This window comes from Cucumis sativus, chromosome 1 (assembly GCF_000004075.3).
Source record: "Cucumis sativus cultivar 9930 chromosome 1, Cucumber_9930_V3, whole genome shotgun sequence".
NCBI lineage: Eukaryota > Viridiplantae > Streptophyta > Magnoliopsida > Cucurbitales > Cucurbitaceae > Cucumis > Cucumis sativus.
This window is the reverse complement of record NC_026655.2, coordinates 18,363,318-18,435,145: the sequence shown is the minus strand read 5'-3', so window position 1 is coordinate 18,435,145 and position 71,828 is coordinate 18,363,318. Positions and strand designations below refer to the sequence as shown.

Below are 71,828 nucleotides of genomic sequence, written 5' to 3'. Positions count from 1 at the left end.
GAAAACAAAAATAAAAGTAATTTTCTCTCCTCACCAAATTGTTCAACTTTCTTTGTCTCTATAAATTTTGGATTGTCAACAATAAAGATTTCTATCATACATCATTAGAGTGAAAGTGAAGAAGCAGTAAAAGAAAATGCACATCAATCTAATGTGGTTGGATAAAAAAGAAGTTTCATCCATGAAAAAGGGCTTTAATTTGATTCTTTAAAATGAACTTGAAAACATTATAGGCATGGTGGAAATCAACTCAATAAAAAATGAGAAAGTGAATATCAAGGGTTTTAGGAAGGAGTGTATAAGCAAATATTAGCGTGTGTGCATGTATTTAGGTATATTAGGTTTAGAAATGAAGAAAAAAACAAAAGAGATAAATAAGGTATTTGGGAAAGAAGCAAGTGAGGTGACGTGGTAGGGCTTCCAACACGATGTGTTCACGTGCGGAGTGGGTAGAGTGTGGGCCAGGCAACATATTACATCCCTCGTGGTCCCATATGAAGCCCACGTAAGCCCAGCCCAGCCCAGCCCATAAACACGATAAAAGGGAAGCCCCTTCCCCCCTTCCCCCATCACTCCATATCTCTGCCTCCAAATTCCCAATCTCATTAATTTACTTTTATACACATAAACTGAATCTGATATTGTATCATCACAATTTATATTATTATATTATCATAAAAGTCAACATTGTGATACACAACAAATGTCACAGCCATCATATTTGAGTTTAACAAAAAAAAAAAAAAATATTTAGTCTCGATATAATTTATGATTATACTAGTTTTATAATATTGTTGCATTATATAATAGTTTGTATACATGATTTATTATATATATATCACATCTTATTTACATTTATATTAGTTTTATATATTATCCGTGAGATATAATACTTTTAGTTGATGTTATATGATATATACCATATAAAACATCAACTAATGTTTTTCTCGACATTACATATACTATAAAACAATTAATGTTTTAATAGCATATATTACATATACTCATCATAATTATTTCTTATTCATGTTTATATAACCATAAACAACTTTAATACATAATCAATATTATTTCAAACATAACGTATTATTTACCATATAAGATATGAATATTTAAATAAAAAACATAAACAAATTGATATAAGAACCTTTCACTAATAAAATATACACTAAATTTATATATGTTATTTAGTATATATACCTCATATTATATACAATAATACCTTATACATAATTCCTACAGAATTTGTGTTTAAATTTTTTGTTTGTAGAATAAATATTACTAAAACAGTAGTAAACAACATGATTATACATACATATTTTTCATTTATAAATGTATTAGATTACATTATACTTTAATATATCCGCAATCTATAATAGTTATGTTCTATCTTTTAATATATATATACCTCATATTATATACAATAATACTATATACTAACATATAGTTATATATATATTTTTTTTTTATAGAATGACCATTCTTTTTCAACGTTAAATTCTTAATAAACTCTAGAATGTATCACATTCAAAACTAAATTTTCGTTTGTTTGCCTACTTAATCAAATATTTAAAATATATCTAATATACCAAATGTTTCATATGTTTTGAATATAATCTAAAATATACCTAATATACCGAATGTTTCATTTGTTTTGAATATATATAATATTAAGCACAAAATTTCTAGCTAGATTCTGTCGGATAAGATTTGTATTTTTCGGCAATCGAAAGTTTTCTTCTTTACCGTCAAAATCTCAATAAACCCTAAAAGGTATCACATTCAAAACTACATTTTCATTTGATTGACTATTTAATTGAATATCTAAAGTATACCTAATGTTTCATATACGTTGAATATATACAATACTAACTTCGAAGTTTTTAACTAGATTATGTTCGATAAGTTTTGTATTTGTCGGTCGTCGACTGTCTTTTTCTTCACCTCCGAACTTTCTAAAATTTTGAAGTAAAAATCCTAATCCACATTAGAAGGAGTAGACAACCGTTTTCGTGGAAGGAAAGCATAAAAAGTTTTCCACTTCCTTCCAAAACCGTATCTTATTATTTTTTCCATTTAGATATTTGTTATAAATCAATTAAATAATCAATTTGTATTAAATTATTTTGAACCCCACTTATTTCCAAAACGGTATTCCAACATTTTTCCATTTAGATATTTATTATAAATCAATTAAATAATAGAAATAAATATTAAAATAATTTGAGTCTACATTTATGTAATATACTAGTCAATTTAGAATTTTTATGAAATTTATTAGTAATTTGAATCATTCGTGTAATATCATATAGCAATTTAGGCTATATAAGTTAAAACTGTGATATTAATTTTGTGGTTGAACACAATTAGATGTTGAGAATGGATAATAAGTTTATTTTAACGATATACTAAGAATTTAAGATTTAATTTTATAAATATTTTAATTTATTTTGTTATTTTTAAAAATGTTTGGAATATATTTCCTTTCATTTTCTTTTGGATAAGTTACCAAATAGACAACCTATCTAAAAGCAACAATGAGTAGGTACCATTAAATTAGACTTAAAATGAGTTGAGTTGACAAAAAAAAGAATTAAAATTTCAAAATAAGGTAGAAAATTAAAAGTAAAGACATTGGGTTTAAAAAAGTCTTTTTCCTTTCTTGTTTCCCTTCCCAATTTCCATCCTCTTGTTCTGTACCACAAACGAATTGAATTTAGTATAGAGCTCAAGCTTTCTATGTTTTTTTTTTTTTTTTAATGTTCTCTTTATATAATATATACATAAAAAAATAAAACAAATACCAAGATTAAATTTTAACGTCGTAAAAATTAAAAAAAATTTAAAAAAGTTGAAGTACTTGGAACGCATCTGATTAGTTAAATTTGAAGAGTGAGTGGCTAAAATCTGCTCATATTGGTCAGCATTTGCAAGTTCAAATGGAAGGAATTTGAGAAGAAGAGGCATGAATACTTGGTAATGCTATATTTTAGCCAAATAATTAAGCTCTATTATTATAATTTGGTCTTGTAATGATAGGATCAACACAGTTTATTTTTAACTTTTTGAGTAAAAAATTAACTCACCTGTAACAATTTGGTCCTTCTCATAGAAAAATATTAATATGATTTTATAAATAAAAAATTAATAAACCAATATTCATTAATCAAAATCAGGATATTCAAACTGGGACTCAACTTTGACAAAATTTGTCAGTGACACAACTAAATCATTACCAATGGTAAAGTACAAAACCTAATTGAAGCATAAATATAACATCCTTCTTTCCTACACATATATATGTATATATAACCATAGACTATATATATGCATGCATGAAAAATTACAAAATGTTTCCATAATACATTTGCTACCATTACTTTCATTTGTTACACATTAAGCATTCGTTCTCCAAAAATTCTGCGGTTGTTGTGTATGATTTGTGTAAGGATAATCTCTTATGATCTTCTGCTCTTCAATGGCACTAAAAACCCCATAATCAAAACTCTCTTGTTCATCTCCACCTCTATGAAATTCCTTGCTAGCTAGCTGGTAACGATGATGATCTTCACTATCATTTTTATTAATATTATTATTATCATATGGTCTAACACTTGGAATACTCATTAATACGGGCATTTTGTTATTTCCAGCATTATCAGTAGCCACCAACCCTTTCAAAATTTCCACCACTTGTTTTATTGTAGGTCGTTTCTCTGCCTCCGTTTGGACACACATTATTGCTAAATGCATTACTTGTTCGAACTCTTTCCAATTCAACTGTCCCTTGAGTTTCTTGTCAGCTAAGTCTTTGAATCTGTCTTTGTTTATTGTCATATTAACCCATTCTGAAATCGTTCTCTTTGCTCCTCCAGGGAGTCTTTCTATTGGCTTCCTTCCCGTCATCAGCTCGAGTAAAAGTATCCCGTAGCTGAACACATCGCAGCTCTCGGAAACTTTGCCCCACATAGCGTATTCGGGAGCAAGATAACCTAAAGTCCCTTTGACACGAGTTGTCATGTGGCTAACACCCTCGGGGATTAGCTTTGCAAACCCGAAGTCGGCTACCAATGGCTCAAAATCTGAGTCTAGTAGTACGTTGCTTGCTTTTATGTCTCTGTGGATTATGTGGGGTTTTACTTCTTGATGCAAATACCTACAACATACGTATACCAACCAAAACATAATTAAAAAAATATATTAGACTTCAAATATATCTAGTCAAGCTACCCCTATCTATGGTTCAGTAGTCATCTAATCACAGTTTATTATTTCTTTTAACAAAGGTAGTAAGGGTGGAGGGATTAAATAAACTTACAAAATGCCTTGAGCAGAGCCAAGAGCAATTTTCAATCTTCTTTTCCAATCCAAGAGAGCTTCAGAAGCGAAGTGGCCATGAAGATGAGAGAGTAAGCTGAGATTTGGCATGTAGTCATAAACAATTAGCCTTTGATCAGTTCCCACACAGTAACCCCTCAGACCCAACAAATTCTTATGCCTCAACCTCGCCAGCACTTCCACTTCTACTGCAAACTCCATTTCCGCCTTATAATTCATCGCTTTCAATTTCTTCACTGCTATCTACATTTTTGTATATATATATAAATACTAAAAAGTACTTAAACATTACTATTCGATACTCTAACATAAACTACTACATATAGTACATACACAAACAAAAGGAGGGAACAATATATGATTTACCCTGGAGAACAAAATCAACTAACACAAATGCACAAGTGTTAATGAGACATATTTTGGTCATTCCGAACATCATATAATAGATTAGTTCTTAAATGTCTGTGCATACAAGATAGAGACCATTGAAAATGGATAACTATAATAGATAGGATATTATTTAAGTGTACAACAACATTCTACAAAATTACAAATATACAGTAAAGTTTACCAACAGTAAATGAAGTTTATAACTCATAAACTCTTATACTTTACAGTCTATTATCGATGTACTTATATCATTAATACTTTAAATTAATTGCTACATGTGTAACTTAAAAATATAGTAACAATTAAGATCTAATTATTTGCAAATGTAACATAGTAGAGAAGAATTTGCAAATATATCAAATTTTATTTTAAATCTTAGTGTCTATCTACGATAGATCATACCGATAATAAGAGTCTAGCTACAAGAATTCACTAATTGATTTTTCTATATGGTTACCCACTTAATTATAATTAGCTCTAAAAGTATGTTAGCCCTACGACTATTATTATATATAATGTTGAGGATTTGTCTAAGACAAAGGCTTGAAACACACTTGCGTCTTGGACTAAGTCCCATAGGGATACCGGTTGGAGACATAGGGGAGTGTGCCCACCAAAACAAAAATGTCAACATCGGACAACTGAGTTATGAATATATATATCAACCTCGAGAAATAATCAAGCTAAACTCGAATTGCATTCTATAACCTCGAGCGCTGAAACATCCTTGACAAAGCCCACATTAGGAGAATATACAAGAGGAATAACCTATTTATATATATATATATATATATATATATATATATATAGCTTCATTCAACCCCTTAAATAAGAAGTGAATAATCACTAAAAAGAGAGTCTTGACTATTCTTTTGTACTCTGTTCAATCAACCTTTCTTATACTAACTAAAGTATTGAAGTGGACAAAGTCCAAAGGCCCATAACAGTATCATCTAAATCGAATGAGATCCAAGCACCAACTTTTAATAATGAATAAAACAAATATACACAAAAAAAAAAAAACAATTTAAGTTACCTGAAGGCCATCAGTAGTCTTTCCCCAGTAAACACTTCCAAATCCACCTTCTCCCAGTTTGTTATCATCATGGAAACCATTAGTTGCCGCATGCAACTCCTTGTATGTATACATCCTCCATGAACTACTGTTGAAACCACTACTACCCAACCTTAATTTTCCCCAAAAACACAAATTAATAAACCCATCCCAAAAAGCAATAAAATTAACTAAAGCCCATAATTGAAGATCAGAGATGAAGAAATCACCGTTGTCGGTCTACTTTCTCAGAATCACAGCAACTGAAAGAGGATCCCATATTGGCAGGCTTCGGTTTTTGCGTCAAGTCAGCATATGAATTTTGTTGTTACAAATAAAATTTCCTCTTTTAAATCGACCTAACTATGTTGCTAAACTTTGCCACATGTTAATTTGTATACAAAGCCGACCTTGGCCGGCTTCTCTCGTCGGATATGCTGCCTGGGTGCTTTTATTCGTCTTTAACAACACCCATTTTTATTTATTTATTTCTTTTTTCTTTTTCACTCAAATCATCATCCATCCTCTTTATCAAATCTTTTGTTTAGGGACCTGCATGCCTCAATTCATATATATATTATCAGAAAGTTTACATTTAAGTCATCTATAATATGTCAATATCTACACCCACATTTGCCAAATTGAGCAAACCACATGATTTTTCTTTAAAATACAAACCTATTGAAGATTTGATCCAAAGGGTAATTGAATTGGTCTCACCAGAAACCTTCTTAGACATAAAATTTAATTATCATGTGTAGTAGATGGAGGATTTTGAAAATGGTCAAATATTGGGATCAAAATATCCTCATTTAGCATACAAACAAAAATAAACTGTACAGCCGAATTTGGTTGACTATAAAATAAGTGTAAAGTATTGAGTGAAATGGTGAGTAAAAAAAAGTTAATATCGTATTTCCTTTCAAGTAAACTTTAATAGATTTTAAAGACGGGAATTGTCCATAGCAATATTTTATGTTTATGATTTTATCTTGATAGATATATGTTTCTTATGAGTAGTATTAATAGAAGTCTATTGGTTTCTATGATAGATAGAATACAAAATTTTGTACCCATTTTAAATATTTTAATTTATTTTGTTATGTTTTAAAAACAATAAAAAATAAATTATTTATTTAAAAAACCAATAAAAAATAAAATTAATTTCATATGAAATATAAATATTTAGCCTACTTTGCTATTTTTGGTAATTTTAGAATTTAATTTTGTGAAAGTAGTTAAGAAGTTAACTTCAGTTTTGACCCTAATCACTTGTATATATAAGTGGTTCCAATCCATTCTTCTAAAAATAATAAATACAAAAAAGCCAAAATATTTATTATACTTTAATGGTAGTAATGATAATAATAAAAAATAAAAAAATGACTCAAACATTAAATCAATGCCATTATTAAAAGTACCTATTGTGAGTGGAAGAAAATTAAAAAAAAGAACAAATCAAAGGGCAAAAGGAAAGGAATTTGCAACTCTTTTATTTTGCATATTAAATTTGGTAATTGCAATAAGTAGCCTTTGGGATTACAATAGTTAAACATAGGAAAATCTATTTACCATAAACTCTAACAACTAAAACAAATTTATTTTATATGTAAATCTCTTGAGCATCATATTATTATTATTGTATAGTTGAACAATAAATTTCGACCAATTAAATTCTACTATGTCATTACAAAACATTGCGATGATTATAATTTAATTGGATTTTGGGTAGTCAAGTTTTTTAATATCCAACCCAATGCAAACCTTATGAAAATTTGGGTCAAACAAGGGGTCCAAGCTCGTCAAGAAAATTGGCCCAAGTCCAAGCTCAAGCCCAACAGGCAAATGGGCCCAAGCTCAAACCCAATAAACAAATGAGTCGAAGTCCAAGTCCACCTAAAACCCATGAAATTTCTTTATAAATAGAGACATTTGTTATTCATCTAAGGAGGTCTTTTGGTTGAAAGAAGAATTGAAGTTCTGAAGCTCTGGACAATTGAAGATTCAAGTTCGTATCAACTTCGAGATCAACAGCTTCTAAAAGATTGAAGACTTGGAAGATTAAACTTTTCTTGGATTCCAGAAGATCGAAATTCAAATTGACTTACGATTACAACATTCGAAAGACTGAAGACCAAGAAGTTCTAAGTTTTAACTATCGACTTGCAACTACAACATTTTAAAGACCAAAGACCAAGAAGTTCTAAATTTTAACTTGTATTCAAAAACTGAAAACCAAGAAGTTTTAAATTTTAACTTATATTCAAGAGAAAGCATTAAATGAGTAAATACTAGAGATTGTATAAACAATATTAATTAATATACAAAGTTCAATTCCACGAAATACATTTATTTGAAATCTCGTGTGAACATGTATTATATCTAATAACATTTTAAATCTAATTATTGTATTGTCCGTGCACAAGTTCATACACGATTGCTCGAACTAGGATCAATCAGGACCTGGCCCATCATTCAGCGACTCCATTCAAACCCAAATGTGGTTGGGCCTGAACCATAAGCTAACCCACTGGGTAAAGTACTGGGCCAAGCCTCCATATGTATTTTTTTTTTTCTTTTTCTTCTACAAGTCAATATTTTATATCCTAAAGAGAATCAGTGAGATTATAGAAACTACCAAAATAAATTAATCATTAATGGATCGAAATTTCATGTTAAAAAAACCGAGAAATTCACACTCATTATGAGATGAACGAGTTACTCTTCTTCTCATTGCTTATTACTATATCAAAGCTCATAAAGTCTATACATGTATTAATCCATTTATCTTATAAAGAGAAAGATTCTCAACGTATCATACCTTCAATCCCCCTGAACTTCATGTTAACTAGAAATTATAGACTATGGTGTGAATTATTACAAAATGAATAGACAACCAAAAGCAAAGAGTGAAAAAAGGCCTAAAAAATGCAAAATATATGAATAGGTATATGGCCCCCATAAACAAAACGACCCATCAGTACGTGAGAAACAGTTGAAACCATAGTCGAAGGGTTGTTTTCAAGACACATAATAGTGGATGTGCAATCAGTTGTCGTTGTAGTTGGAATGACGAAATTAAGCAATAATAATATATTATAATGTGGTTCAATCTAACCTTACCTCTCCCAAAATGCTCGACATGCCTTTAAAATTAAGACAGTTTACAATGATATGTCCAAATTATCAGAACGACGATGTGGAACAAAATGCCATATTTCTTAAAAATCCACTGTGCTCAAGTTTCGTGGGTGTGTTAATTATTATGAAGTTAAAAGAGTTCATTGCCACTTCATGTGGTTATGAAAACATTGGAACAAGTCTTTAATTAGAATGGGCCGTATGATACTGACAGTCGGACACTTAGTGGCCTATACATATATATACATACACATATAGTCCATCAGGGAAGGTGAGTCAAGGATGGGTAGCCTAACGTACAACCCGTTTGATTATCACAAAAAAAAAAAAAAAAAAAAAAACCTTTTTATTTAGGATAAAGTATTTTTCAATTTAGAATACCAGAAAAATGAACATCTCAGTATATATGTGTAATTGTTTCTAAAGTTGAATTGGGGCTTCCCTATCGTTATTATATATTGTTGCCACTTTTTACTGTTTCTGATGTAATATTGGGATGGGAAAAGAATCTGTTTCAATTTTAGTCAAATTTACTCCACTGCCCAACCCTACCTATACCCTCTTTTCTTTTTGTTGCTTTTTACAGTTTCAATGCCAGCATCTTTCAGAATCAATTCCCCAATTTCATTCATAGAATTACAGTACAATAAAAAGTAGTAATGGCTGGAGAGAGAATGAGCCAAAAGGATCCTGTCAAAAACTACAGTGATGAAAAAGAAAGTAAGTTTTTAAAAAAAGTTTGAGGATTAAAAGAACAAGATACAAAGTTAGTTTAAGATAAAAATAAGATTTTAACCAACAAATTAATATATCATTAAATTAATAAAGAAATTTATGGAAAGAATTGATTTGGACTTGGGAGTCAACAAAAGAAAACATATTCAATTACAAATAGTTAAAGTTAAATAATAAAAGAGAGGTAGGGATTGACATAATTGGAATACCATCAAGGATAAAGGGTTCTTTCAAAGGCTACATAATATTAGCTTTTAGTGGCTATTACTACACAGCTCCCCATCTTTTTATGCCCCCAAAATATTCACATTCTTCTTTAATTTGAGTTTCTTACAAAAACAAAAAACACAGTTAATTAAGGACAGAACTTTGAAATGAGAAAACAAAAATAATTGAAGGGAAAGCATTTTGATGAAATATTAGTGGAGTTTGTTTGATTAAGGTGTGTGACATCCAGATATTTCAAAGAGATAATCTTTGTCGAAATGATTACAACAACAACAACAATAAATCTCATTGTTTTGCTAAGAATATATTTGAATTAAAGATCATCAAAAGAAAACAATAATAGAACAACAGAAAGAAATGAATGCATATTAATTTGGTTTTGGAATATATATCTTCAATATGTAATGATGATATACAGTGGATAAGATATTTGTATTTATATATATTTGTTTGGATTAAAAGTGAATGAATAAGTGAGTTAGTGAAATTGTAAAGCAAATAAATAAAAAGATTGATATATGTTAATTTAAATTAGTGATGAACACGTGGGAGTAGCTAAGGAATTTGTAAAGTAAAAACAAAGGAAGAAAACAATGGGCTTAAGGATGGTACACAAGGTTTTGCTTGTTTTATTGCCATGTTTTCTGTTGCTGTGGTACAAAGGTTTAACTATCAAGAACCTCCTCAAAACAAACGCCTCCATCTCTCTCTCTAATATTTTGATTTCATTTTGGACGAAGAAGAAAAAGTTTAGTACTATGAGTCATCAATTTAGGGTTTGAGGGTTTAGCAAGAATGGTCATGTTACCTAATCCTCGTTTATCTTTTTACACCACAAAACAAATCAAACACCGTTACTTTCATATGCATTATAGATAAATTTTTAGATGGTCATCCAACATAAAATTGTTGTTAATTACAAGCTAAATTAACTATAAAAAGATGGTCTTTTTGGAACTTTCTGTTTTAGTAATGTGAGGTTGTTTGTTGTTGTCAATTTCGCAAAATTAAAAAGTCGGCAACGCATACTCAATTTTCATTAACTATTTAGCTACTATTGTTGCAACTTCATGTAAAAAAAAGTTTCAATTGTTAATATAGGTAGTAATTTTTATATTGTTTAGTCTTTCTTAACTATCATTTCGAGTTCTCATTATTCATCATTTCATTCGAATTTGATATCTATAAATTTCGAATTTGATATCTATTTATTTATATCAAGCTTCTAAACATGGTGCACTCCACCACTTTAGTGTTATTATTTCGAGAATATAAGAATTTTATAACCTTTGCCATATAGGCGTATAGGGATATTATGAATGCGATTTGACTACAAAATTAACAACTTTATTCCATTTGGGTCTTTTTCTCTTTATCATATTCACAAATTAAAAGGAACCTCCATTCCTATGTTTACTATTTTGACGCACCCTTTGTTCTATTTATAAACAGTTCATTAATCTAAATCACCATAATATCTAATCACTCTTTTTGCTTTTACATAGTTCAGCTGGATTCTTCACACCTCGTGGCTAAATTATTACAAGTTTAGCACACAAGTTAGAAAATATATAGATTAAATTGTTACGATTACGATAATTTAATTATCAAATTTGTTATAATTAATAATGATTTTCACTCTATTAAATTTTATCATTACCTGTAGACATAAACTTTTAGGTTAATTGGTTAGAATATTTGTGACAAAAGTTAATTAAAAGCTAAATTGTTAGTGGATGAGGTGGGTGATTTTTATGTATTTATTTTAGAATTATGATTTACCTAAAACGTTGCTTGACGGATTAGAATAATTGAGAAGAGAATTGAAACTTAAAATATCGATTTCTTGCTCTAAAAGGAGATGTGTTATCATAAATTGGAAATTAAAAATGTTACGAAAAGCTTTCCTAAATGTTATTGACAACTCACTTCAATGATTAAAGAGAAAATTTGCTTAATTATCCAAAACATCAAATAAGGAAATCATAACCCTCTCTCTTTAATGATTGAATAATGTGTGTGAAAAGTGAACACAAGTTAGTAGTTATTTATTTGTACTCTTTTTCTTTTAAGAAAGAAAATGTCCTATCTCACCTTACTTTGTTAAAGAAAAGAAGTAAAATTGCTATTTCAATTTCTTGCTTTAATTAAAAAGGAGATGTATTATCATAAAGCAAAATAACGCCTGCTCTCATCTTTTTATGGATTGTTTTTTATATCATATCCAAATGGTGAATTTAAAGAGATTGATTTCATCATTGAAAAAAAAAATCAAAGAATCTTACTAAGGATGTTAATTATATATGTACATCCTAAAATGCATATAATTTTTTTCTTAGTATTATTTGAATCTATTTGAAACCCAGCTGTCTTCTCCGTCGACCAACAAGAAACTCAAACTCTCTACTCGACCATTTCCATATTCAAATCATAACCAAACTCCCCAAAAAATCAATCACAATATTTAATTTTAGCACTGTGTCAAACATTGTGTAAAACCAATAAAATAAGAATTATATTATGTTAAATCAATTCTCCGTCAATCCCTTAATTCGCAGCGGAGTAGCACAAAAACAGAGAGTGTTTTTGGTTGATCATTTCTATTTTATGTGTTCTAGATTTTTCAAGTTTAAGAAATAATTAACCCCCATCATTTGTTTTTCGCATTCTTTATCAAGAATGAAGCATGTCTTCACTTTTTCCTTTTCTTTTTTGGAAAGCTAAACATTGAAACGACAATTCGCATCCATACAAAAAAAAAAGTACAGCAGGATAAATATATAAAAGTGGAATTGGAGTTAGTACAGAAAATTACCGTGGCAGTAGTACACATTTTGAAATCTGAGATCCGGACAGCAGTGATTTCCTTTTAAGAGAACAGAACAAATGAATTTATTATATATGATTTAATTTTATGAATACTAAAGTTAAAAGAAGCAGCAGCAGCAATAACAACAACAACAGTTTCAAATGAAAACTGACAAAACATAAACCCATTTACCCACAGACTCTAAAAAAAAAGCTTCCATTTGTGTATTTGAAGAAACAAGTTATGGCAGTGATTCCAATTTATTGAAATCTGTTTTGTAAACAAATTTAAAGAAACAGAAAGAGTATCATTAAATGAAACGGTGCATGCAGTGTCATTTCGCCGCATCACTCACCCCTTCATTTCCGCACACTTCTACACGTGCCTTCCCATATTACAAATTCCATTCACTATTCATTTACTAAATTTAAGTTTCTTGTTCAAACAGGGAAAACAAAAAAAAAAGGGATTCATTCCGTCTCATAATAGATTTACAGATTTCCGAGAGGGAAAAAAATCTCATCATCAAGTTAAGAATTTAATAGCAAAGCTCGTCTTTCTTGTTCTTCAATTTCAGGCTTTTTTCTGATCGAAAAATTCCCAAAACCTTTCAGAACAAATTACGAGCTAGCTGTCCACTCTCTCTCTCTCTCTCTCTCTCTCTCTCTCTCTCTATCTATATATATTAATGGCGGAACACGACACACATATGAGTGCCCAACAAAAACAAAATCAAATTTAAAAAAAAAAAAATGTTAATGAGTCATCGGATCTGAAGATTCAGGAGTTTCTCTGTTATCTATACTCTGTTTCTCCTGGTCTGCTGTGCTGTGTTTCACCGTCTCCGTTAAACCCACCGATTTCTCCTCCTTGTCGCCGGTACTACTGCCCTTACTACTACAACTAGTATTACTTTTGGTATCCCCAAAAGAAGATGATCTACTAGACATGGGTGTAGCCAAATACGTGGGCTTCATTTCTCCGGCCATAATAACCAAGATTTTCTCTTCAAAAACAGGGGAAGCTTGTTTCTGGGTGTCGTCGGCTCCAGCCTCCAAGTCGGGTTCTCGGTTGGCAGCGTCGCTACCATCTAGGTAACCAGAGAGTTTCCAGTAAGAGCAAGCGAGGATTAGAAGGGCAAAAGCGATGAGTCCTAACATAGCGGCCAAGCCACCGAATAAGTAAGGAACAGGGGAATGCCATGGGGAGTGTTGCTGCTGCTGTAATTGTTGATGATGGGCCACCGGAGCGGCGGAGTGAGGTAAAACATTGAAGGGCTCTCGGCTAGCCGCCATTGTTAGCTAGAAAGGGGGTGAATTGTTAATTTGAAATTGTAGAGAAAGATGGTTGAAGATGGAGTGGGGGCGTGAAGCGTTATTTATAGATAGAGAGAGAGAGTAAAAATGAATTAATTAAAAAGAAAAGGGGTTATTAAGGGAATGATTAATGTGGTCATAAATGGGTAAGAGAGGAGGGACCGAGGAGGCTTATGATTCATTGATATCTTAGAAAACAGTAAAGCGCACCAAAGGGGTGTTTGGTAATAAGAAAAGAGTGATTACGTCCGGGACGATTCCTGGGACGTTTCGGCAAATATTAATCTTTCTAAACCCCTTGTTGGCCAAGTTTCTTTTTTTTTTTTCTTCACAAAATCTTTTATTTAAACAATAAATAAAAAGGAAAAAAAAGAGTTACCGTACAATGAGTAGTACAGCATTCAGGACATCTACAACCTTCAAGGTCCCACCGTAAATGTAACCCAAATATTCCCAACTTCCTTACTAACTCTTTTTCTTTTACTTTTATACAAATTTTCTCTACAACATTAAACCCCCCTCTCCCCAATCTATTCTTTTTAATTATGATAACCATCTTTTTTTAAGATTATAATTGCAACTTTAAAAAGTTATTTTTATAAGTTCTGATTTTTTTTAAAAAAATTTTTGAACAAAAATTAACTAAATTGTAAATTCTTATGCCCAAAACAAAACCTTTTAAAGTTTAAGACAAAGTTAAAATCTATTGCATGTTGTTGAGGTATTCAGTATAATTTAACCATTTTTTTCTTCCTCTCTGTTACATAATATATTGTCATACATACATGATTTATAAATACCTTTCTGTATGTTTTTATTTTAATCCATAATTAGATTGGATATATTGCTTTAATTCTGAAAATAGTTCTTTTCTCTTGGCACTTTCTCTCTCTCTCTCTCTCTTTTTTTTTTTTATCAAATTAATATACATTCTTATAAATGTTTGGTTAGAATTGCAATTAATGTTCATATTTGAGTTGATCTTTCTATTTTCATTCTATTAATATTTGATATAATATGTTAAAAGACAAAACGTAGTCATTAAAATGGATAACAACAAATTGCATATAAGTTGTTTTTATTCCTCTATTGTATAATGAATTCACACCTATCTATTGCACACATAGTGTCGATATGTTCAGCTAAATTAGTTTATAATTAAATTATATTGTATTATTTTATATATGCTACCCTATGGTATACCACTTCTATTAAATTAATTATTGAACAAGATTTATTACATTTTATAAATCGAACTTATGAATAATCCTAGGAGTGGCTGATGTTAAAGCTAGCTTAAAAAACTCATTAAATTACACAAACTTGGGGCCAATTCACAATTATCCACCCATATATATCCCACTGAATGAATTTGTATTTCAGATATAAATCCAAATAAAAAAGAGTTAAACATGAACAACACTGCTCCAACAATTTTCATTAGTTGATGCTTGAAACTTTTAAACTAAAAAGTAAGGTAGGAATAATCAAGAAGTAAAATGGAATATTCTGTAAAAGTAAAGTATATATGGTAATTATTTGATGATAATAAAGGTTGAAATTAAAGGTGAGGATGTTCACATGAAATATTATTGGTATCATATCACAAGGATAAACACAAAGAAAAGGGAGTAGCTACCCTACTGATATGCTTTAATTAAATTAATTTTGATCGCATTGGTCTACTCATGTGAAAACCGCACCACATATATAGATCAATGATCATAGTACTACTTTTAGAAATATTTTATCAAACTTTCTTATCCAAAATATTAATGTGTTCACTCCCACAACAAAACTTATTGCTAGCTCTACCTACACTTTGGACAAAATTTAAAATGTCTTTATGAAATTGTGCTCTCTCATATGATCATCATCCACTTGGATATGTCCATCCAAGTATATTTGTGTGGGTGTTTTTCTTTAAATATTCCATGTGATATGATATTTGTGTCACTTCCGATATGATGGTAAATAAACATAATTAAACTTCAATAAACAAATAATGAATTTGGATTAGCATATAACTCCACTAATTCTTTAGATTAAGAATTTGAAATTTGAATCCTTTCGGATTGAATTTAAAAAATCTAGTTAAAGGGACACATATTAAAGTAAAATATTTACAAGATGGATATGCATAGTTAGGATGGGAGAAAGAACATAAAAATTAGGGGTGGGGTTTGTCCCTACCACCATTTGGGAGGTTATGTGTATTGAAGAAGTTGATGCATGGTATGGTGTAAGTGTAACGCAACCGAAATCAAAATAAATTAAACCCATTTTCCACCAAATTGTGATGCTTTCCTATTGGGACTCGAATCTCTCTGGCTAATATAAATTAATTCATGCATATACTCTATGCTGGGATTAATTATTGATTACTAATTCAATGTTTAATTTGAGGGATAATCATTTCATTAACAAACATTTGTAGTAGCTTAAGTCGTAAAATTTGAGGTGATTTACAAGTTACTCACATTTTTTATATTTTAAAATAATTCTAGATTGGTTATAATAGTTTGTATTTGATGAGTAGGTTATTTTAGTTTAGATTATAATCGTATATATTTGTGGTTTATATTTTTACGATAAATATAGATTTTTATTTCTTTAATTATTTAATAAAAATTCAAAATATTTTATTATAAATACAAATGTTTGATATATCAAGTGTATCGAGTGTGTATTATCAATTGTGTATTAGAAGAGTAATTACAAGGGTATCAAATTGGATATTAATAGGGTAGTGTTTATCAAATTAGATATCAACAACCTTTTGTATCCTTACAATTAATGCCTATTAATCAATTTTAAAATTAAAATTAATTAAGTTTTATTACTTTCTATCACTATTAAATTTTCAAGTAAGATTGAGACATTTGTAAATATAACAACAAAATTTAAACTATTTACAAGGTATAGCAAAACCATCATCGTTTATTGGAATTTTTTTTTGGTTATATTTTGTAAATAGTTTCAATTTTATATATATGAAAATTCCTCAATTTCACTTCATAATTATTTTCATTTAATTAATTTACATAAGAATCAAACACTATATGTGATTATTTCGTAAAAAATCCGAAGTCAAAGTGTTCAACAAAAACATAACTCAACTAATGTCAATATATACTGAAACCAAAACATACGTGGTTAGAATCTTCTACTTCTAATTTATACTAAAAGAAAAGCAACCAATTCTTTAAAACTTAAAAACTAAACTAAAATAAAACTTAAAACGAGTTGCATAACTGATAGAAATTTAGAGACCACATAAATATTAGATCCAATCCAAAACATGAAGGGACAAAAAGGTAATATGCAATATTTAATAATGGAAGGATTATATAATATGGTGGTGAATAGAAATATTTTGAGTTTGGTTGCTTTGGTTTATTATGAATAAACATAAAATCCTTCACTTCGACGTACACGTCAAGGACACTACTTTGCATATTCCAGCTTTATTAATATTAAATAATATTAAGCATCCAATAAGCTAAAAAAGGGGTTTGTATTATTTTAATTATGTTACAAACATAAGAAATGATTTTAATGTTACCCCCACACCCCCACCCACTAACTCCATCTTATCCCTATTCCCTTCCTTTGGATTTATTAACCTAAACATTTATTTAATCAACACAATTTTTCTCTTTTTAAACAAATCCAAACCAAATCCCACTCCCTTCCATTATTATTATTATTATATATATATACATTTTTCATTTCTTCTCCCTCCCCCCCTCTCTTTCAATCCTTTCCTTTTTTATTTGTAGTTAGTGCCATGTTTGGTGTGGAACTTCTTACCTTTCTTTCACTCTTATTCACTTTTTTCAACTTTTTTTAGTCAATTTGTAAATTACAAAATTTAGGTTAAATTTCATATTGGATCTTAGTTTTTATGGTTTAATAAACTTTTTATACTTCAATTTAGAGAAGATTTATCAAATCATAGGAAGTAAGGTTTCATTTAGAATTTAACCTAATTTATAAAATTGGTATGTAGTGTGAAGTATACTAAGTGTGTTTAGTATTTGATAAATTGTTGATTTATCCCTAATAACTAAAAGTAAACCCAAAGTTACACACATATATAACTAGCTATCAAATAATTGATTAAAGTGGTTTTTTTAAAAATAAGAAGAAAAAAAACTAAATATTTATACTTTCATCCCAAAACTCCATTAGAGAACTAAAGCTATTACACGATATTTTGGTAAGCGTAAATATTTTATTAATTTTTTATATGTGTGACGATTAATCCATTAAAGAATCTTAATTTTAAATAATAAAATTAAACATTAGCCTTGTTAAAATTGCATTCACCTCTACTCATTTTAAGAATTAAGAATGATATATGAAATCAATTCAATTTAATTAGAGTGGTTTTTGTAGATTTAGTCCTAATCTATTTCTACTAAACACAAGTAAACAATTAAGATTTTTTTGTAATCACTTTCTTCTCTCTCTCAATCCAAATTAACAATTGTAATGTAACCATCAATTTCTTTTTCTTTTTTTTTTTCTGAAAAGTAACCATAAAATTATTAAAACATGTAGAAATATTAAATTTGATATGCATTGTACAAATCTACATCACTTTCACATATTTATGTAAAAGGAAGATGAAGCTCCACACGAAAGTTAAAACTGTGAAGAAAAGTGAGAAAACAAAATAGATATATATATATATATAACTAAGCTTATCGAAAGGTTAGTGTATAATGACAAATAAAATCAGTGATACCGACAATACAATTCTACTTTTTAATCAAAACAAAATTATGACCTTGATTTTCTTTTTTAAAAAAAGACTATATGTGATGAAATAAAGATATTGTATTCTGAATAGATGAAAAAGATAAAAAGCATATGAACTATATACATAAATCCAACCATAACAAAACAATTCATAATATATAGATATATATACACAAAAGAGAAAAAGAAAATTATGGATGCAGCTGTGTTAAAGGTGCTTCAATTATTATTGAAATAGCTTTAGGATGATGTGGGTAGCATTCATTGTTGGACAGTCAAAAGGGGAAGCTCTCAACTTCACCAAAAAGTTGGATAATAGCTTTCAAAGTTAAAGCCATTATCATTTGAAGATCAAAGATGGTTTCTTATTTTCTGAAGAAAATTAGGGTTTTTATTTAACAGATAAAGTAGCTTAATTAAGCTAGGAGATGGAGAAGAAGAAGATGATGATGTTAAATTAATTAAACCCTAAACTTCTAAAATCCTGATCCACAACTATAGGAGGAGTATTAAACCAGTTAATTAAAGTTTGAAGATAAGGTATTTAATTCATTAAGTATTAATAAATCACACTTAGAGGAGAGAAAACAAAGTACTCCATTAAACAATATGATGCACAAGAATTTTTCTGTACTCAATGAATCCAACTTTCCCTTTGTTTAGTATATTTACATAATTAAATTTGTGCAAGTGGGATTGCCACGAATTAATCACCTTTACATTGTTTAATTAATATCTATATATATATATTAGCTGTTAATGAAGTCATTGTTATGCACCACATACATGCATACATACACACACATATTGTCATGTAACTATGTTTGTTTTATTTTTATTTGGTACTTAAAAGTTTTAAAGGTTAATCTTTTAGTCTTTTAAGTCTTAATTGGATTTTAATTTAGCTTCTAAATTTTAGAATGTTATTATTTTCCTTTCGTGGTTTGAGTTTTATTTTCTTGTTTGTCTTTATGTTTCAATTTGCAAACTCTTTAACCTTCATGTTTAAACTAAATGCTCAAGTAATTATTTATTAAGGATTTTTTTTCATATTGAAAAAAAAACCAAAGTATTTACAAATATTCTTTTTTTTTTTTCAAAATCTCAAAATCTATTTATTATAGACATTTCTATCCATATCATTTTGAAATCTGGTTACATGAATAAATATTTTTCACAGTTTTTTCATTAAAAATAAAATTCCTTGATTTTACTTAATTATGAATTGAATTTTTTAAAATATTTTTTTGGCAAAAAAATAGTAAAACTTAATTAATTATAATCTTTTTAATTTTTAAATTAATTCATAAACATTGACACTATAACTGGAGGCAGATTTATTAAGGGACGCCTATCCCACATTATTGGTTTTTTATTTTAATATTAATATTGAAGTTTCAAATTATTACAATATATATTAAATAATATTTTTTTTATCTAAATTTTTGTTCTGGTGTATTGGTTGTGTACCCACATTATAACCCCAACGTCAAGAGTTCTATTCTTTTCCTTTTGCAACTATTTTCATAAAATTAAATTAAAAAAATACAACAAAGTTGGTGATATAAACTTTCACTCTCTCAACAATCTTTTTAGTGTGTTTTTTTTATATAGTTTTTTTTTTTTTTTTGTTTTTTTAACATTTTTAGTGTGTTTATTATATAGTTACCGATACTCTCAATATAAAATTTATAGATCTGCCATTGACCATAACAAATACCAAAATTGAGCATTTGACCAAAAAAATCAAAATAAAATGTGTAAATCTTGACTTAGAAACCGAGACAACATCAAAATTTTAAAAGTAAAATAGATTGTAACATTTGAAAACTTTAAAAATAAATTTAAATAAAATTTTAAAATTTAAAGATTAAAAATATAACATTTTAAATTTTAGGGACTAAATAAAAACCAGACCTAAAAGCATATTTTTTATTTTTAAATGAAGTATGTTCCTTATTATAATTGATGTATTGATGTGTGTAAATAAAACAGACAGGACAAAGGCAATGAAAATGATATTAAAATCAAATCCATCAACACATGTGATATAACATATGATTAATATAGTATTTAGACATTGATCGATGGATCGAATATTCTATTGTTTTTTTTTTTCTCTAATTAAAATCTTGTTTCTTTAAATTTTAAATATATTTAATTTTCAGTAGAGATTCTCTTATTCTTTGCTTTACTCTCTCCATGGTTTATTTGATGAGGGAAGAATATGAATACCCTAAAAAAGAATAATATTTGCTAAGGTATATATATGTGTGTGTGTGTGTGTATGGAAGATAATAAAGAAGGTTATGGATAAGGAAGGTACTAATTGAGTGGAATTAAGAAAACAAAGTGAGGGGTAAGTGGATAAAATAATTGGTTGTCATCAAATTCTTTAATTACCAATTAGAATACATGATTATTAACCTAAAAGTGGGATTTGGGCCCATGTAAGCAAATTGATTGGAAAAATGTTTGGAATATCTTATATTAATCTCTCCACTTAATTAATTAATAGTTAAGTTAAATGTTGTTTAGTAATTACTTAGAATAAAACTAACCTCCTTTAAATGAATCTAAAGTCAATAAGAATATATAAAATAAATAAAAATCAATCGAGTGGAATAACACCGAACTAAACAGCTAGCTAGAAGAAGAAAAGACGTAGTTCAATTGATATAGATGTATTAATGTTAAAAAAAATTGTGGGTTAATTCTCTTTGCTATTTAATTTATCTATCTAATATTATTAATCTAATAACTTTTAACTCTTGGTTGTAGTTAAGTAGGAGTTTGGGAGCATGTTATTGCATAATTTGATTTTACTAGATAATTTTGTAGTTTGACTCCTTCATGCTTATTTTTCTGGTTCGATTTAATGTTTTGTTCCGTCCAATAATGTTAACAAGAGATTTAGGTTAGTATTAGATTATAAAAAGGGATTAATCCATACACAAATTTAGATACTCAAGAGATTTAGGTTAGTATTAGATTATAAAAAGGGATTAATCCATACACAAATTTAGATACTCAATTGAATGAAAGTGGCATAGTAGTTGGTGTAGCTAATTAGAGGGATAGTTAGAATACACTAATAATTAAGTAAGTGTATGCCCCAAAAGAGATTTGCAATTAGATGACGTATGTATATGAAAGGACAGAAAATGATTATGATAATTGAAGAGAATATAATGAAGTGATAGGAAAAGCTATAGACATCTTTGAAAAATGGAAAAGATAAAAAGAAGATGGGTGGGTGACATATCAAATTGGTAGAGCAAGAAGTGGTCTTCCAATCAATTATTAGATTTTGTTGTCATTCCTTTAATCTTATTAATGCAAACACACACAATATATTTTTTCTTTTCTTTTTGAAGCACTTTGTTTATTCAGATTTATTAACCATTCAATCTGCATATCCACCCAGGAGGCACTGAAAATTAATGTCTTCTCCTCTCAACAAATCACTGAAATATTATATATATATATATTCTCTCCATTAATTACGTTCCAAAACTTAGAAATGTTAAAATTTCATCAAGTTTATACTTTGAATATCATCTTCAAGTGGGTTAAAAGGGGGAGAGATGCTTCAAATAAAAGAAGTTTGGTGCAAACACGTAAATAATTAGGTTGAGACGTATGTATCTCATTTTCTTTTAAGAAACTTTTTACAGTATACATGATATTTATTTCTCTAGCTTGTTGATCTCTCCAATACATAACAACAACTACCTAAATGAAATGCTATATAGCTCAAACCGTTCTGAATTGAAATTAAAGTTTGAGTTCAAAATTCTAAAATTAACGACACCCCTCTTGTAATTAATGGCTCCTAAAAGAGCAAATGAGAAAAAAATAAGTAAAGAAAATGATATTGAGTATTTTTGTATATAGAAAGAAGGATAAGAGAATTATTTATAACTTACTTTAAATCTAGAATATTTACTACAAAATTACCAAGTAATTAAAGCCCTTTTGATCTTTGTTAAGAGTATATTCTCTTCTTTTTTATATTGATTATAATTGAGGGTGAAGAGATTTAAACAACAACAGGTCTATCAGCTGAGTTGAATTTTTGTTGACAGTATTCACTTCAAATCTATAATGAAAAAATACTAAAAAATTCTTAATCTCTAAAAACTCAAATTTAAAAACTATTAATTAAAAAAGAAAAAGAAGAAGAATGTTACAACATAACTCCACTATAGTAAAATGTTACACATTCTGTACTAATGATCAAATGGTAGAATCTTGGCCTTCCATATCAAAAGAAAAGAGAAAACAGAATGAAAGGATGGATTAGTAAGTGAGGATGTAGTTTGGATATTGGATCCACGAAGGGGGTTTGGTTGTAAAGTTGATGAAGGTGGGGACATGCAACATGTGGGTTTGCCTTGAAATGGAACAGAAACATACACCAAATGTATTTGTCTCCTTTCTATTAATAGACACTCAAAAGGACAAAGAGATAACACAGGGTCAAGTTATTTCCCTCTGCCTCACTCTTCACAGTGCAGTTCTAAACTGTGTTTTGAACAACCTCTCAATAAATAGACCCAAAATTCTATCTCTAATCCCAATTACCATAACATTCTTGCCTTATCACTTCTTTTTTGTTTTTTACTCAAACTAGAGAATATATAAATATATTTAACTAGATTTAGTAAGTCATGACTATTTATTTTCAGTGTTGGCAATATTTGTTCAAGTGCTATCTGTAATGTGTGTCATATCCTTTGTCTTTAATTGTTCTTTATGAGGATATCTTTGTATTTGGTGTTTTAGTCAGATGGATGTTGCTTAAAACGTTATTTATGCAAAATATATATTTTCCTTGTCTACAAACTTCTTTCTTTCTGTTTAGTTTCGCAAATTTACTGCCTTTCCTGAGTATGGCAGAATGGCTTTAGGGTTGTCTCTGTAGTTTTTCCGTTATACATATTAAAGAGGTGTGTTTTTCTTTCGAGGGTTGGTCGTTCATGAAAAATATTCAAGTCGTGTGAGTATAATCAGTATTCACAAGTGTGTATGTGTTAATATGTTAATGAAGAAGAATGTGACGTTGTAGGTCATGAAACTTACTCTAAATCGTTTCAATTTGTTTGTCAACAATTTGGGAAAGAATTCTCAATCTTAATAGGAGCCTAAGTCCATTGAGTGACCTTCATTTGAAGATGAGAATAATAAAAGATTTGTTTGGCGAGAGTCGCACACTTAAGGGAGTCTAAAGTATGTTGAGAACGAGTCTTGCACTTTGAGCCTAAGTATTCATTCACTTATGCAGCATTTTTTTGAGGAGACTAAGATTATTTAGAGTGATAGGGGACTCTAAGTGATCATTCATGAAGCTAAGTTATTCATGTGTCATGATATTTGTCGAGTCATTACATATAAGTGTGATGTTGTAGTTGTTTGATCTTATATTAGTAAATTTATCTTTTATGGACACACTATCCTAGACGATGTAGGTACCATTTCAGTTTTCAAACTCTATGTTATGTTCTTTTGCTTAATTTTTCTACACTAATTATTGTAACACTATAAGTTTAGGAAGTGTTTATGAAGGAATGAATATTACACCTAAACAATATGGATGCTGAGGACATGAAAATAAAGTTAAGAAAGACTTAAAACAATTAAAAGTTACTATTTATATCAACAAGATGCATATTTCTTTTCGGTGGTTCAATCGTAAGAACTCTAAAGTTAAACATGTTTAGATTGAAACAATTCTACATTGGTTTTTACTGAAATAAGTCTTTAAGACAAACAAGGATAATATGGTTAGGTCGCGAGAGTTGCAAGGAAATGCCGAGAATTCGAATTCCGAATTCCAAATCTTGAACTCTGGAAGTTACGCTGATTATTACTTGTAATGTTCTTTAAATTGATGTGACATCATGCATAACATAACTATTGTGTGGTAGTAACCTTAATTTGAATAGTCATGGGAGCTCATTGCATTTTTTAAGCTTTTGATAACTACCCTCCTAATATGTTGTAAGAATCCAACGAAATGACTGATAATTGAGTTTACAACCTTTTCAATGAACCACAATTCACAGATTCCTTTCCCACCCTTCATCCTCAAGGCGTCCCACCAGATATCATTTCCCCTTTGGCACAATGTTCAAAAAACATTCAGATTTGGCGGCATGTGTCCTTCTAATGCCAATTGTACGGTTTCAATTTTCGAATCCAACTCAATAGATATTGTTTCTTTGTTGTCTTTTCTTTTGTTTCTTTGTGGATGTCGGTCTCGTTTTCAGGCCTTGAAAATGCTTGTAATTAGCTTACCGCCAAGTAAAGATGGGAGGTAGAAACTAATGTCTCCAATGTTTTAAACAAGTACGGTATCTTATCTCTTCTGGTCACAGTTATTGAATAATTAGCCTACACGGCTACACTGTATAGCCTTTATTGGCATTACTTTTTTATAACAAAATATATATATAATCTAATTAAAGTGGGAAGATTTTAAAAGAAAGAAGCAATGTCATTCAATAGTACTAGTTGTAGTTACGAAATCCAATCAAAACAACTAAAAGCAATCGTCTAAGGAAGTGCACTAATCATAATGATAATAATAATAATAATAATGCGTGGTGGGAATCATAATCAGCGTTACTGTGTGTTTTGTTTTGATGTAATGGAATGTATATGTAAATGTCGACCCCAGTTCTTCCTTTTTATGTTTCCGACGGCAATGACACACAAATCTGATTTGCAGAATTTTGGAGCCCCATTTCTTTCTATGGTCTTGCTTGATCTTGAGTGCGATTTGAATTTTGTTACTTTCAAATACAGCCTTTCTTATCCTATCAGATTTCTCATGCGGCGGATGGTTGATTTCTTTGCTGATGATAAGGTAATGGATCGATGATTTTTCATCTCTTTTGTGTTTGACTATGCATGTACTGTAAGTTCCCGTCTTCTCCACTGTGTTCGCTGTTTCTACATACTCCAATGATAGTTGTTCTGTTTTCCATGGCAGTTAGTTAAACGCCACGGTCTATCCATTGCTGAAGATTAAGAAGCCGTTTCATCAAGTAGAGTTTATAGTTGGAGTTAATGATTTTATTTTTGGGACATATAGTTGTAAAATAGAATTTCACAATAAATGGAAAAATAAAAAAAGAATAAAGATGATGGAGATGATGTTGCTCAATAGATGTGAAAATTTTTCAAATATGAAATTACTTGACAAACTTTAATAGAATTTACCATTGAAGTTTAGTTGTTTATATCAAATTAAGAAATTTGACCGGTATGTCAAATGACCAACGCTTTAGTTATTATTCGTAAATGTCCAAATGATAGTACTGAGTTTGGGAACTTCATAAACTATTTTAGCTGTCTTCAAATCTTGTTCAAAGTGAAGTTCGAAGACAGGTTATTCAGATGTGGTCCTCAAATGTGAAAAAAAAAAAAATGCAATTGTGTTGTGACATGTAATTTCCTCATTCATTTCAGTAGGTCAAGAACCAAGCGGAACGCTATCCTACAATCCAACATGAGGAATGTATAAAGTATAAACTAAAAGCCCGTGCATTAGCCTTCGTGTCACATGAAGATTGAAACTAAGCATCAGAATTCTCCAAGTGTGAATAGAATGTGCACTGTATATTGTTTTTGTGAGGGTCCTTTGTGCTTCCTGAAATATCACTATCGATATATCCCTCAGCTGGTGTTGTTGCATCGCGACAAGGCTATGTCTTCAAAAAGTTTCAAGGGGCATTTATCTTTTCTAGCTGCTAGTGTACTATTTGAGTACCCCATTCTGGAGAAAGTATACCCAAAACTCACATGGGTGAAGGCATCGATGACAGCCAGGCTGCCCAAAGAATCGGGAGTGACAGAATCATATTTACTCGACCTATGATGAACAAATTCCTATCCCGAAATTGCCAAATAACTTAATTGAAAAGTGACCTGCTAGGGGTAGAAGAGAAAGAAGGTCAAGTTCAACACAACCGATAAGAAAGTAAAATAAAAGAATAGTGATGTTTTCATGTTGTGTCAAGCACTGTGAAACAATCATGCATTTCTCCAATCATGAGAAGGAAATCAGGGGTTATGGAATGTGTCAAAGAAAGCACCAAATGGAATGGAGTGGCGTATTTGCACCAAGTAGGAGAGAGGAAGAGAAATGATGAGTGTGGAAGATGAGTCAGTAACCAATAAATGCAAAAGAAGAACAAATGCGATGGCGCACTCGTTTTCCAACTCAAGGGTAGACATGCCTTTTCTCATATTGCCAGTTGCAAGCAGAAGACAATGGTTAAACGAGCTAGAAGGGCGTGATTCCCTGACCCCATGTGTGTCCCACCGGCCACCACCACCTTCTCTTGGCTTCGTTCGTAGTCCAATCTTTCTTCCCACACCCTGGTGCTCAGATTACCTTTTATCACCAGAAGTCTACTAATGGATGTCTGCCTTTTATCTGCTTCACCTTCCCCTTTGCAACTTCATGATTGCCTACATCATGTAAAAACGACAAAAGCAGAACCAGCACTGTATTAGATTTATTGCTCATATACATGTGTATATATGATCAAAAAGGGAATAATTTAGTACCCCACACCCAATACTGCCTATGGGCCTCTTGTTAAGTGCTTTTTTATCCTTCCTGGATAATAGCTTGAACTTGGATACTCATACTACTGCTGGAGAGCTTGGCCCAATATTAAGTCTATGGATATATACCCAGAAGAGTTGCCTTAAGCAAAGATGTCCCCATGTAAGTTTATCTTTTAAATTGCAACAAAATACTCTAAAAAGTAATATTAGAACTCATCCTCACAACATAACTTGGTAATCAATCTTGCATATAGTATAAGAAGGGTGACACTCTTTTTTCTCCGAGGACGAAGACAATCAGAATTAAGGGCAACCAGTGTTCCTCTCAAAATAAACCGAACGTTCTCAAACTGTGCTCCACTGTTTATAGTTTATGATTCAAGGAACCTAAATTAATAGTTTCAAGGATTGGTTGGTGTAAACAACCAATTATAACGATGATAAACTAAGAGGTGTTCACATACATGGATAACCTACCAACAGCAATATAACATTACATTATACATCCAAAGAACTAGCTGATCAGCAATGGGTTAAAACATTGAAAGAAACAACCTCTCAACAGAACGTAATTGTAAGGGCTTTACCGCCAGAATGTTACCTATCAACAGCAATATAACATCATACATCCAAAGAACTAGTTAATCATTGATGGCTTAAAACATTGAAAGATACAACTCCAAACAGAAGGTAGTTGTGAAAGCTATAGAACCATACAACGAAAGTGAAAACTTTATCTCAATAATGTGTTCTGCTGCATCATTTTCCCCTAAAAAAAGAAAAGAAAAGGAAGTTAGTTGGTGTAAGGGAAATGGAGAGGAAAGGCAAGTTTGTTTCACTTACGAGTTCATCATTAGTGTAATATTGTCTCCCTTAAGAAGAATCCTCCCTGAACGGACATAAAAAAGGCATTTCATATAACATTGTCATTGAAATATAGAAAAGAATAGCAAATAAGGGGGAAAGAAGACCATACCAAGTGCCTTTTTACTCTTTTTCTTGACATTAACTTCCTCAGCATCATCAAGCACTAAATTCATGTACTCATCAAATCCCTATACGACCAAGAAAATATAATCAATCTAATGGTGAAAAAGGATCAGCATCCTCTATCTACCTCCCTTATAAGTTATAACAATATTAATTAGTCAGCCAAAACATGGGACTTACAAGTTACAAATTTACAACAAACGATAAAACAAAAAAATCAAATTTTCAAGTACAATATAATGCCATAAGCCATAAACACACTCCTGCATGTATTTACAGAATCTTAGGCAAAGCAAAATAGTTGAAAAAACTACATGAACATTATTAGATCATTGGGAAGAGTAGATGACCAAATAACTTTTTTAGGGGGTAAGGAACAGTTCCATATATCTATGAAATATGAAATTTAAACAGGAAGAAAAAGCCCAAGCCCCAGAGTAATTCTCTCAACAATGAAAATTGTGGTCCTAGCAAAGGGTCTCATGACTTAAAAAATAAGAAGGATGCTGAGAACACATCACAATCTATGCAGCAGACTATTTACACCCTATTTAGCTCATTGGACTACGTAATGAGATATAATGGAAGAACATGATCTATATTCTAAACAGGGTATGCTACATTACTAACTGTACAACCACCCACAATGTTTTAAAAAGTGCATCATGGACTTTATGGCTACAGCTTTTTTGCTTACAAATTAGAAGTAATAGATGCAAAAGAGCAACTAAGAATGAAATCGTAATAATGTGGAAGTAGACAAAAAGGACATGAAATACGCTACTTCAATTCTATGAGCTTGATTTTGTATGGTTGGAGTCCCTTCTTATAGTGGGATTCCTCTTTTTGTAGGCTTGGTTTTTTTTTTTTGCTCGTGTATTCTTTTCATTCTTTCTCAATGAAAGTTGTGTTTTTCATTAAATATTTTATTTTAGAAAAAAAAACTCCATACAATTAAATATCCAAAGTGAAGAGACTAAAGACTTGATTCACTCAGTTCACATGAGGAATAATGAAAGCAAATATGCTCTGTCAGAATTCTGTGAACAACATTCAGTCAGGAAAAGTTTTCGGCTGAACTGGTCAGAATGATTCAAAGTGATAAAGAGAATTTTGCCACAAAAGAGACAGAAATATAGCTTAATTATGTACAAAAAAACAGCATACAATCTTACGTGGAAGAATAAACTAACTTCAAAGAGGTATAAACAGATGGTAATGAATCCGAAGGCAAGGGGACATCTCTTAGAACTTACATTTCAAGGTGTGTCTAACAACAGAAGAGGAACCAATTTCTTAAAGAATACTGCAAATCATAGGAGTAATTGATATGTGCCCTTGGCATAATTTGAGGCTTCATGGAAACAAAGTTTAGTTTTTGGTGATCCCAATGGTGGTTTAATTTAAGCATGTAAAATTTTTTCCATTAGAGACTCAATCTATCTCACACTGGGACCCAACTAATTATCACAAGCTACAGAAATGAGAAATTAGAACTACTATAGTCCACATTCCTATTTCTAGGGCGAGTTGGTTGGTAGCCTACATAAGTAGCAATTTCATGCTATGTTGATTTCAACCAATTTCCACCATGTGTTTTGCCACTTGATAGCAATGTAAAAGACAATCAAAATAGTAAAACAGTTAACACAATCTGGAAGATATCCCAATTTATTCGATTAGATTCAAATTCAACTTGACCCAAGTTGAGTTCATTATAAGATTGCGTAGTAGGAGTTCAAGGCCCTTAGCAAGAACATCGAAAAACTTTAAACACTGATGTCCTTTTTGCTAGACTGAAAAAATAGAATTACTGTGAGAAGCAAGCATATGGGAAAGTAAATTGTATCCATCCATCCATCCATCCATCCAACTATGAAGAGAACTAAAATCAAACTATCCCCATTACATTAATAGCAAAAAAGAAAAAGAAAAAAACAGGTAAACCAGCAAAAAAAAAAAAAAAAAACTTACAATGATTCGGCCTTCAATCCTCAGGTCCTTTTGCTCAAATAGCCAAATCTGAATACGAGCTTTCTGCAATGGTTTCAAACAAACTGGAATTAGAAAAAACAAAACAAAAGTAGACCAGAAAAGGTAGAAATAAGTAACCAAAATTTGGAGGAGTAAGTTACTTACACTTTGAAGAAACCTGAATATCAAGTTCTAGTTCCAAGGAAGCAGCAGCAACACCGGGATGAAGTAAAAACAAAAAGGTGACACATACGGAAACTATAAGTAAAACAGAGGAATAGATAAATGAGGAAGTAAGAAAAATGAAAACATTATAGTGCGCTTACAATGGGCTGGGTCATAATCCTCTGCACTTTGGTGCTCGCCATGGCTACCGAAATTCGAAATTGTAAGAGAATCTTCGGGCTATGAGAAACGAAACCCTAAACCCACATTTATTTAAATTGTAGAGACCCCTAGCATATTTTTATATCCCTCTAAAGTATTTTCTTTCAAAATTGGCGCTTCCATATTACACACCCAATTGCCATGCTTCATAACCAATCTATACCAAAGTCGTATTTTACATTTTTCAATATATGTTTCCTACTATTTTCATTTTAGAAATGTGTTTAATACTATTCACCTCGCAATCAACTATTATTCATTTATTTATTATTAATATAATTATTTTTAAAAATTTAGTTAAGTTATGGAAGATAGTTGTGATTGTAGAGACTAAAAATAATAGTTTCATCAAACCTTGCATGTAATCCTTGTGGTTATGAAACTACCATCTATGTCTTTGACTAAATTATATCTTTCTAAGACCTAAATAATCAAACTAAAAAAATAAACTATTTACAACCATTAAAAAAACAAAATTTTATTGGGTAAATATTTGGTTAATTTTGTTGATTTTAATTTTTTTAAAAAATATTTATATGATTATTATTTTATAAAATAGTATAATTTAAGATATTACATAATAGAGAGAATTATCAAAAATAGCAAATTTCACACAAATATTTACAACATATAATATTTTAAAATTCTATTAATAATAGTCAATAACATAAACCTAAAATTCAATGAAAACATAGAAGTATTGTTTTCAAAATATAGACCGTTTAAATCACATAATTCAAATATAATTTTCAGCAAACAAATTTAATTATTTGTCAAAACACATATCAGTTAAACTCGGTAAATCTAAAAAATATAAAATAAAATACAGTCTGCTAGAAATATAATTAATAATTAATAATTATTTGGCTTTTACATTTTCCATTACTAAATCAAATTATGCATTAATGGAATTTTTCCTCAAAATCCACCCTTCTCAATTTCAAATTCACCAATTTCTTCCCCCACGGGGCATACTTTTTCTCTTTCTTTCAATTTGATCCACCCCTCAATTTTGTTTGTCTTCATTAAATAATTTAGATAGAAATAAAGTTTATTTTAAATTCTTTTACGAAATTTTTAAAAAATTATTTTTAGGTCATGTTTGTTTACCTAATTTTTAAAGCATATAAAATTTTTGAATTCGATAGTAAATATTAAATATTAATATAGGATTAAAATAACATATCTTCTTTAATCATTACAACTAAGTCGTATTAACTTCGTGACATCTTTCTACGTTTGAAATTGAAGTTCCACATGAATTTTCTCTAGTGTTGTTAACCATTAATTTCAAAGCTACGACCATAAAACAATATTTTGTAAATGAAATTTCTACGCTATTGTAAACAATTATTTATTTAAACCATAATAAAGCAATTAAAATTCTTTTGTTTATTTTTATTTACATTTTATCGAATTTTGAAATAGGGAAAAAGACACAAAAATACATTAAACAACTATGAATTTAAATTTCACACAAATTTAATCCACTTGTAACACTTAGGTTGGATGAGGTGGATCTAACCGTGGTGTAATAACTCCAATAACATTAAATAGCCACTTATTGCTAGCACTATTTCAAAACTCTCAATTTGTTATTCATCATTTTTTTTTAATTTTCAGATATTATGTTTACTATTCTTTCTTATCAAACTAAAATAGTCTAAACATCAAATACATATTATTATAACCAAACTAAAATAATCTACCATCAAACATGAACTATTATAATCAAACTATAATAACTCACTTCTTGTCTCAAACGTTTAGAAGATATTATAACTCAAAAAATTGACATGATTGGTGATGAATGTTGGTTCACATACCAAATGTGCTCATGAACGAGTATTTTTCACCTTTTATATATATGGTTTATTTTTAGATAGGATGGATACTACAAATACTAATTGATATTGAAAATTTATTTAAGGAAATTGAAGTGCGACGTTGTTCGTTCTTCAGACTATTTGGATGCTTATTTTGATTCTAATTGGAATATGTTTGCCAAATTCCAAGTTGTTATTCGTCTTTCTTAAACAATCTTTTTAAACTATTCTTCATTTTGCTTTGGTTAGAATAGCAAGAAGAATGGATCTCTTAGTTTAATTTTGAATCTAGGATGTTATTAGCTTATAAAGACCAAAGATATGTATTGTTAACACCAAACACCAAAATGACTTTAACAAATAAAAAGTGAAAAGAAAATTGTATCCCATGACAAAATAAAAGAAAAATCGGAAAAAGCATCTCATTACACATTTTTTTTACATGCTAAATATAATAAATATGAAAAGTAATTAGATATTTCAAACAACTAGTAGAGAACTATCGACTTTTAAATTTTAAACTTTGCAATTTAGAAAATTTAGTGACATATGAATTATATTATCATAATTTTTCTTGTTATTTTTGCAAACGTCCCCAAATAAAATGTACTTTTGGTCTATGAGTCGTTGAAGTTCCAAAATCTAAATATTTTGGTCTTTATGTTTGCTAAATACTTCTAAGTGATCCATAAGTTAACTTTAATTTAGTGAACTGTTAAATGCTGACGTGGACGTTAGTTATATTTGATGATGTGTAAATTATATTGAATTAGTTGAACAAAAATTTAAAAGCTTTAAAATATACCTATAATTTTAAATTTTTTTGTGTTTTTTATATAACTTGTTGGTAAAAAGGAAAATACACTTTTTAAAACCGTAATCTTGTGATACTCGTGCAATCTTGCCTGCGTTCTATTGTTTATTTTGTTATATAAACATGTAATCCTTGGCTGAGAATGACTTGAAGAGATTATCCCACGATTCATCACAAAATTTCAATTTAAGTGTGTGTTTTTTTATATGTATGTTCATGAAAACACATCTATTGGATATGAATTTTTTTCCCTAATAAAAGATATAATTTGAAAATAATAGAAATATCTGTTAATGTTTAATTTTGAGAATGAATCTCCTAATTAATCTAATAAAAGATTCAAATTTTAAACTTCAAAAATACTACCAATATTTTTTTTCAAATATATTTACTAATAAATAATAACAACCATACATACATTTTCGTACGAAAAACAAAAACTATATCAGAACAGTTGAATGATTTCTACCATACAAAACTAAAAAAATGGAGGAAAATAAAAACAGAAGGGTTTAGTTATGATGGGAAGAGAAGTGTTTGATTTGGGACGGATGTGCCAAGAGAGGATTCCTTATAGAGTGAAAAAGTGCCATCGCTTTTTTGTTGGAGTTTTACTTGGATTGGAGTGCAAAAAGGGTAGGTAAAATTTTCCGAGCCATCCAAGCTTTTAATAGAGTGGGAATAGGGATAAAGGCACCAAATTCAATACAAGAGTACAAGTGGAAGTGTCACACCATAAATACTATAAGAAATTGTGTTAAATTATATATTTAATGACCAAGTCATAACAATCACTAAAGTAACATCAAACAAAGCACATTGACACAATATACACACACCGTGACCGTGACAACTTAACCATCTTCTTTATTTTGTTTTATTAGAAAGATCCCAAGCAAAGAAACTGCGAAATCTGACCCCTAAAATTTTATTAAATTATGTGATCAATCAAAAGTCTTTCTAAAACAGGTAGTAATTTGTTCAAAAGAGAACACCATATATATCATTAATTAATCACCAAAATGGCCATTGCCATCATGCACTATAGGTTTAAAAAATGGAAAAATCCATCCCCAATCTTATTTGCTTTTAGAATACGCCTAGTGTTGTTATTTTATGTGATTAAGTCACAAAAGTAGTTGTGGGGGGCATTAGATTATTAATTACAAGATGTAATATGATTTGAAAATAATTCCAACCCGGATTACAAACTACATATATGATTCCCCAAATTAAAATAAAGACAATTCTATAGTTGGTTAAAAATTGTAAACTTGATAGGAATAATTTAATGGTGTGAAGAAAAATTACTAACGAAATGATGATGAAGCATCATTAGACACACATCAACGACAAAGAAGAAAATTTTAATTTGTTCTTTCTTGTTTTGTCATTGTTCATCAATACAATGACATGTGAAGTGGGGTTTGCTAAATAGTTTGTCGGTGTGTTGTCTAGGAAATTTTCTATTATTCTTGTTTAATAAATGAAATAGGTGATATTTGGTTCAGTTTTCTCCGTTTTAGTGTTAATCAATAATTAAATCAAATTTATCGATTTTACGATAAAAAAGATTTATGCTAATTTTCTTTTTGTCATGGGTTTGGTTTAATTTAGTTTGATTTTTCAATCTTCCTATTAGTTAAAAATTTGATATTGTTTTTAACACTTTTCTAAATTAAAAATATAAAAGGCTACATAATAATTTTATTTTCTGATTTGGTGGGTGATTTAAATAATTTTCTCTCATGGATGATGGGAACAGTCACCTGCATGCCTTCACCAATAAGTAAAGCAAAATGTAGCTTTTGGCCTTTTAGAATAGTTAATTACAACGAATTTACTCAAAAGCTGTGTTTAGAAAATGAGAATTGTCTAAATATAATAATAATAATAATAATAATAATAATAATAATAATAATAATAATAATAATAATAATAATAATAATAATAATAATAATAATCATAATAATAATATTTAAAAAGAATAATTTTACCCAAATAGTTTTGAAAACACCTCTTCTTCCAGTTTTTTTTTTTTTTTTTTTTTTTTTTAAAACACCCCTTTTTCTTTCAATTTTTTTTTAAAAAACACCCCCTTTGTCCAAATAACCCCCGTAAGATGCTATACATAATTTTCCATGAAATTGCATATACATGTAGTAGTAATTTGTCACCTTGTGCCAACAATGGAAGTAAAAAATCCCATCTTATTCAAGGGAAAACCCATGGAATCTTCGTTGTCATCACAACACAACAAATTATGTATTTATTTAAAAAATAAAAGACCCAATATATTTGTGGAAGTCAAGAATGAGGTAATTGCAGACGTTGGATGGATAGTGAAAAAGGGTATGAGTTTTCCACTAGGTTTCTTTATCTTTTCCAAATTCCGAATATACCGTTACAAGAAAATTCCCAAAAATTCAGTACTGTTTACATCTCTATAAATAAAAAGGTAAAGAGAGGCCTAAAGACACTTACGATAGATGATGAAGATGAGAAAAGTTTCATTGTTATTAGTAATGTTTTTGTTGATGTTTGGTTTTTTGTTGATTTGGGGAAAAAAAATTGAAGGCCATCGAGAAGAGGAAGAACTAAATAATGAAAATAAGACAAGAAGTAGAAAAGTGAATTTGATACATGTAGGTGCAGTTGTTGATGAAGTGAGTCCATCCATTGGTGTTGCTGCACAAAAATGCATCTATATGGCACTCACCGATTTTTATGCATTTCATTCAAATTATCGTAATAAGTTGGTTCTACATTTTAGAGATTCACAAGACATGGTTGCTGCAACCTCTGCCGGTGAGCTCAAACAAAAACTATATATATATATATATATCCTTCTTTTAACCCTTCATTATTTATTTTTTGTTTAGTCATACTACGTGTGTGTCTGATCATGCCCACAAACTATAACATGCAACATGCATATATATGATTTTACTTTAATAATTTATGTCAAGAAAACCGATTGAGAGTTGGTTGTCATCCTTTTCAAATACACCAATTGAATTTTTAACAACTTTTCAAATAGATATATGTTTTGAAGTTTCGTGCACTTTACATTACTGTAACGTTGTGTGTATATATGTGGAGTGAGATATCGTTGTTTTCTCTCCCTCTTTAGGTTTGTGGTCTTTTCATTTCGGACTTTTTTCTTAGTTACTTTTGTTCTCAGTTCTTTTTATTAGTAGGGAGCTAGCAAATAGCAAGAGTTAAAAAATAAGGATTGAAAGCAAAATGCATGGTAGTAGAACAACAAGTCGTTTAAGGATACTTGTATAACATAGACGTTGTTTCATAATTTTCACCAATCATTGCTCAAGAAAAGATGTCAAAAAGTTGTAAGTATATTCGACGAGTGAATTCAAAATATTAATAAATATAACAAAATATTTTAAAAAATTATATATGTATGAAATAATTTAAATTTAAAATTGACTCTCGTAATCTTTTGATAGATTATGTTCTATTTATAATTTTTTTTAAATATTGCTACGCTCTTAATTAGAATTCCTAACAATGCTATCTTTGTCTATGACTTGAATGGTTTGGATGATAACAATTATATACAACATACTCTCATTGTCCAACTAAAATTTGTAAGTTTTTTTTTCTTAAATATTTTAAAAGGAAAAAAATGAAATGATTTTATCAAGCATTTCAAGAGTCTTATATATGGATTTTTTTTAAAAATAATGTGTTCTTAAAAACTAACCACAAAATTAGGGTGATTGTGAAATAAATTGCAAAAGTAGGTGACTGAAGTCGTGTACCCGGTACACAACTTCAATAAACTTCAATGGTGTCGTAGACCAGGCCTACGATATCTGACTGGAGTCGTGGACTCGACCCATGTTTTCTGACTGGAGTCGGTACACGACTCCTATATAACTGGTACATTTTGCCGCGTAGGGGTCGAAGTCGTGTATCAGGTACACGACTTTCGTACGATCAGTCAACAGTCAACAGTACGATCAACCATAGTGTTCACGCGTGAACGTAGGGTTCACAGGTTCACAAGTGTTTAAAAACCCTAATTTTCCTTCCTTCTGCCTTCATTGCGTGTTTTAAATTCTTATTTTCTCTTCCTCTTCCTCTTTCGTCATCCCTCCTTCCAATTTCTTATTTCCTCTTCCTCTCTTCTATCTTTCCTCTTCTTATTTCGTTCTCCCTTCCAATTTCAAATTTTCTCTTCCTCTCTTCACCTTTCCTTTTCCTCTTTCGTTCTCTCTCCTTCCAATTTCTAATTTCCTCTTCCTCTCTTCATCTTTCCTCTTCCTCTTTTGTTCTTCCTTTTTCTGTTTAATATTTTCGTCGTAAGGTATATTTATTTAAAATTGTAGACCGAGTACACGATTTTGTTGTTAAAAATATTTAATTAATTATTTGATTTTATTATTAGGTTGATAAAATAATTTAATTTTTGTTGCAGGCTTCTTAAATCATATTTGACTAAATAAAAAACCAAGAGTAAACCCTATTTTTGTAAATATTTATAGAAAACACATTATTTTTTAAAATAACCCTAATAACCCTAATAATTCTAATCATAATAATAATGATAATAATAATAATAATAATAATACTTAATTTTTTTAGGAAGTCGTGTACTCGGTGCACGACTTCGGTCATCACCACGTGGACTCCACGTGGGTCAAACTGGTCCATACGTGGAGCAAACTGGTCAAATGTATTGACGTGTACAGTAAAGAAGTCGTGTATGAGCTATATGACTTCGTCAAATTTCAACAACTCACCTATTTTTTACAATAGTTTTCCAAACCACTTTATTCTTATAATTTCTTATTAAACAACCCTATTTTTATAAATATTTATAGAAAATTATCCCCAATCATGTTTTCCATAATTATTGTTAAAAGCAATAAATGATTGTTTTAGACTAGAATTATTAAGATTTTAAAATGAAAATACATCCTCGTAGTTCGTATTAATTTCAATTAATTTCTGCCATAATGATTATTAAACATGTAACTATTTCACTTAAAACAATTAAAACAGCACTATAACTTTTAAATGAAATATACTTTTCTAGCATGAAAAAAATGCAAACTAAATCTTTCTATTACAATCAAGAAAAGAAAAAGTGGTTTAATCAAGAAATCAACCACAAAGCTAATTTGTATATTCTAAAGCTTTGTAACTTTACACAGTAACATTACGATAATGCTTTCCTAATACTTAGTTTGGAAGTTACCAAGGAAAAGGGAAATCAAATTAAAAGAATAGTATTTTGGCCAAACAAGTTTTCATTCAAAAATAGCATGGTTCATTTTTATTTCTTTTTTCTTATAACAGGAGGGTGTTTAAACTAAACTTCTATAATATGTGGTTGTCAAGAAAACCTATAATTTAAAAATGTATTTCAAATGAGTTTTTTAAGTATTTCAATAAATGTTTGTAAGTGAAAAAAAATGTGTATTACAAAGTCAATTCAAACAAACTATATAACATATTTTAAAATGTAGGTTTAAAACTTGAAATTAGAGAGGGAAGAAAAACTTTAAAGTTATGACTACTGTAAACTTTATAGATTTGTTGATAATATATGTACACATGGATGTTTGCAGTGGTGGATTTAGTGAAGAACGAGAAAGTACATGCGATAATAGGGCCAGAGAGTTCCGGCGAGGCAACGTTTATGATAAAGCTAGGCGAAAAAGCCCACGTCCCCATCGTTTCATTTTCAGCTACAAGTCTCTCTATTTCTCCATCGCACAGCCCCTTCTTCGTTCGAACTGCTCAAAACGATTCTTCTCAAGTCCAAGCCATCACCACCATCGTCCAAGGATTCGGTTGGCACGACCTCGTTCTCATCTATGAAGACACGGAATACGGCAGAGGCCTCATCCCTTTCCTCACCGATGCACTTCAAGAATCAAACATTCGTGTCTCTTTCAAATATGCCATACCCACCTCCATGGATCCTTACGAAATCTCCCAACACCTCCATAAGATGAAGAAAAGACAGACAAGAGTTTTCTTGGTGCATGTCACTTCTCCATTTGGGTCTGCTCTGTTTCCGCTTGTGGAAAAAGCTGGAATGATGACTGAAGGTTATGCTTGGCTTCTCACCAATACCCTCTCTAATTGTCTTGACGCTATGGATCCTTCGGTTATCAAATCAATGGAGGGTGTTTTGGGGATACGTCCGCATTTTCCTGCTTCAGAAGCTTTGGAGAATTTCAAAAGGAGATGGAAATGGTCGGCGCCTGAGTTAAACATCTATGGCTTGTGGGCTTATGATACTATTTGGGCTTTGGCTATGGCGGCGGAGAGGATTGGGGATGTGAGTAATTTAGGATTTCTTAAGGGTCGGGGTAGTGATGTAGAAGGGAAAACAGATATTGCGAATTTGAGGGTTTCGGAAGTGGGTCCAATGTTGTTGAAGGAGATGTTGAATATCAAATTTAAGGGTTTAAGTGGGGATTTCCATTTGGTGAATGGGCATTTACAGCCATCGGCTTTTGAAATATTCAATATGATTGGAAGAGCAGAGAGATTGATTGGGTATTGGAATCCTGAAGAAGGGATTTGTCAAAACATAGCGAATAAGAAACCTAATGAAAAATACTCAACTTCAGTTAGTAAGTTGAAGAAGATCATATGGCCTGGTGACTCCATAACTGCACCAAGAGGATGGGCTGTGCCTGCTGATGGTGAAAAATTTAGAATAGGCGTTCCAAAGAAACAGGGGTTCAATGAGTTCTTGGATGTAACTAGAAACCCTCAAACTGGGGAGCTTAATTTTACTGGGTTTTGTATAGATGTCTTTAGAGCTGTTGCTGATGCTTTGCCTTTCCCTCTTCCTTATGAATTTGAACTCTTCAAAGATGACGCCGGGGACAACTCTGTTATATATGATGACCTCCTCCACCAACTCGCCGAGAGGGAGAAGGTCAGTGCTCTCCAATTTTATTTTCATCAGAGTTATTGCTTTGTGGCCATGTCCTCCGTTCAGTCCCACAATTTGCGTCCATAGCTTGTCCTCCCTAAATTTTCAAAACTGGAGAGGATATACATTTAGTGTTTTTTTCTTTTATTTTTTTACATATCATGATCAAGATTCGATTCGATTCGAATGTTGATCGTCGTAACCATCATATTTCTTTACAACTGTCAAAATTTCTCAATATTCCGCTCATTTCTTATGAAGAAGCTAAAAATCTAATTACTTGAATAACATGACTCTATCTTCATTGGACAATCAACAATGCTTTGAACAGAGTAATACGATAATTATTCTGATATTATGTTAATTTTTTGGGTACTAGAATAAATTTGATGCGGTCGTAGGAGATATTACTATTGTGGCCAGCCGAGCCAACCTCGTAGATTTCTCATTGCCGTATACTGACTCGGGAGTGACAATGCTCGTCCCAATCAAACACAACATGCATCGTAGTATGTGGGTTTTCTTGAAACCTTTGAGCTTGGATCTATGGCTTACGACCATAGCGGCCTCCATAGCAACAGGAATTGTTCTACTGATCTTAGAGCAGAATGCAAGAAGAGAATCATTGCAACCACTGGAGCTACTCTGTTTAATCCTCTGGTTTCCTTTCTCCTCTTTGGTTCTTCCTGAAAGTAAGCTCATTTTTCCTTTCTTTTATGGTAATTGGATTGAATTTTGGGATCGATCACGTAGAAAAAACAAGAAAACTGAATCATTTCCTTTTCTTTTTTGGTTTAACAGGACAAATAGTGACCAATACACGCTCTAGGTTTGTGCTTGTGGTTTGGTTGTTTCTGGCGTTTGTTCTAATGCAGAGTTACACAGCAAGTTTGTCTTCAATCTTGATGTCAGATCAGCTACAGCCTAAGTATTTTAGCGTGAATGAACTTATATCCAAGGGCTACTATGTTGGATATCAAGAGGGTTCCTTTACAAAATCCATGTTGATAGAACAGTTGAAATTTAACGAATCCAAGCTGAAATCTTATGCAAATGTTGAGGAATTTCATAAGGCATTGTCCAAAGGAAGTCAAAACGGTGGTGTTGCAGCAATCTTCGATGAAATTCCTTACCTTAAGGTTTTCCTTACAAAATATGGCTCCGATTTCATTAGGGCTGGACCTATATATCGAACAGATGGATTTGGGTTTGTAAGTGTTTCTCTTAAACATTATTCTTTAAGTTTTATCAGTTATATATGCATCGGATAAGAAGTTGTTTGTTAATTTCAGGCATTTCCACTAAACTCCCGGTTAGTACCTTATGTTTCAAGAGCAATATTGAATGTGACAGAGGGAGAGAAAATGGTAGCAATTGAAACTAAGTACTTTGGAGCTGGAAATCAAAATCAAGACAGCTCAAACTCATCCTCAGATGGTCCATGTTTAGAGGTGTCGAGCTTTGGGGGCCTTTTTATAATCACTGGGATAGCATTCCTGCTGGCTTTGATTGACTCACAAACCTTCATCTGGCGAAAGCCCGCCTCAGTGGCAAAGACATATTATAGGAAATATGTGTCGTTTAAGGAGGATTCACATTCTGATGTGAAGGACGAGGAAATGGACGACATATCAAAATCGTCTGAGGTTTCAGCTGATGTAGATCATGGCTGTCTCGATGGAAGTGCTGGTCCCTCAAAACATGTCACTGAAGACCACTAGCTAAGCTAGATTTGGTCTTTAATTAACACAACTTTAAAGCAACCATTTCGTTGGGACAATATGCAAAGTTGAGAATGGAAGACTAGATCTTGAGGTTGTAAATACAATATATTTTCTCAAAAATGCTTGTCAATTGAGCTATCTACTATCATTTTGGCATAAAGCAACTCTTTTTATATAAAAGTTGTGCAGCCTAATGATCATGGGATCAGTATCGCATTGCATTGACATTCTAAATTAAATATCTCATCAAAGTCTTACCTTCAAAAACAAAATTCTTCCATGGAAGCAAAAACTGAAAAACTGTTCTTTAATTATCAACTCTTATCCGGCAACTTGTTAATCTCAATCTAATATGATCGGTAGACTTCATTTATTTATTAATTTATCCATTTTCACATTGATTGGGACTGTTTAAGATAACAAAAAAAGAAATAGATGAATAGGTCAAGGTCATAAACTCCTGGTGATAGTTGGATAGGAATTTAACTCAATCTGATTCAATGAAATATCATAACCTTAGTCTTCCAATTTAGTATGTTGCCTGTTTAATCCTATCATTTTATAATCAAATACACAACTAGGTTACATATACACGAAAAATCCAATAGTTTATGTGATCGTGAAAGGTGTGATATTTATATATAAACATGTAAATTATAATACAAGATTTCCAGCAAATCTTGGAAAAATTCTAGGTTGTAATGTGAAGCACTCCGTATATACATTGGAATGGGAAATGGGTTTGATTTCTCCTTTGAAGATCAACATCTCTCAGGCTGTGATGGCTTCCTTCAGCAACTTGCTGATGAATCAAAGCAGTTTTGTTGCTTGTTCAAAAAATGGGTTCAGAAAATCCATTCTTCACGTCCTTCATAAACGGCAAGGCCAAGGTATTATGATAAAATCTGCCGCCCTGCCACTGAACTTCTTCCCTTGTTAGCATCTGGAATTATAGGTGTTACTTCCAATCCTAAGGTAGTCAAAATCCCTCTCTGTTTTCTAATCTTTCACTCTCATTGCTTGAACCTTATGATTCCCAATGACAGATATTTGAGCGATCGATATTGTCATCCAAAGCTTACGACGAGCAGTTCAGGTATAGTCACCTTTCCTTATCTCAATACATTGATGTATGGAAGCAAAGAGTTGCTGAGAGTTTTGTTGTACAAATTTGTTTTGTTTGTTTTGATCTGAATTCCATGGATAGAGATCTAACGAAAGAAGGAAAAGACGTTGAATGTGCATACTGGGAACTTGTAACAAAAGACATAAGGGACACGAGTGTGATCTTAAAACCAATCTACAAGGAAACAACTGGTTTAGATGGCTATGTCTCCGTACAAGTTTCACCATGGTTGGCTGATAACACAAAGAAGATAGTTAAGGCAGCTAAATGGCTTCACAAAAAGCTTGGTCGTCCAAATGTGTATACAAAAATCCCCGCAACTGCTGAATCTATACCTGCAATAAAGCAGGTCATTTCCCAAGGAATAAGCGTAAATGCAACTGTAAATATATCCATTTGTTCACTGAAAAAGAGTAATGACATATTACATTTGGTTTGGTTGGGGGCTTTGTCGAAAACCTCGTGAACGTGGACATTGTGATTTGAACAGCTGATATTTTGTATATCCACATACGAAAAGGTAATCGAAGCTTACTTAAATGGCCTGGAATCCTCTGGGTTAAGTGATCTCTCAGCCATTTCCAGTGCTGCTGCTTTCTACATAAGCAGGGTGGACGCTGTTGATGCAGAGCTGGAAAAAAATAGCAACCCATCAAGCCCTTGAGCTCAAAGGAAAGGTAATTTCCACAAAGTAAAACTAGCTAATACCGAATCATTTAAGGGTCCTTCAAGTGGTTGATTATGCAGGCAGCAAGAGCTCAAGCAGCTATTGCATATAAGATATTTAGAGAGAAGTTCTCTGGCCCAAGATGGGAGGCATTGGCAAAGAGAGGAGCCAAGAAGCAGAGATTGATGTGGGCATCAACTAATGTAAAAAATCCAGCCTACCCAGATACTTGTTATGTTGATCTTCTCATTGGACCAGAAACAGTGGGTTAAATCTTTTCACTTTGTGTGGATCATTTTGATTATTAGAATAGAGTAAGTAAGATTGTTTTTTCTTTCAGATATCAACCATACCAGAAGAAGCTCTAGCGGCATTCATGGACCATGGCATTGTTTGAAGAACTTTGGATTCAAATATGGAGGAGGCTGAGAGTGTTTATAAGTGAATTGAGAAATTGGGGATCAATTGGAAGAGCATTGGATGGCAGGTTGAGAACCAAGTGTTGGATTTGTTCAAGAAAAGTTATGATACTGTTCTTTACAGCCTGCAGCACAAGGCACTCATTTATTAGATGCCCCCATTGTGCAGTGTGCACGATGTTCTATGGAAAATGTAAGAATGAAGAAGTAAGAACTTGAATTTAGGATTATATGAAGTTAAAATGGAGTTGTTCTTTTTCTTTATTTTAATTTCCTAAGAATTTTTAAGCTTAGGATGTGAGATTTTGCACATTAATCTCAATGATGAGTTGGTCTTTATTATTTTAGCCCATGTTTAATTTAATATTCAAATTATTTTTTACTAATACAATATAAAAAATAGTAAAATAAGTTATCAAAAGTTTATATCATTTAATACAAATAAGCTTTGGCGTACTTCTTAATACAATAACAAAATTGTATTTATCCTTCAAATGTTGTCCAAGTTTGATTGACATTGCATCCTCACGCTCGAGCCAATTGTCTTAGACGATCAACTCACATCTAATTCAAAATTCTCAATCTACAACTTTTTCTTGCAAACTTTGTGTTTTATCAATGATCGTTAGATCATTGCTAAAGTCATTAAAAAGATCATCTTGACAATTATTCCATCTAAAATACTTGTGAATTGTGAAACATGCTAGCTATAGGCATACATTTTTGTGTGTTAGATTGGGTAACGAGGCATTTGTCTAAGAATAGGAAATCAAGCCTTCAACAATGCCAAAACAACGTTCAATGACATTTCATAATGAATAATGTCGTAAGCTAAACAATTCTTCTCTACCTCGTAGGGAATGTGTCATTTGTCTAAAATTTGGTAAATAATATCTTTGAGTGCAAAATGGTGACATCTATTGTCAGGATGACTATACCAGTAATAAGAGCCCAACACATCAAAATAAATTTAAAGAGAACCTTAACTCAAATTTAGTTGGAATTTTAAAAATACAAGTGTGTTGGAAAATCAATTACATAAATTATTTTTCACAAGTGTGTTGGAAAATCAATTACATAAATTATTTTTCTATGTCTAAGCATGGTTAAAACATACAGAGATGAGAGAACATGAAAGAGCACTTAGCTTACTCTCGTTTACGACTCTGATTATGCTAAAACTCTAAATTGGGGTACCACCATTTGGAGACATTCTCATTCTATGAACTCTAAATTGGGTATCACCACATGGAAACCTTCCTATTATCTGAGTTGGAAACCAAAATTGAAATGGAAAAAATGCAAAAAAGGAATGGAGTGAATTCTCAAAGTACTAGAGACTTTTTATTGGGAGAAACCGTACTCTCCACTAAGGAATCTTTACCTCCCTCATCTTCAGAGTTAGAGAGAATCTAAGATACGACAGAAAATACCACGTTCCCTAAATAACATCTTTACTTAATGGAATTATTGATTTAATTTCATTAAAATAATTAATTAACCTAAATTAAATGGTTTTTTTAAATATAACAAATTGGAAAAATATTTACAATGTATAGAACAATTCAAAAATGGAAAAAAGACTCACAATTGAAAAATATAAAAAATAACTTATTCTAACACGAGGTTAATTTGTCACTCGCACGCGTAATATATTTGGTATGCAATCTTGTACAATATCATTTAGATTTAATACATTATAGTTTAGATTTGACTATACAATCATTTAGATTTGGGTAGATTTGGCTACCCAAATCTAAACGATCTTGTACTAATATTCCAATAATTTTTTGATTCTTTGATACCGTTTAAATTTGGTTACACGATCATTTAGATTTGACTACCCAAATCTAAGAGATCGAGTATCAAATATCCAACAATTTTTATTCAAGATTCTTTGGTACACAAAATCTAAACGATTGCATACTAATATCCCAGATCGTGTACCAAGATCTTTTATATTTGGTACACGATCTTGAGTCTAATAACAGTTTGACAAAAAAAAAAAAAAACAATACAAGATTGATTGATTGAAAACAAAGACCATGGTTTCAAAAAAAAAAAAATCCATAAGAAAATTAGAAGAAATATGATGGAATGAAAAAAAAAACAGGTAGAATAAGAGAAAAAGAAGATGGAAAGGTGGGTCAGACCTAGAATAATTTTAAAAAATGCCCGATTTCATGGGTTCTTTTATTTTGTTACACAGCCATACATATTTTTGATGTTTTGTTATATTTATGAAAATTAACCTTAAATTAAATTAAATAATGAATCAAATCATATTTAATTAAAAATTCATTTAAATCATATTTAAATGAATATCTTTCACATAACTTATAGTTTTAATTTAACTAAATAAAATAAAATAAAACTATTAATTAATTTCATATTTAATTTAATTCAAATTTGAATCATATTAGAATATAATTTTTTTCTCATATATAGTTTTTAATGGGTATCATATACACATTAAATTTTAACCTATATGATACACATTAAGTTTTAACATATAGTTTTAATATGAATCTAATTCACATTAAATTAATATTTGAACTCATTCGAAAATTTTATTATCTCATAAATTAATTATGAATCATATCCAAATTAAATTTATACAATAAAGTTTAATTAAAATATAAATTTTATATAATAATGTATCATCATACATTATATTCATTCCCAAAATAAATTTGAACATTTCAAATTACAATCAATATAAATAAATCTTATTATCCTTTACGAGTTAAGAAGGGGACCTAATGGACCTATAGATAAAAAACTACAACGACATGAGATTAATTGCCTAAACTTATTAACCACATTAACTAATATTCGTTAACTGTGTGTACCCGCTACTAAAGACTCACAACTGAACTTTTCTTATCGTATATGTATTTTTATGTCATTGGATATAAACCAATAATAGTACGTTAATCCTTCATAAGTGTTCGTAACATCAGCTAGGTCAAATTATCGTTGCTCCTCTAATGAACATGTTTATGGTCCAACCATTAAATAAGAACCCATGTTGTGCCAAAGAGAGAGGGTCCTTTGTTCAGGTCTAAAAAACACAATTTAAGGGAACACTCATTCAATTACTCTAAAGTCGGGAATGAGTGAATTCCATTTTGTGTGATTATGTTTCTAACTCCCTACTTGGTCCTGTACCCAAAATGATAAGCATATTGAGTTCATAATCTTGTCGCTCTCACTTGTACAAATCAAAGGACGATCCCTCGTGAACATGAGCTCATAATACACTCAGGATTAAGACTAAGTTACCTAGGTCATCCTAATGGAATAGAAACTCAACTAGTTAATAGAGTTTCATCTAGTGGTTTACTATTTCGTGGTTCAGTTTTATGTAAATTCATTGCATAGGATACCCTCACTCGCTTGTCACCTACACGAAAGAGTTTGATCATTGTGTTTGTATCAAATATAAAGTGAGTCATATCTATAGTACTATTACAAGGATATGATGTGATTTAATATATAGATACACCTTATTTACAACATAAATATTTAGTGACATATAGTTCTACATAATTTATAGTTGAATTTCAATATATATCACTACATAGACAGGTGATGTTATCAATATATACATTTATATAAATATAATAACACGTATTTTGTGACACATATATAGTTCAGTTTTTTTCCTTCACGTTTTGTATCATTTTCTTTATATTTTTCTATATTCGATTAGTATTTTATTTGATTTGTTACATACATACTAATGCATATATTCAATAATACAGTAATTGAAGTTGACATCATCTCATTGAATGTAAAACGTTCAGTTGGTCAACAAAAAAATATTAGAATTCATTCTAAAATGAAGTTTTAAATGTGGTTGTCATAAACGAAAGAGATGCAAGCTTTCCTTATTGAACTAATTTTTCTTTCTTATTATTAAACTTTTAGTAGGTTGATTTATACTTTTATTTGAAATATTCATATTTCAGTTTTTAATTTAGTTATTTTATTTCTATATTTTTTCATAAATTTTCATCTACGATACCAATCAAAGTTTTTTAATTTATTATATTTAATATACTATCTTTCATACATAACCACTCTTGTTTCAATCACGAGTTATTATTTATTATGTATAGAACTTTTTTTAAAAAATAATGTAAATTTTGAAACATATGTCAAAAGTAGGTGAATGCAAAACTATTGACAAAAATAGGTGAGTTGAGGTGAAGTTTTGTACCCGTACACAATTTTCATGCAGTGGATCCTACATAGTTTATTTTTTACTTTATATATATATATTACATTGGGCCAACATTTTTTATTTTCTCATTATTTATATACGTGGGTCCCACACACTCTACTTTTTTTCATTAGGTGTGTATATATAAATAATGACGTATATACTAGTACATGATACATATATCTTATGTGATTTGTTACATATATATACTACTTCATATTTTCAATAGTGATAGAACTAAGTCATGCACAGCGGAAAAAGAATCGAATTTCTACCCTAATTGCCACAATTAACATGTAACCATAAACTAATCAAATTAGAGTTTTAAGAAGTATTACCTTTGAAGCTTTCAAAAGGTTTGATGTCTTCTTACCAATTCTACCCGAGACCACCACTAGTACTCAACTGCTATCCTCTAGACAAAGAACCGGGTTGTGGGACCCAATTTTGGTGTAGAAAATAATGGAGATAAAATGAGATTGGAAGTTTTTTTTTTTTTCTTTTGTTGAGATGATGAAAATGATAAAAGAGGCAAAAGTCCTTCAACATTTGAAAACACCTCTATTTATAGCCTAATTGCATGCAAAAATGCATGCAATTCATTTGCCAAATCTCAACACCTAATGTTCCACTAACAATTAGTGGAACTTAGTGGGCTAGGTGTCTATATCTCATATAGCCACATATCCCACTAAGAGTTAGTGGGATTATCCAACAAAATGTTGGATTTTCCCACTAACTTAGTCCAAGGGTAAAATGGTCATTAGATATTTCTAGTCAAAAGTCAAACTTTGACTTTTCTAAGTCAAAAGTCAATATTTTGACTTTTTACCATTTTGTCCGTCTTGACTAATTCCAACCTCCCGAGCATGAATCCGCATTCATTTTTCCAAAATTCAAATCACATTTGAATATAAGGCCGGTCAAAGTTTGACTTTTCAAAGTCAAAAGTCAACATTTTGACTTTTTACTATTTTTGACCAATTCCGAGCTTCTTAGTATGAATCCGCATTCATACTTATAGTATGTAAAACATAAAGCTCTATTTCTAATTAGAAGATCGACGACTATATCACTATATTTGTCGGTTTCCCTTTCTTCTCCCAATTCGAACAATTCGACTTATTTCATCACACTGTTCTAAGTTTAATCCATATGAGCTAGCAGAGGAACCTAATGGACCTATAGATCATGGGCTCCAACGATTCAAGATTAACTAGCTAAACTCTTTTAAACCGAGTTAATCAACATTCGTTAACTAACGGGTCATTCCACTAAAGTCCCGTAGTTGCACTCCCCTCACTATAGATATATTTGTGTCCATTTGATAAAACCATAATCAGTAAGTTAATCCTTCACAGGTTGCTCGTAACCTTGGCTGGGTCAAAATACCGTTTTACCCCCAAGATTACATCTTGCTCCTTAAGTCCCACTAATCCACTATTGAACAATTGGTTTAAGGTTCAACCTATAAACTTAATCCCTCTCGAGCCAATGAGAGGGTGGGGCCCCTTGTTCAAGACTTGGATTCAGTGCTTAAGAGAGCAACCTATCTACTAACCCTAAAGCGGGTAGGAGTGAATTCCATCTTGTACCCTATGTTCCCAGCTATCCACCCGATCTTACCCCTGAAATGGGAGGCTTATTGGGCCAACGCTGATGAGCTGCCCTCACCTATGCAGATCTAAGGATAATCTCGTGTGAACAGGAGTTCATAGTTAACTCAGGATTAAGACTAAGTTACCTAGGTCATCAATAATTGAGATAGTCAGTTTTAAACAGTAAACGGTGTTATAACGTAAAAATGACTAATTCATGGTTCAGTCTTATGTAAACATTTTACATAGGATGCCCCCACTTTCATGTCTCTACATGAACGATTAGGATCACCTCGTTTGTACTACAAAGTGGGCCGCATCCATAGTTTCTCTAAATAAGGCGCCCAACCTTTATTTCATATACTATAGACTATTTAGGCTATATACTCGAACTTGATCCACGTTTATGTTTACACATAAAGTTCAAGTTTATTCAAAAAATAGTCTTGGAACTTGATTTATTGGATTTAAGATTATAATATTTAATTTCTCAATAACAACTTTATTGAGTAGAATATGATTTACAAACTACGAGTTTTAGGACAAAAAATTCCAACAAATAGTACATAAATGATGTCATCTTTGATGTACTCAATATATCATAGTATATTTCAAATACAAAATATAAAATTCTTACTAACCTTAAATGAACAATATATATTATGATATATCCTTATACTGCTTTTTCAAACATAACTTATTATTTATTACATATAAAATAAATATTTGAAATAAAATAAATAAACCAGTTTAACAAATTGATTGCATAACATTTCATTCATAAAATATATAATGTATTGTTTCATAACACTATTCATAAGTCAATTTAACATTCAACCATTTTTTTTCATACAATTTCCTGAATCTTCAATTCTTTCATCAAAGTCCCTACATTACAAACATATTCAGTTGATCTCAACATTACATATTAGTGGTGTTCGCGGTTCGGTTTGAAGCTAAAACCGCATCGAACCGCAAAATGATAAAAAACATCTTCATTGAAACCGAACCGAACCGCTCATCTATGCCAAACCGAATGAAAACCGAACCACATATACATAAATAAAATCAAATCAAAACCGAACGGCTTATACAAAGTTATAAACATAGAAATTTCAAAATTACAGACATAGATGTTTCAAACATTGAAATTTGAAAGTCCAACAACACATAGAAGTTTTAAAATCCACCTACGATGAATAAAAGTCCTACAGTCATACAAACTTCGTCAAGACAATTTGTCATTTACGTTTTGATTATGTCATTCTTCTCCTTTTCGTTCCTCTCATTGATTTTTGCCTCTATACCCGCTTTGAAGTCTAAAAAAGTCTTATTATTAACATATATATATATATATATATATATATATATATATATTTAGTTTTTAAAATAAAGCAATTCAGTTCGGTTTGAGAATCGGTTCTTAACATCTTAAACTGAACTGAACCGAATTTTATGTGGTTTTTTTGAAATAGAAATCGAATCGAACCGAACCATATGCATTCGATTTCGGTTCGATTAGTGATTCGATTCAGTTTTCAACTTCATTTTGAACACCCCTATTACATATACTAGAGAATAACAAATATTTTAATGACATATATTACATATACTCATCATAATTATTTCTCATTCATGTTCTTGTAAACATAAACAACTTTCATATATAATAATATTATTTCAAACATAATGTATTATTTACTACGTAAGATATGAATATTTAAATAAAATAAATAAATAAATTGATATAAGAACATTTCACTAATAAAAGATACATTATATTATTCAATATATACTATAATTATATAAAATATATGAAAAAGAATGCAAAATAAAAAAGGACAATTTAATAAAATCATAAAAAGCAAACTAAGGACAATTTTTATTATTAATATTACTTTAATAGAATTTAATCCATATTTTCATAGAATATTTAATAAATGAAAATCTTAAACGTGTTCACTTTTCTTTTTCTTTTTAATATATTATTAATAATAAAAAGAGTAAATTGGTCATTTTTACTCTATATTTGTATAAAATATTAGTCAATTTATGATATTTTTGAAAATTTTAAAAAATTTATTGCAATTTTGTAACATGGTATACCACTTAGACAAAAATTCAAAGAAAAAAAAAATAATTTCACATTATATAAGATCAAGTCTAAACGGTATAAATTGAACCGCTTGTTAAAACCGAATCAAACCACACCATTTATGTAGAAAACAAAAAATGTTGCTGTCTCAAATAGTCCAAACCGAATTTAAATGGTTCGGTCTATTTTAAAAACTCCTTTTCAAATTGAACGGAACTGAAGTATATATAAGTTTAGTTTGGAGTGATGTTTTTTTTTAAACCCACTCCTAGCAGTCTCTTCATCCCTCTCATCTCGCATCTCCTCATCCTCCTTCGTTTTCCGTCTTCTCTTCTTCCATCTCTTCGATCTCCACCGCCACGCCAGCCAGCCGTCTCCATCTATTTCTATTCAATCTCCTTTGCCTCGCCAGTCACCCCCCGTCGGTCACCATTTACAGTTAAGCCCCGCAAACAAAACATAACTGGAAACTCTAGACACTACCCGATATCAATCCTTCCCAACATTAATCCCAAATCAAACTGGCACAAGGCATGCACATGAAGAAATGGAAAGTTGAAAGATCATAAAACTTCAATCTTACGAACTTGAAGAGGAGAGGGGGAAAACTCCAGCAGGCGTACCAGAGCTGACTACGGAGGGAAGGCGGGAGGTTAGTACCGACTCACGATGCTGGAAGTTTGAAAGATTTACTCAAATTAGGACTGGGTATAGTCTTATTAGAAAAATTATGATGAAGCTCTGTTTTGTTTATATTTTCCTTTTTTTAGCTTTTTTTTTAAAATCTTTTTTTCTTTTTGGAAGTGTTGATCTTTCTGTAATTTTGGGGTTTAGAATTATGATATTGTCAGAGCCATTTCAGAGGGTTAGGAGGTGTTAAAGTGTTAGTTTTGTTGTTAGCCTCCATCACCTGTGTTATATACCGCCATTTCTCCCTCCAATTTTCCTTCCATCACAATTTCAACACCGCTTACCTTTTCATTTTAACAATTGATCGCCGTCTTTCTCCTTACAGTTGGGTTGTTGATTTCTTTGGATTTTCAGCTTTTGGGTTTTCATTTCCTTATTTCTTCTTCAATCACACCTTTAAAACCAATCATCAATAAAAACACAACAAATCTACAGTTTATTTCTAGGTTTTATACAACTCTAGTTTAGTATAATTTTTTTTTTGTCTGACATGGATAAGAAGAGAGTGGCTATTCCTCTCGTTTGCCATGGTCATTCTCGACCGATTGTCGATCTATTTTCTAGCCTTGTTACGCCCGATGGATTCTTCCTCGTCAGTGCCAGCAAGGGTATGATTCAAGATTTAAAACTTTTGCTTTGATTTAAGACTTTAATTTATGTATCGCCAAATTTTCTGGATATTAATTATGATTTTGGATCTTTTTTTTTTTGTCCAGTGTCAGTTCTTTTGACTTTGATTGATAGTTGTCCTAGATGTGGGTATTGCTATTTTAGCTTTTTTGATGGGAGATTTGTTGAATGAATCCCATGTCGTTTGCTCAAAGCTTAATCCGGAGTTTACTTTTATGGGTTGCCTTATAAATATGTTATTCCCATTCAGATTCCAATCCCATGCTTAGAAATGGTGAAAATGGTGATTGGATTGGTACATTTGAAGGTCACAAAGGCGCAGTTTGGAGTTGTTGTCTGGATACCAATGCTTTACGTGCTGCTACTGGTTCTGCTAATTTTTCAGCGTATGTCCTTCTCATTGGTTTTCATGATACGTTTTAAGAACCGACATATTATTGACTTTTCAGTGTCATAACATTGTATGCGGTATATAATTAAATTAGATATCTTCTCTCAGAACTGAGGAGAGGAAATCTTAAATAATGCTTATAGCATTGATTGGGAGTAGCAATTTTTCATAGCTTTTTTAGATTAACCGATCCGTGTAGATCTGGAATTTTTACTTATAATAAATCATCGTATCAAATTCTAATTAATTTGATTCCCATCTTCTGAGTTCTGCTTTTTGGTCTGTGTATTCTTCTATATATACATTTAGCATTTTCAATTTCCTATGTGTTTCCTCGTTATGATTATCAAATATTGCTTGCTTTTATTTGAGTGATGGCACTCAGGCCAACTTTCTTTTTGACACAAGTTGATGAATTATGTTTTATTTCTAGAGGGATTGAAGGAAAGAAAAAAAAAGAATTGAAAAGGGTCCTAGATTTCTAATCCAGTGGAAAGTGCGTATTCTGTTTACTTTTTAAATTTCTTGATTCAGTGGGTTATACACAAAGATGAATTGGGATGTATGGGTACTCAATGATTTTATTTTGACTTTCTTTGAAATGAATCTATGATCATGAAAGATCGTTTTATAGGTCCTTTTTTTAATAGCTAAAAATAATATCAATGAATAAAATCAGTTATTAATTTTATTTTGACTTTCTTGCTATTGCATTTGCACCATGACTTTTTGGCTGAAGTACTCATTGTGGTCTTTTTCCATTCCCCCAAGCATTTGCTTCCTCTAGACTGCACCACCTTCTTACTCCTCACCCTTTTCTTGGGCATATGGTAGAGTTTGTCGTAATTATTTTGTGATTGATTATTCGTAAGCTTTATTTTGATGACAGGATATTGTTTGTTAAATGTTACTCCATTTCCTATAATAATAATAAGTAAATAACACCTTATTTGAAAGGAAAGTTAAATGTTTCTTTCTAGTGATTTTGTGGACAATGAAGATTGAAATCATTCCTGCATATTGTGATTAAACTTACAGGAAAGTATAGGATGCATTAACCTGGAGGTGTAGTGCACTCATTCGAGCAGAAGCATTTTGATTGTGCCTTTGCTTTTTCAGAGGTAATTAAGCATGCTTTTATTAGTGGCATATCTTTATCACTTTCTTGTTACACACACATCCCTGCATAAGATAATATCCTATGAACTAACGTGTTCTTTCTGTTTGTTTTATTAGATTTTCCAATTCTTCAAACACTCACAAAGCTCGCACATGCTTCCTTTATCAATCATTCGAAGAGTCCAGTTTATATCCCGTCATTTTTCTTCAAGCCCCCATTTAGTTCCAGTTCTGCTTCGAATCTCCAAACTAACAAAGAAATCATGCATCGAGTGTCTTCGGAACTGCAAGTCCATGGATCAACTCAAACAAATTCAGAGTCAGATCTTTCGAATTGGTCTTGAAGGAGACAGGGACACAATAAACAAATTGATGGCATTCTGTGCAGACTCATCTCTTGGCAACTTGCGCTATGCAGAGAAGATATTCAATTATGTTCAAGACCCATCTCTGTTTGTTTATAATGTGATGGTTAAAATGTATGCCAAAAGGGGTATTCTCAGAAAAGTCCTTTTGCTCTTTCAACAGTTGAGGGAAGATGGATTGTGGCCTGATGGTTTTACTTACCCATTTGTTCTGAAAGCTATTGGTTGCTTACGGGACGTGAGGCAAGGTGAAAAGGTTCGTGGCTTTATAGTGAAGACAGGAATGGATTTGGATAATTATGTCTATAATTCACTTATAGATATGTATTATGAATTAAGCAATGTTGAGAATGCTAAGAAGTTATTTGATGAAATGACGACTAGAGATTCGGTTTCTTGGAATGTTATGATTTCTGGGTATGTTAGGTGTCGTAGATTTGAGGATGCTATCAATACATTTAGGGAAATGCAGCAAGAGGGCAATGAGAAACCTGATGAAGCTACTGTAGTTAGCACTCTTTCTGCTTGTACAGCACTGAAAAATCTGGAGCTTGGAGATGAAATTCACAACTATGTTAGAAAGGAGCTTGGTTTTACCACTCGAATCGACAATGCCTTATTAGATATGTATGCAAAATGTGGTTGTCTAAATATTGCCCGCAACATATTTGATGAAATGTCTATGAAAAATGTAATTTGTTGGACTAGCATGATCTCTGGCTATATAAACTGTGGTGATTTAAGAGAGGCTAGAGACTTGTTTGACAAAAGTCCAGTTAGAGATGTTGTTTTGTGGACAGCTATGATAAATGGGTATGTGCAGTTCCACCATTTTGATGATGCTGTGGCTCTGTTTCGCGAAATGCAAATTCAAAGGGTAAAACCTGATAAGTTCACAGTGGTCACTCTCCTCACAGGTTGCGCGCAGTTGGGAGCTCTAGAACAAGGGAAATGGATTCATGGATACCTAGATGAAAACAGAATAACAATGGATGTGGTTGTTGGTACTGCACTCATTGAAATGTATTCCAAATGTGGTTGTGTAGATAAATCATTAGAAATTTTCTATGAGTTAGAAGACAAGGACACGGCATCTTGGACCTCAATTATATGCGGTCTTGCAATGAATGGTAAGACGAGTGAAGCACTCCGGCTGTTCTCAGAAATGGAACGTGTGGGGGCTAAACCTGATGATATCACCTTCATTGGAGTTTTAAGTGCCTGTAGTCATGGTGGGCTGGTTGAGGAAGGGCGTAGGTTTTTCAACTCGATGAAAAAGGTTCACCGAATTGAGCCGAAGGTAGAGCATTATGGGTGTGTAATTGACCTTCTTGGTAGAGCTGGGTTATTGGATGAAGCAGAGGAACTCATACAAGAGATTCCGATTGAAAATTGCGAAATTGTGGTTCCTCTGTATGGTGCTTTGCTCAGTGCTTGTAGAATCCACAATAATGTTGACATGGGTGAAAGGCTGGCCAAAAAACTGGAGAACATTGAATCATGTGATTCTAGCATTCACACACTTCTTGCGAATATATATGCTTCTGTCGATAGGTGGGAAGATGCAAAGAAAGTGAGAAGGAAAATGAAAGAACTTGGAGTGAAGAAGATGCCTGGGTGTAGCTTGATCGAAGTTGATGGCATTGTTCACGAGTTTCTTGTCGGGGATCCATCTCATCCAGAAATGATGGAGATATGTTCCATGTTGAATAGAGTGACTGGACAGTTACTAGGATTAAAGGAATCTCAGGTTGAAAGTGTGATGCCACTCTACAAGGACACTCAACACTGCAATTTTGTAGAATCTTAAGTGATTTGCTGTGTAGGAAGAAAGGCGTTTAACAATATCAGAAGTGATGGTCAAATTAGAACACAAACTGGAAATACAATTTCTTGATTTTTTTAGGAAAGTTATTTCAAATGACAAAGCTATTTATGTCTTTCTGGATCATGATAAAATCATACATAGTAGTCTGTCACGATCATGATAAAATCATACATAGTAGTCCATCACGATCCATTACAATTAAATTGCAATATTTTGCTTTTTTCCTCAGATAAATGATGACCACGTGCAAAGTAATAGCTATTAGGTATTAAAGATTTGCAAACTTGATTAAACTTTCCAAGTGTCTAATGGAAATTGAATATTAAAATTGGTGTCCAAGCAAAGGCCTTAAACTTTCTATTGTATATCTAATACATCATTGGAGTTGTAATTTTGTATAATAAATCATTGACCTAGACATTATTTTATAAACTTCATTAACCTATTGACATAAAATGGATAATTGAACGTTTCGTTAGCTACAAAATTCAATTTTTATGTCTCGAATATACAAGTACATCGATATATTTCATCTCACTATAACCATTTACCATTCATGAATTTCTTAATAAGGTAATGACCCTATCAATAGTCTTAGATTATCGAGTTCGTTACAAATAGTATTAGAACAGAACCTCTCTTAGCAAAATGTGATTCGAGGACAAACCAAGCAGAAGTTGATGTAACACGCCTCAAATTTAGGATGTGAGATATGAATAGACTGACATCAAATTTGAGTGAGAAGAATCTTGGGGATATATGAAAGTATGTTTAAGAAAGACTTAAAAAAAACTAAAAATCGTTATTAGTTATATCAACAAGTTGCATTGTGGGTCCAATGTTAATAACTTCATAGTTAAGCATTCTTAATTTGAAGCAATGACCTTCGATGCTAGAAACTGCATGGTTTTTCAAATAAATAACAAGTTGGAGGTGTGAAATCCTTATTAAATAAAAAGAAAAAGGGTGTTATAAGAGAATTTTTGTAGAGAACAAATTCATGATTGGATCCTTAATCCTTCTCTGTGTAGCAAAACCCTTTTGTTACGTGAGAGGAGAGAGATGGAGAAGCAATTACAAATGATTTACAACTCCTCTCCACCATGTTCTCATTTTACTTTTAATTTTAAGTTATATATTAAATTTAATTAACAATTAAAGAATTAATAACTCTAAATATCATATTTAATTTAATTCGAATCATATTAATTCAAATAACATTTCTCTCACATAATCAATAGTTTTTATATGAATCTCATTTATACGTGGAGTATGAATGTTATAAACAAAAATTTTGGTCATCAAGATATAATATAATTCCACTCGGTATAGAATAATCATATATGTATTTGAATAACTCAAAAAAATGAGACAAGATATTGAAAATAACATAAAGACACCGTATTTTACAAACAACATTTAAATTTAGTAAATCTTAACTAAATATGTTATTTTGTTGTTGGACAATATTGCAGCAACCTCCCTATAATAATAAAAAATATATATATGAGGTTGTTATATTTTAAACGATTTATTAATAATAACAATAATTATTACAATTCCTTAAACGACCTTAAATATTTTTTTTCCTCTTCATTTTTCTATCCATTCATTAAGCATTATATATTGTAAGTTGATCACTAAGGATAGCTCAATTTTAACAAATCACCAATATTGAAGACATATAAATTGAAAAACGTTAAAACATAAAAGATTTCAAAAGTATCTGAAAGATTCAAAACTTTTTGTTTTAAAATGGGTTTTATGTTGACGGTGAAATTGTAATTATGTCTCAATGGTATTTTTGCAATTAATTGAATCTTCTTCCGTGAGTCTTTTAAATTAGAGAAAAGAAAAGTTGGACGAATAGGAAGAGGGGGCAGCCGAAAGCTAAAAACCACAGTAGAATGAAAGTTTTTTCTAGCAAAAAAGATTGATAGAGAAGAGTGCGGTGGCGTTCCAACAGGAAGAGAGACGTTGGTCGACAGATAGAAGTTGACAATTTTGGGGCTGTTTACGACGGCTCTAGCATTCGTTTCGAAAGCTTTGTGACATTAATCGTGGATTTGCAGTGGGTTTTGACGTTTCAGAGTTTGTTGGAGTCAGGTTTAGTCGACATTCACGAATTTAGCCACAGACAGGAGGATAGAAGGATTGAGTGGCGTTCCCAGCGAGTTTCACTATGAGTTTCGTCGTGGGTGTTCTGTTTTATAGTCGTGGTTCTTCTTGGAGTTTTTAGTAGGTTGTTCGACACGTGAGTTTCTAGTCGAAGGAGCAAGCAAGATGAAAATTTCAAAGTCTTCGATCAGATAAGCCGATAAGAAGAAAATCCAAATATGAAGAGTTTGAAAGGTTTGAAGGGGACGAGGTGGAAGCTCCAATTAATGGAAGTTTGATGTTGATAGGTGTTAATTGTGTGTTGGGAGTTCGATTTTAATTATAGAGTATTTGTGGTTTATTGAACAATTGTATTTAGGATTATTATTATTAATATATATATATTTTTTTACATTGGCTGTTTTGGATTTTGCTATTTTATTAAATTAAATAAAGATTTGCCATTTATGTATGATCAGCCCATAAAAAATATCAGAAATGAAGGATGAAATGGGCTTACGTCTTAATGGGCCGGTCTCAAGCCCGGCTCAAAAAAGATAGGAAAAAAGAAAAGAGAAGAAAGAGAAGAAGAAAAAAAAGTAATTTGACGTTTATATAAGATCAGGTCTGAAGAGAGTTATGGTTGCGCCTAGCCCTTCTCTAGGAAGCTCTGTTTTGTTTAGATTTTCCTTTTTTAAGCTTTTTTTTTTTTTGAATTTTTTTTTCTTTTTTGAAAGTGTTGATCTTTCTGTAATTTTGGGGTTTAGAATTTTGATATCATCAGAGCCATTTCAGAGGGTTAGGAGGTGTTAAAGTGTTAGCTTTGTTGTTAGCCTCTATCACCTGTGTTATATACCGCCATTTCTCCCTCCAATTTTTCCTTCCATCACAATTTCAACACAGCTTACCTTTTCATTTTAACAACTGATCGCCGTCTTTCTCCTTACAGTTGGGTTGTTGATTTCTCTGGATTTTCGGCTTTAGGGTTTTCATTTCCTTATTTCTTCTTCAATTACACCTCTAAAACCAATCATCAATAAAAACACACAACAAATCTATAGTTTATTTCTAGGTTTTAGGTTTTATACAACTCTAGTTTAGCTTTTTTTTTTTTTTTTTTTTTGTCTGACATGGATAAGAAGAGAGTGGCTATTCCTCTCGTTTGCCATGGCCATTCTCGACCGGTTGTGGATCTATTTTATAGCCCTGTTACGCCCGATGGATTCTTCCTCATCAGTGCCAGCAAGGGTATGATTCAAGATTTAAAATTTTTGCTTTGATTTAAGACTTTAATTTATGAATCGCCAAACTTTCTGGATATTAATTATGATTTTGGATCTTTTTTCTTTTTTGTTGTTGTCCAGTGTTAGTTCTTTTGACTTTAATTGATAGTTGTCCTAGATGTGGGTATTGCTATTTTAGCTTTCTTTGATGAGAGATTTGTTGAATGAATCCCATGTCGTTTGCTCAAAGCTTAATCCGGACTTTACTTTTATGGGTTGCCTTTGAATATGTTATTCTTGTCCTCCATTCAGATTCCAATCCCATGCTTAGAAATGGTGAAACTGGCGATTGGATTGGTACATTTGAAGGTCACAAAGGCGCAGTTTGGAGTTGTTGTCTGGATACCAATGCTTTACGTGCTGCTACTGGTTCTGCTGATTTTTCAGCGTATGTCCTTCTCATTGGTTTTCATGATACGTTTTAAGAACTGACATATCATTGACTTTTCAGTGTCATAACATTGTATGCGGTATATGATTAGATATCTTCTCTCAGAACTGAGGAGGGGTAATTTTAAATAATGTTTATAGCATTGATCGGGAGTAGGGAATTTTCATAGCATTTTTAGATTAACCTATCCGTGTAGATCTGGAATTTTTACTTATAATAAATCATCTTATCAAATTCTAATGAATTTGATTCCCATCTTCTGAGTTCTGGTTTTTGGTCTGTGTATTATTCTATATATACATTTAGCACTTTCAATTTCCTACATGTTTCCTCGTTATGATTATCAGATATTGCTTGCTTTTATTTGAGTGATGGTACTGAGACCAACTTTCTTTTTGACACAAGTTGATGAATTATGTTTTATTTCTGGAGGCATTGAAAGAAAGAAAAAAAAAAGGAATTGAAAAGGGTCCTAGACTTCTAATGCAGTGGAAAGTGCGTATTCTGTTTACTTTTTAAATTTCTTGATTCAGTGGGTTATACACAAAGATGAATCGGGATATATGGGTACTCAATGATTTTATTTTGACTTTCTTTGAAATGAATCTATGATCATAAAAGACCTTTTTATAGTTCCTTTTTTTAATAGCTAAAAATAATATCATAGAACAAAATCAGTTATTAATTTTATTTGAATGTTTCTCTATAAATAGTGTCAGGAAATCATGGCCCTTTTTTTAGTGCACATTACATTAATTGGTAATATAGTTAACATTTTGCATTTGATCTGCTTATCTTACATGTTTTTCTTTTTAAACAATTGTTTTGAACATTAAAGTTGGTTGAAGGCTGCAAAATTTTGGTTTGTGAAATTACTTATCATTCATTATGATACAGAGTTAAAGTTGACTGAACTATGCTTGCCTCGTTGTGGTGATTTTATGATACAGAATTGTAGGCTTTTTTTTTTTCTTTTGGCAAAAATGTGCCTGAATTTACATGACTCCATTATGATTAGGGCCAGGGGTTGTGAAACTTAAATTATGATGCTAGACAATAGTTGGTAAATCTACCTACCAACCTACTGACATACTAAACTCCAAGGCTGACTGCCTACGGTGAACTTATAACTACATCACTGAGGCATCACATTGTCCGGACAGTTGCTTTTTCTACCTTTTTGCATGCCTCTTGCTATTGCATTTGCACCTTGGCTTTTTGGCAGAAGTACTCATTGTGGTCTTCCTCCTTCCCTCCAGCATTTGCTTCCTCTAGACTGCAACACCTTCTTACTACTCACTCTCTCCTTGGGCATATGGTAGAGTTTGTCGTGATTATTTTCTGATTAATCTCATAAGCCTTATTTTGATGACAGAATATTGTTTGTTAAATATTACTTCATTTCCTATAGAAGTTAAGACATTTCTTTCAAGTGATTTTGTGATCATAATGGAGTTTGGAATCATTGGTACAATCCTTCATATTTGTGATTGAACTTACAGGAAAGTATGGGATGCATTAACTGGAGATGTACTGCACTCATTTGAGCACAAGCATATTGTTCGTGCCTGTTCTTTTTCAGAGGTAATATCTTATATCACCTTTTTTATACACTTTTTGTTGATGTGCATATGATTTCATGTCCTAAGAAATGACTGGGGAATTATTATCAAAACATGGCGTATCTTTTTTGACATTAATAGCAATAACCTGAAAATAGTCTCATGGTTGCCATCTACCTTCTATAGTCTTCTGAAACCCAATAATTTATCTTGTGGTATCCAGTTGCCCAGTCTTTCAAAACCCTAGAGTTTCTTGATAACTTGTATGGTCCAATCCAACATCTGTCCCAAGTGAGATTAATCGAGCAGCATTTTAGTTGGCCTAGACACTAGCAGCATTTTAGTTGGCCTAGACACTATGGATGATATTATTAAAAAATGTTATTTTTACCTCATATTGGTGTTTTGGTTTGATCGGTTCAGTGTGATGTATTCATATGACTCGGTTTCTAAGTTATTTCTGTCTTGATAATGGTGATAGGAGTATATTTATAATTTTGCTATCATGATTGGATTCATTAGTTCTTTTTATTTGACTTGCTCCCACACTGCTTGTGGCACTATTTGAGTTGACTGTTATATACCAAGTTGTGGTATTATATTGCTATTTATCTTCGTTCATTATGATATGTGACAGTTTAAATGAACCTCTCTTCTCCAATAAAGCCTTTTTTAAAATGTGATAGGATACACACCTTTTATTGACTGGTGGTCTGGAGAAAGTACTACGAATATATGACTTGAATCGTCCCGATGCACCTCCAAGAGAAGTGGATAAATCCCCTGGTTCAGTCAGAACTGTTACATGGCTTCATAGTGATCAGACAATACTAAGTTCTTGCACTGACATGGGAGGGGTCAGGTATTAATCACTGGATGTTAATCCACCCTGTCAAAGTGCATGAATGGGATGTCTTTTATTATTAATTATTTGGATATTTGGCAAGTCCTTCTCAAGTCTAGTCGTTGTCATACAGGTTATGGGATGTGAGAAGTGGCCAAATAGTTCAAACTCTTGAAACCAAGTCATCAGTGACCAGTGCAGAAGTTAGTCAGGACGGACGATATATCACAACTGCTGATGGGTCGACTGTTAAATTTTGGGATGCAAATCAGTAAGTGTAACGCTTAAGCAGTATTACTATTACATTATCCAATCTCCTTGTGGTTTTATTTTATTTTATTTTTGTTTTTTGTTCTCTTTTTAGCTTTGGCTTAGTCAAGAGCTACAACATGCCTTGCACTGTAGAATCTGCTTCCTTGGAACCAAAGTATGGGATGAAGTTCATTGCCGGTGGAGAGGATATGTGGATCCATGTATTTGATTTTCATACTGGTGATGAGATTGGTATGAATCCGTATCATTCTTTTTCCTTTTTATTTGCCAAAAAGATTCAATTTTTCCCGTGAGTTGAAGAATGCCTTCATTTTTAAATATCGATGCAGCATGTAATAAGGGTCATCATGGACCTGTACATTGCTTGCGCTTTGCGCCCGGTGGGGAATCCTATGCCTCTGGATCTGAGGATGGAACCATTAGGATATGGCAGACTGGTCCTTTAACTCATGATGATTCGGATGAATCCGCCTTGGTCAATGGATCTATTGGTAAAGTGAAGGTAAGTGCCGATGAGGTCTCACGCAAGATCGAGGGCTTCAACATCGCAGACGAGGGGAAGGCCAGAGAGAAGGAGAAGGAGGAGACAGGAAATGAGTGAAATCGTTTCTCCATTGCTTGATGATTCGATGCCGCAAAGCGTTCGAGGTTTATATGGTCGTATACAGTTCATCTTTTGTGAGATATGGACTTTGCTGATTTTTGTATACAGTTTTAGTCGATTCTGCAGATATGGGTGTGAACTTGTCTCAAGTGAACGCTTTTTTGTTATGACATTGTCTTCAACGTTTTATATTTTTGAGATTTTTAGATTTGTTAACCATTGTGATTGTAGCAAGAACCACGTTAAGAGCAATTATGTGAAGGAAAGGCTGGTGATGACTACAATTCAGGACCAATCTCCTTGAGTTTGGCAATTCAACCTTCTTGTAGTCAAAGCTAAGTCTAAATAAAACCGAAAATTTCCAAGATATGGGTTTTTTGTTTTCTGTTGAATATTTTTATGATTTTACAGAGTTGTTTCTTTTTCTCAATCAAATCGGATGTTAGATTCTAGAAAAACTACTCAGGTTTGAATTTTGGAATTAATTTTTAAAAACTCGTTCAGGTTTTTGAATTTCTGGTGAATAACTGTTTCATTGAGTAAAATTTTCCATTAGAAGGATCTCTGTTTTGCATTTATAAACACAATTAGTGAATCTGTTTTGCATTTATAAACACAATTAGTGAATCTGTTTTGCATCTATTTAACACTATCAGTGACACTTCTAAGAGCATGAATAGTGACATAAACATCGACCAACAATGGATTTCTTTCTCTTTCCCTCTCACAAAATCTCGAATATGTATAGTCATCCTCAATAAGAGGAAGTTGGAATCAGTGACATAAACATCTCTTTCCCTCTCACAAAATCTCGAATATGTACAGTCATCGTCAATAAGAGGAAGTTGGAATCGAGGAAGTTGGAATCGACGAAGGGTTAGACAAGGATTCAGATGAAGACGACATTGACAACCTTGAAATACAGACGAAAGCGATGGGGCGAGCGACAAGAAAGACAAATATTACAATAGGAGGACAGAAATAAAAAAGAAAACGGAAGAGAGGAGGCAAGATCAGAGCATCAAAAGACGAAATCCTTAGACTCTACAAATGCATATTTTCTGAAATACTGAAATGCTCTCATTGTCCATGCAGTCTCATTATCCAACATTTTTATTTATGAGAAGGTAGTTAAGTGCTTGAATATGTAATCTAGTGGGATTTTGACTTCTAATAAGATGTTATTTCCAATCTCAACCACATTTTCCAGATATCTAGACATTTACTACTTGTTTTGAATATTTAAATCAATTTTAGTAGTTAGTTTTGAATTTTCAAATCTTACACATTAATGCAATTTTTAAAAGTTGTTTTTAGGTTTAAAATACCACAATACATTAATTACAATATATCAGATTTTTTTTTTAGGTTTAAAATACCACAATACATTTTGTTTTCTAGACCATACATTAAGTTATATATATTAACAAAATTCATGGAGTCTAACTAATTGGTCAAATATATATCTCAGCAGAATTGCAACCTTAACTTAGATGATTTTTCCATCAAAAACTTTTGTCATAAATCTCGACATTTATACTTATGTTGAATATTAAAACCAGTTTTAGTAATAGATTTGAATTTTCGAATATTTTTCAACAAGATTCCCAAGTTTTAAATCATTATTAACATTATACTTACTATTATCCTTTTGTTTCAAACATAAAATAGTATTATACTACTTATAGTCCAACTTTCTTCATCCCCTATACTGAACAATCTGTTGTTATGAATGTTAAACGTTTGGAGTATTGTTCAATGGGATGAAAATAACCATTACCAATTTCATTGAAGTTTGTCTCTTTCAACACATATCTTTCAACAAACTTGTTGATCTAATCCAATCTATTTTTTTTTTTGAAAGAAAATATATTGCCTTTTGTAAACCTCCGACTCATTCTTCCTCTAAAATCTCCATTAGTTAAGAGAAAGCAAGTTTAGTAAAAGTTCTTGTTGTTGATGTGTTGCTGAGGTTAAAGAAGAGTTTGAAGGAAGTTTTGACTAAGTGCTAAGTCATTGAGAGGTTGGCGGCCAAGTGAAGAAAAGAAAGAAAAATAAATGAATTTTGGCTAAGGTGTTGGTGACTAGGCATTTTGGTTGATGCTAGGCAGCCAAAGGTGTCTTGTGAACCTCCAAGAACATATCCTAGGCAACCAAAGTGTTTAGGCATCAAGAGCAAAGCATGCTAAGTGTTGAGACAAGCCAAGAAGAGCTATACAAGTTAAGAACCTCCATGTGTATGACAAGCCAAGGGAGGAGCTATGCATGATGATTCATGCAGTTAAGAGCACGACAACCTAAAGAGGTTAACTAGGTGGCAAGCGGATCAAGGGCATGCAACAAGATTTTGTTGAGAGGCTTTGTGAGGTGAGTAAGGAAGCTAGGTGACCATGGAAATAGACCCTTAGGCATGCAGGACAGTCGGTGGGGTGGAAAACAAGTGTCCACAATATAAAAAGATTGGAATTCTTGCAAGTAAGGTGGAAAAGCTAGCTATGCAAAGAACTCTATAGATAAGCCAGTTTCAAATGAAGAGTGCTCTCAAACCATTCCTCCATTTTCTCTCAAATGTCTCTAAAGAACCCTAAGGGGTATTTGGTGTGTAGGTTTGGAATAAAATGTCTGGAAATTAAATGTCTGTCAGCTTATTGGATGCCTGTGAATTACAAATGTCTGTGCTTCGGGTGCAAGATTTGAATTCTGAGTTTTTTATGCTTGTGTTTGGGGTGTTGGTTTTCAATTCCTTGATTTAGTTAATTTGTTTAGTTTTTTTTATATTAATTGTACATCCTAAATTTATTTTGTATCAAATTTTTAATTGATTCTTTTTTCACATTTTGTATCTCTAATTCAATTTCTCGACTATATTTATTTTAATAAAAATAATGTAAAAGTGAGAAGTTTTAATATTTGATAACAATAATTTTGATTATAGTTGGATTAACATGAATTGTATAATTATGAATATTACAAACTATTAACAAAATATAACAAATGATGTAATCCTATGAAATTTATGAAAGTTATAGTTAAGCAACATTAAAAAATGTCTAATAAGTTTCAAAATAAGCATCAACCAAAAGGGTCATGCAAAAACGAAAGTCAAGTAGAGTTGCATGTATTTTAAACCACTCTTATCAAAAGAGTCTAAATAAAAGTGAGTTTTGTTTTTTTTTTTTAAAAACACTTTTTCTTATGTCAATCCAAATAAGTCCTAAGTCTTCTAGTTAAATTGACTAATGGAAAAAATGAAAAATATTATTAAACTAAAAAATAAACTATGATATATACATGTGATATATATTTACACTCTTCACTATATTACCAATATATATTTGATTTATATTCGAGATCACAATAGATAGGTCATCAATTTTCACCTTGGAAAAATATAACAAAATAAACAAAATCTCTTAAAATGAAGGAAAGATTAATTTTAAATATAGAAGGAAAAAAAAGATGATGTAATAATAATAGTTATTAAAAAACTTTAGAAGAAAAGAAAATAGAAGAATGAAAAAATGCAATATTTTAAAAAATATTATTGTGATTAAATTCAATGCGTATTTGGAATGACTAAAAAAAAGTTTTTAAAAAATTCATTTTTATTAATTTTCAAGGTTCGCAGTTGTTGCAAAAGTTGGTATGGTCGGAAGTTCATTGGTAGAGTTGTCAGAAATGACACCTAGTGGTTGACCAACAATAGTCACTAGGTGTGGTGTTTGGAGTTGGTCGATGAATTTTGTAGATTGAATTAGACAAAAAAAGTAATCCATGAGCTTAAATAGTGTTTAATATTCAATCCCATGGGAAATAGTGTATGAAGCTTTGGTGAAGACGATCTTTGATCAATAGTGAAGACGGCCAACGATCGCTAATTTTAAGACAATGATTGGTTGTTGACCATTATGACAATTAGTCGTCAAGGGTCATGACTATTGATCATTGACCATCACTACGATCGTTTGTTAATAAGCATGACATCAATAATTAAAGATTATAACAATTGGTTGCCATCGATCAAAATGTTCACCCCACAACAATAACGTCCAAAGTTGTAGGTGTCACACCCTATCACAGATACCTGCTTGCTAGGCCCAAGACGTGGTGTGATGTCAGCCGAAGCCGTTCGCCTCTGAAACAACCTCAACTAACTAACACATGACATGGAAAAACAAAACAATTAACAATAAAAGTTTTTTAACTTGAAATACTTTAATCATAGTGTGACCCATTTGAATTTTCTTTTCTGATATACCAAGTGAAAAATATATTAATCATAAAAGTTTACACTCTTGAATAAACAAAATAATGCTTTAGAGTAAAACGAATTCTTTCATGAGACGAGACAGAGTTGGTCTGCTAGTAGTATGTTCAGCACGCAGAGATCCACAATCTGTACCTGAAAAGAGGGAAAACATTTTTGAAAGGGTAAGTCGAAAGACATAGTGAGCAACGATTTTATAAAACAAGTTTTGATAAACATTTTAGTGTAGAACTGAAGCTTAAATATATATATAAGTAGGTAACCCTCCTCCTTTAAGGCGTGGAAATATACCATTCACTACAAGAAATATGATTTTCCTCGGCATAGCAATATGTCGTCGAAAACTCTAACCAACGTTGGGGAAGGTTACTGCGACGTCGTAGATGACGTCGATAGACACTTCGGGGATACGTTTCCTGACGTAGCTTGTGTTAGCAACGAAAAAAATTTCCCCACACACGCTGCAGCAAGTCACAGACGGCTTCCGCGACGTGTGCGTCACATAAGGCTTTTGCAATGTGTGCCTCGTGAAAGACTTTTAATATATTTTGTAATTAATTATTTATTTATATATGAAAAGAAACCCACTAAATTCTTCCATTTATTTATGTCCCTGTCAGATATGGTTGATGTTGCTGATAAATTAGTCTATTTCCAAGCGATTAATCGTTTTTGGAGAATGAAATTGGACAGAAGAAGGGGGAGAGATGAGCGATTCAGAGAAGGAAAAGAGAGAAAGTACAAGGAATGAGAGAGGAAGATGAGCGATTCGGAGAAGGAAAACATGGAGAAAGTAGTGGGAAGAAGAGATGGAGAGTGGGGAATAGTGACAGAGGAGAAAGAGGGGGACAAGGATACTTCCGGCGGCGGCAACGACGATAGCGAAGACGGACGGACGACAGCACAAATCTCCTCCTCTCCCTCTCTCTCGGTCAATTTTTTCTTCCTTTTGTTTTGCAATCAATTCTGTGTTGAAGAGGGAAGAAATAAAGTGAAATTTTGCTGACGTCTTCGAAAACGTTGGGGAAGGACCCTTTTCTCGACATTGGGCAACCTCAACATCATGGAAAAATTAAATAATCAATTCCTTATTTAAATATTTCCCGACGTGCACCTACCACACGTCGCGGAAAGGTGACCATGTCATTTCAATACGTACACTTACAACATCCACTTTTCTTGATGTCTGATTTTTATGCGTCGCGAAAAGTGAAGATTTTAAATTTAATTTTAAACTTTTCGCGACTTCTGGTTCTTGTGCGTCGCAGAAAGTCAAGATATTAAATTTAATGTTAAACTTTCAGCGACATCTGGTTCTTGTGCGTCACGGAAAGTGAAGATATTAAATTTAAATTTAAACTTTCCGCGACGTCTTATTCTTGTGCGTCGCGAAAAGCTAAGATATTAAATTTAATTTTTAATCTTTCTACGACGTCTGGTTCTTGTATGTCGCGGAAAGTAAATATATTAAATTTAATTTTTAATCCTCCCGCAATGTCTGGTTTTTGTGCGTCGCAGAAAGTGAATATATTAAGTTTAATTTTAAACTTTCCGCGACATCTGATTCTTGTGCGTTGCAGAAAGTGAAGATATTAAATTTAATTTTTAATTTTTTCGCGACGTCTGATTTTTGTGCGTCGCAGAAAGTGAAGATATTAATTTTAGTTTTAAATTTTCCACGATGTCTTATTCTTGTGCGTCGCGAAAAGTTAAGATATTAAATTTAATTTTTAATCTTTGCGCGATATCTAGTTCTTGTACGTTGTGAAAAGTGAATATATTAAATTTAATTTTAAACTTTCCACGACGTCTTGTTTTTGTGCGTCGCAGAATATCTTTTTGCCAACGCAACCAATGTTGCATTGCCGAAAGGTGGTCAACACCGATGCATCTTTCGCCAACGTTGTTTTTGGCGTCAGAATTATTCTAATTTCTTGTAGTGCTTCCTAAGGACCCATAAACTATAGGCTCGTCAACCCTACCATCAGTACGGAGTTAACCACATGTATACAATAAGTCTTATTCGAGCATGGATAAAAACATTTGAAGACATGAAATATTTCCTTGAAAGTTTTTGAAACATTTCCTTGAACTTATGAAATCATAACGTAGCTTGGAAATATCAACTCAGTAAACATTTATCAATAATAATATAGCTTGTATAAGAACTTGAGATCATGTTTAGCAAATCATTTTACGAGCTATTGCTTTGAAAGCCTGAAAACATGTTTATTAAATCACTTTGAAATCAATGTGTTACTCACTGTCACTTGAATATAGCCTTGGTCGTGAAATTCTTCCTAATCCTCATTGTCCTGAAAAAATCATATTTTATACTCGATTAATTCCTTAAACATGAAATATCCAAAATTTTCCTTAGTTCTCGGATATGGACATCTAGTTCTTTTAAGAAAGAATGACTCTTTGCTCGCCGAACTAGTCATCGACTTGCTGCACCAAACGGGTAACCTTCTTTAAGCCTTTTTTCTTCTGACCTTACCCTTCTTTTCTTCCTTTTCTCTTCCTTTTACTTTTCTTCCTTTTTATTATATTTTTCAGATCTATTAATTGTTGGATAGGATGTGAATGTAAAACTTTCTCTTAATTTGCTTTCACAATGGCTTATCAAAATATGAAAATCTTTTTACAGACGTGGATCTGACCTGAAATAAAAGACATGGTTCTCAAAGTTGAAAGAAGTGAGGAAGGAATAGGGATTTTTATTACCTTTTTTCCGCTCCCAACATGTGTGAGTGTGTGTCTATATATATATATAAATTAAAACCACATTTCAGGAAACTAAAAGGATAAGAGAGAGAGCTAAGGTTTCACATGAAGAAGAGTTAAGGAGGAAAGAGTGCATGAAATTGATTATATATATATATATATAATTTAGACAACAAGTTGAAGCCATTCAAGTTGATTTTTCTGTTTCCTTCCTTCAACACTTGTGCAACACTCTCAACTACTTTACCCGTGTTCTGTTTTCTCATTGACCAAATGTGTATACAGTTATATTCTAACCTCAGTTGTCTATAATCAATATATATTTGTTCTTGTTCTATTGATTCTTTGTGGTAAATAATTATCAGCTTGGTATGGAATGTTATGCATATACTCTGACCGACTGACAATTGATAATTTCTATATGAGTATGAATTTTGATTAATGTATTAAAGTTGACAATGTTTTTGTTGAAATATGGAAGTTATTTGGTTTTACAGGCTGAATGGCTTCTTTTTCTGGATTTTATTCCTAGATCGAGATCGTAATTAGACAGTTTCACTGATTTCTTTCTTTACTTCATTCCTTCAAACTTTTTAACTGTTAGGCACTCTCATTCAGTGTACCAG

At 31.5% G+C, this 71,828-nt stretch overlaps 6 protein-coding genes and 3 long non-coding RNA genes across 13 annotated transcripts; 5 read left to right on the top strand and 4 right to left on the bottom strand.

Moving 5' to 3' along the window:
• Nucleotides 1–3,192: 3,192 nt before the first annotated feature.
• LOC101207264 (PTI1-like tyrosine-protein kinase At3g15890) lies at nt 3,193–6,062 on the bottom strand. The gene is made up of 4 exons (XM_004146303.2): nt 6,013–6,062; nt 5,765–5,915; nt 4,319–4,581; nt 3,193–4,156 (listed from the first exon to the last, which is right to left on the bottom strand). The coding sequence occupies exons 1-4, from the start codon at nt 6,060–6,062 to the stop codon at nt 3,397–3,399; spliced, it is 1,224 nt and encodes a 407-aa protein (XP_004146351.1). The 3' UTR covers nt 3,193–3,396.
• Nucleotides 6,063–13,089: 7,027 nt separating this feature from the next.
• LOC101214570 (protein GLUTAMINE DUMPER 1) lies at nt 13,090–14,200 on the bottom strand. Its single transcript, XM_004146248.3, has one exon. It carries the CDS (start codon nt 13,988–13,990, stop codon nt 13,451–13,453), a length of 540 nt encoding a protein of 179 aa, XP_004146296.1. The 5' UTR covers nt 13,991–14,200; the 3' UTR covers nt 13,090–13,450.
• An 11,104-nt stretch (nt 14,201–25,304) lies between these two features.
• Nucleotides 25,305–27,362, top strand: LOC116401788. The gene is made up of 2 exons (XR_004214148.1): nt 25,305–25,649; nt 25,776–27,362. It is a non-coding gene; the product is annotated as an uncharacterized LOC116401788 (long non-coding RNA).
• On the bottom strand, nt 26,745–30,812 carry LOC101214173 (small nuclear ribonucleoprotein E). 3 transcript variants are annotated; one of them, XR_004214147.1, is made up of 8 exons: nt 30,652–30,812; nt 30,491–30,517; nt 30,326–30,388; nt 28,338–28,416; nt 28,205–28,250; nt 28,079–28,130; nt 27,359–27,500; nt 26,745–27,259 (listed from the first exon to the last, which is right to left on the bottom strand). XR_004214147.1 is itself a non-coding variant. In XM_004146246.3 (7 exons), the coding sequence occupies exons 1-6, from the start codon at nt 30,691–30,693 to the stop codon at nt 28,121–28,123; spliced, it is 267 nt and encodes an 88-aa protein (XP_004146294.1). In that variant the 5' UTR covers nt 30,694–30,812; the 3' UTR covers nt 26,745–27,259; nt 28,079–28,120. The 3 variants fall into 3 exon arrangements, 2 of the variants coding, with proteins under 2 accessions (XP_004146294.1, XP_031736171.1); XM_004146246.3 differs by lacking the exon at nt 27,359–27,500; XM_031880311.1 differs by lacking the exons at nt 26,745–27,259; nt 27,359–27,500 and having other exon boundaries at nt 27,803–28,130.
• Nucleotides 30,813–35,936: 5,124 nt separating this feature from the next.
• LOC101207024 (glutamate receptor 2.8) lies at nt 35,937–42,265 on the top strand. The gene is made up of 5 exons (XM_004146302.3): nt 35,937–36,160; nt 38,950–40,277; nt 40,654–40,966; nt 41,076–41,485; nt 41,567–42,265. The coding sequence occupies exons 1-5, from the start codon at nt 36,061–36,063 to the stop codon at nt 41,993–41,995; spliced, it is 2,580 nt and encodes an 859-aa protein (XP_004146350.1). The 5' UTR covers nt 35,937–36,060; the 3' UTR covers nt 41,996–42,265.
• A 347-nt stretch (nt 42,266–42,612) lies between these two features.
• LOC116401797 lies at nt 42,613–43,643 on the bottom strand. The gene is made up of 2 exons (XR_004214175.1): nt 43,553–43,643; nt 42,613–43,459 (listed from the first exon to the last, which is right to left on the bottom strand). It is a non-coding gene; the product is annotated as an uncharacterized LOC116401797 (long non-coding RNA).
• A 295-nt stretch (nt 43,644–43,938) lies between these two features.
• Nucleotides 43,939–44,557, top strand: LOC101206788. The gene is made up of 2 exons (XR_004214176.1): nt 43,939–44,054; nt 44,132–44,557. It is a non-coding gene; the product is annotated as an uncharacterized LOC101206788 (long non-coding RNA).
• Nucleotides 44,558–52,378: 7,821 nt separating this feature from the next.
• Nucleotides 52,379–57,285, top strand: LOC101206542 (pentatricopeptide repeat-containing protein At1g31430). 3 transcript variants are annotated; one of them, XM_031880209.1, is made up of 4 exons: nt 52,379–52,783; nt 53,702–53,837; nt 54,881–54,963; nt 55,079–57,285. In XM_031880209.1, the coding sequence occupies exon 4, from the start codon at nt 55,115–55,117 to the stop codon at nt 57,134–57,136; it is 2,022 nt and encodes a 673-aa protein (XP_031736069.1). In that variant the 5' UTR covers nt 52,379–52,783; nt 53,702–53,837; nt 54,881–54,963; nt 55,079–55,114; the 3' UTR covers nt 57,137–57,285. The 3 variants fall into 3 exon arrangements, with proteins under 3 accessions (XP_031736069.1, XP_031736070.1, XP_031736071.1); XM_031880210.1 differs by having other exon boundaries at nt 52,379–52,839; XM_031880211.1 differs by lacking the exon at nt 52,379–52,783 and adding an exon at nt 52,864–53,429.
• A 2,588-nt stretch (nt 57,286–59,873) lies between these two features.
• On the top strand, nt 59,874–64,575 carry LOC101213930 (serine-threonine kinase receptor-associated protein). Its single transcript, XM_031887637.1, has 7 exons — nt 59,874–60,499; nt 60,787–60,922; nt 62,428–62,509; nt 63,174–63,349; nt 63,465–63,602; nt 63,696–63,835; nt 63,934–64,575. The coding sequence occupies exons 1-7, from the start codon at nt 60,382–60,384 to the stop codon at nt 64,203–64,205; spliced, it is 1,062 nt and encodes a 353-aa protein (XP_031743497.1). The 5' UTR covers nt 59,874–60,381; the 3' UTR covers nt 64,206–64,575.
• Nucleotides 64,576–71,828: the final 7,253 nt, after the last annotated feature.

Excerpts from the sequence above, each read along its gene's own strand:
- LOC101213930 (XM_031887637.1), top strand. The coding sequence starts at position 60,382 with ATGGATAAGAAGAGAGTGGCTATTCCTCTCGTTTGCCATGGCCATTCT. Across the intron at positions 60,923-62,427 it reads GGTTCTGCTGATTTTTCAGC|GAAAGTATGGGATGCATTAA; the intron begins GTATGTCCTTCT and ends TTGAACTTACAG. Across the intron at positions 63,836-63,933 it reads TCATACTGGTGATGAGATTG|CATGTAATAAGGGTCATCAT; the intron begins GTATGAATCCGT and ends ATATCGATGCAG.
- LOC101214570 (XM_004146248.3), bottom strand. The coding sequence starts at position 13,990 with ATGGCGGCTAGCCGAGAGCCCTTCAATGTTTTACCTCACTCCGCCGCT.
- LOC101207024 (XM_004146302.3), top strand. The coding sequence starts at position 36,061 with ATGGCACTCACCGATTTTTATGCATTTCATTCAAATTATCGTAATAAG. Across the intron at positions 40,967-41,075 it reads CTCTTTGGTTCTTCCTGAAA|GACAAATAGTGACCAATACA; the intron begins GTAAGCTCATTT and ends TTGGTTTAACAG. Across the intron at positions 41,486-41,566 it reads GAACAGATGGATTTGGGTTT|GCATTTCCACTAAACTCCCG; the intron begins GTAAGTGTTTCT and ends TGTTAATTTCAG.
- LOC101206542 (XM_031880209.1), top strand. The coding sequence starts at position 55,115 with ATGCTTCCTTTATCAATCATTCGAAGAGTCCAGTTTATATCCCGTCAT.
- LOC101214173 (XM_004146246.3), bottom strand. The coding sequence starts at position 30,693 with ATGGCGAGCACCAAAGTGCAGAGGATTATGACCCAGCCCATT. Across the intron at positions 28,417-30,325 it reads GGATTGAAGGCCGAATCATT|GGATTTGATGAGTACATGAA; the intron begins GTAAGTTTTTTT and ends TTGGTCGTATAG. Across the intron at positions 28,251-28,337 it reads AAAGAGTAAAAAGGCACTTG|GGAGGATTCTTCTTAAGGGA; the intron begins GTATGGTCTTCT and ends ATGTCCGTTCAG.
- LOC101207264 (XM_004146303.2), bottom strand. The coding sequence starts at position 6,062 with ATGGGATCCTCTTTCAGTTGCTGTGATTCTGAGAAAGTAGACCGACAA. Across the intron at positions 4,582-5,764 it reads AGACTACTGATGGCCTTCAG|ATAGCAGTGAAGAAATTGAA; the intron begins GTAACTTAAATT and ends ACAAAAATGTAG. Across the intron at positions 4,157-4,318 it reads GGCTCTGCTCAAGGCATTTT|GTATTTGCATCAAGAAGTAA; the intron begins GTAAGTTTATTT and ends CGTATGTTGTAG.